Source organism: Candoia aspera, chromosome 1 (assembly GCF_035149785.1).
Source record: "Candoia aspera isolate rCanAsp1 chromosome 1, rCanAsp1.hap2, whole genome shotgun sequence".
Classification (NCBI taxonomy): domain Eukaryota; kingdom Metazoa; phylum Chordata; class Lepidosauria; order Squamata; family Boidae; genus Candoia; species Candoia aspera.
Genome location: NC_086153.1, coordinates 145270701 through 145342483, shown reverse-complemented (window position 1 = coordinate 145342483; position 71783 = coordinate 145270701). Strand labels below are relative to the sequence as shown.

General features: G+C 40.0%; 3 protein-coding genes across 3 annotated transcripts; 2 read left to right on the top strand and 1 right to left on the bottom strand.

The window, feature by feature from the left end:
• Positions 1-16326: 16326 nt before the first annotated feature.
• Positions 16327-40056, top strand: LAPTM4A (lysosomal protein transmembrane 4 alpha). Its single transcript, XM_063314912.1, has 7 exons — positions 16327-16565; positions 28455-28575; positions 34916-34992; positions 35084-35206; positions 36118-36213; positions 36934-37032; positions 39324-40056. The coding sequence occupies exons 1-7, from the start codon at positions 16467-16469 to the stop codon at positions 39396-39398; spliced, it is 690 nt and encodes a 229-aa protein (XP_063170982.1). The 5' UTR covers positions 16327-16466; the 3' UTR covers positions 39399-40056.
• Positions 40057-47839: 7783 nt separating this feature from the next.
• On the top strand, positions 47840-52409 carry TTC32 (tetratricopeptide repeat domain 32). The gene is made up of 3 exons (XM_063314898.1): positions 47840-48101; positions 50296-50462; positions 51339-52409. The coding sequence occupies exons 1-3, from the start codon at positions 47965-47967 to the stop codon at positions 51464-51466; spliced, it is 432 nt and encodes a 143-aa protein (XP_063170968.1). The 5' UTR covers positions 47840-47964; the 3' UTR covers positions 51467-52409.
• LOC134494083 (uncharacterized) lies at positions 52225-71085 on the bottom strand. The gene is made up of 22 exons (XM_063299047.1): positions 70953-71085; positions 70751-70818; positions 70229-70321; positions 68778-68905; positions 66664-66810; positions 66313-66384; positions 62739-62906; positions 62502-62643; positions 62025-62242; positions 61710-61863; positions 61074-61282; positions 58577-58694; positions 57788-57993; positions 56526-56643; positions 56274-56440; positions 56082-56182; positions 55890-56014; positions 55763-55813; positions 55274-55659; positions 54559-54652; positions 54254-54360; positions 52225-52327 (listed from the first exon to the last, which is right to left on the bottom strand). Exons 1-19 carry the CDS (start codon positions 70979-70981, stop codon positions 55427-55429), a joined length of 2547 nt encoding a protein of 848 aa, XP_063155117.1. The 5' UTR covers positions 70982-71085; the 3' UTR covers positions 52225-52327; positions 54254-54360; positions 54559-54652; positions 55274-55426.
• Positions 71086-71783: the final 698 nt, after the last annotated feature.

Sequence of the window (71783 nt, the reverse complement as noted above, 5' to 3'; positions counted from 1 at the left end):
CTGAAATCAAACTGATTACATACTCTGCAAGCAAAGATGGATAAGCTCTCTTCAATCAGCAAAAACAAGGTCAGGTGCTGACAGTAACTCAAACTACAAACTCCTTGCAAAATTACAAGTTCAAATAAAACACAAATGAAACAATCAGACCAAGAGGACATGACCTCAGCAATATTCCATTTGATAATTCAGTGAAGGTAAAGAATATATTTAATGCATTAGAGCTGATAAATAGGGTGCCTGAAGAACTCTAGACTGAAAGATGGGCATGATAAAAGACTAAGAAGGCAAAGTTCTAATGGAGAGAGAAGATATAAAGAAGACATGGTATGAATATAAAGAAAACTGAACAAAAATATTTCCAAATTCATGTTAAATATCTGATTACTAACCATAGCCAGACATTCTGGAAAATGAAATTAAACAGACCTTAGAAAATATTAATATAACATAAATATAGGCTATCCTTCATATCTGTTGTGTTCCATCCCTTTCATAATTACAGTTGATCATCAATACTTTTCTGTATGTATTGTAACTGAATTGTAAGTTTTTCAGCTATAACTGAAAAAAGCAAATTGATTAGCCAAGTAAAATCCTTTTTTTAAATATAATTTTTATTAAGAGTTTTTAATTACAATAATATAAACTAAACACAAACTAAACAAAGAAAATGGAAATAAATAAGAAAAATGCAGGAAAGAAGAAAAAGGAAGGAAATAATATAATAAAGAAAAAGAAAAGAGATATACTTCCAACCTTCATCACAAGTATAAACAAATTTAATAACTCTTCACTCCCTATAAGGTTAAACAGCTATCTCTTAATCCCATATCCCATTCCTTAACTATAAGCAAATCCATAAAAATCAACTTTTCAATCTTGGTGTCAGCAAAAAGTCTATAAAGGGTTGCCAGAACATTGCAAAAAACAAGTCTTATTTTAAATCTTGATCAAATAAACCAACTTTATATTCCTTTTCCTTCTAACAGAATCTTTAATTCTGTTGAATATTGTCATAAGATTTGATTTCTCTTCAATTCTTCTTCATCCCATCACACAGATTTCTTCAAGGGTTTAACAAGCCTCTTTTAAGAAATAAGAAAACATTTTCCAGGTGACTCTCTTGATTTATCATTTGTATTTCCCTTTTAATTTTTAAAACTGCAGCCATTCTTCTTTCATAGAGAAGTTTTCTCTATGAAAACTTCTTTCATTTTCATAGCCAGTAAAGCATCCTTTTCCAAATCATTCTCTTGGCCTGTCATTTGTAGTTTTACTTTTGGTACTTCCTCTGTCTTGTCAGATAAAATTTGTTCCACATCTGTCATTCCTTCATTAACATCTTTTAGACATGGTCTTTCCATAGAAGCAGACATCTTTACTGACAGATGATATTGTAGTTACTAATTTCTGGCTCTGTTCTTCAAAGATCTCCTTTAATATTTCTGATGTTATAACATTTTGTGTCATTTTGCAAGTCCCAGTATTAACTGACATCAAGAACAGGCTTGTGGGGTTTTTTTCTGCTTAAAATCTTTAGTCCCCTCAGGTGTTCAGTTTCTAAAATCATCATTTATCTTTTGTTATGGCTTGCAATAGCCAGGATATCCAAAATAAGTCTGTTTCCCATAAGTAGTTTATTCTTTATAGTTAATTCCAAAATGTTATAGTAAAAGTCAAGTTTATCTGGACCCTTAATCCATTTATAACTTTCTTATTTCAAAATCTTATTTAGCTTTTTGCTGTTAATTTAAAACTCTTTAAGTTCTTTTGTTCAGAGCTGAAGATAAACTTACCTGATGAAGATATTTCAACCTTGTCATTCTGAAGGTCTCTAATTGCTTTAAGATGGTTAATAGGCAATTTCTGAAAGTGATTAGAAAGTTAATTTTGTGACCTTAGTGACTACAATGGCATATCAAGTCCTCTGTCAATACAGTTGGAATTATGTTATAATAAAAATAAAATGAAGTAAAATGAGGTTCTTATTGCACTGTGAATTCAAACATTGTTCACAATATGTCATTGAATAATAGCAGGAGCCTACTTTTAAGAAACATAAAATTCAGAAGGATTCCAGTTCATCTCATTGTTGTCAGTAGAGTTGCTTCAAATTCAAAACACCCCGGTTTGAATGCAGAACACCTCACTTTATATGTAAAACATTGTTTTGAGTGCATTATGGGCATTTCACTCTTGAAACGGAGTGTTCTAAATTTGAATTGTTTTGAAAGGCTGTGCACACCACTATCTGTATTTTATGTTGGCAATCTGCTTTAAGTTCTAGAGCTTCACAGCGATGACATGCAAATAAATGAAGATATTAGAGTACATTGGAATCAATCCTCAATGAAAGGAGTCAGACAGAGATTGAAAGTTATAGATAACTCTCTGGGCAACAACATTATTTCACAAGGTAAGTTGTGTACTTATTTCACAGATTTCAGTGCACACTATCTATCCATTGAAACAGGCAAACTTTTATAGCTGATGCCTGTACTTTTAAGGATTATTATTATTATTTTACCTGCTGAGGGCCAAGCTGGGATTGTTCCACTTTGGATGATGATGATGATGATGATTTTTTTGCTTATAGATAACACGATGCAGACAGTTGTTTGTATCACATTTTTGCGAAAAGATTCTCATGAAGACATCAAATACAAATTAAGATTGTATGTAAGACAGGCTTCATTACATAGTGCTAATTGTCATGTTCACTGTTTCAATGTGCACTGTACATCATAATGTTTCACATGCCATGGCGCTGATGCGCGTTTCTGTTGGGAGGGAGCTGCTGTGAGACCTTGTGCCAAGCTCTGTATCTGTGTTCATTTCAATGGAATATGTTTGGGTTATGTGCTCTGCTCAAGGACTTTTCCCGCAGACCATCAGAAGCCGTTAGGAGCACCTGGGATTGTGAACTTGGGAAGATTCTATGGGGGAGGGATCTCATTTGCATTGAGGGTTTTTAGTTTGCATTTGGTGCGCTTTTTCCATTCTCAGCATTCTCTGTGATCCTGCATACTGTTCTTTAATAAATCAGATATCTTTGTGATCCTGCTTATGAGTCTGATGGTGTTTAGAATAGGCAATCATTACACTAATACCTACTTGCAGCAATTTAGGCCATCTTACATACTAATTTCTGTGCCATAAAAGAATGAAGCAGATTTATAGGAACTGCATAATTGCCTACATCATAAAGGTTTCCTTAATTAAGATGGTTAAATCTAAGTACCTTATTTCCTTTGGTAGCAGAAAAAAATGACAGATCTTACCCTTTATGGAATAGACTTTCCTCTAGGATTTTCAAGGTCTATTTCATAATTTTTACTAATTGTGGCACAGTGAAACAAGGTCATGAAAATATGCACTGCAAACATCTTCTTGGAATGCGGCTCTTTGAAGTTAAACCTGTACCATACAAGTGAATTTTCAGGAAAAATCAGACCGTATTATGAGATGTTATGCTAAATGAATGCTGAGAAGAAGACACCTAAAATGTATTTTCAGTGTATTTTCCCCTTTTAATGATACTCAAAATGAATAATTTGCTACATTCTACAATGTAGAAAGTACAATTTAAAATGGCTTCAGAAGCAGATCACTTGAGGCTTATCTGGCAGACCTGGCTCAACAGCAACCCTCAATAAGCTCCTGGATCTTGTCTCAGGGCTGATACTGGACTTCAACCTACCCGAGGATTCTTGCATAACTCAGGAGTTCATAACCTCTATGATGACCATGGGTTTGTCGTAAGTGATTGCAGCCCCAATAAATGTGAGAGGCCATAATCTTGATCTGGCTTTTACTTTGGAGCAGATGAAATGTGATCTGAAGGTAGAGCAGGGTTTCTCAACCAGGGTTCCACAAGAGGTCACTAGGAGTTCCTTGGGAGATCACGATTTATTTTAAAAAATATTTCAAATTTGGGCAACTTCACATTAAAGAGGTAAGTTCCATTCTTTATTTTTAGTTTAAGAACACTGTTAATGCATATATACAGGCCTACACATGAAACAAATACAATAATTTGGTAATTTCTGGCCTATACTTGAGCCTGAATGTGCAAGGGTTCCTTGAGGCCTGGAAAATAATTTAAGGGTTCCTCCAGGGTCAAAAGGTTGAGAAAGGCTGAGGTAGAGGATATTAACTTTTATCTTTTGCCACGGTCAGCTCATTTCCTCATCGGACTGTGGATCTCAGTAGCTCAGACCTCCTCAAGGGCAATGGATCTATTAGATTGGCCCCAGGTGTCTAAGAAATCCAGATGACAATTTGGCAGACAGTTCTGTCTCATATTTGGTTAATCTGTAGAATCTGGTTAATCTGTAGAATATGGAGGTGGTCAGTATACTGGACTTGATTGCTCCATTGAGGCCTCTGCTCTGCCCTGATACCATGTGGCCTGTTGCTTTTCCAAGAAGTTGGAGAGAAATAAAGCTGCTGAAAGAACGCCTAAAGCAAGTGTAGTGAAAAACCAAAGTAGATGCATCTAATTGCCGGTAAGAATTCACTGAGATTATACAGTGGTGATATCAGCGACAAAGCATAATTTTTCTCCATGCACAGTTTGTCTTCAGACTCCCACCAGGTGGCATTATTTAGAGTAATCTGGACCCTTTAGGGAAGCATGGACAGAATAAAATGCCTACAGTTTCTCTGCCTGAATTTGCAATTTTTTAAAAGATAGTGTCGCTCGTATATTCTCAGAATTAGACAACAGGTGGACAGAGGGTATTGTGATAACTGAGGTGGCATCTTGTGATATAATGTGGGATTCTTTTTTGCTTGTGAAACTGGATAGAATCTTCTGTAGTTCTCTGTAATTGGAATGCTATCTGTAAACTTGATCTGTGCCCATCTTGTTTTATGTGGGCTGCTAGACAGAATACGATCACCTGGGTAAGGGAGATAGTTAAATTTTCTTTTCCAATAATTTTACTAAAGATTATATTATACAAGTAAAACTTACACAACTATAAACTTGACAAATGCATTATTATTTTTAAATTTCAAAAGTGCAGAAAAAGGGGAGAAAGAGAAATCTTCCCTTTCATTGCTGGCAAGTATAATCAACATTAATAACTTATCACAATCTCTTAAAATTTAACCAAATGCCTCTTCATTCCATATCTCACCCCAATTTCTATAAACCCATCTCTAGAACTTTATCTCTCAGTATTAAACATCAAAAGTCCAGTAAGGGTTATCAGAAATAACAACATAAATATTACAAATTATATCTATTACCTCCAATATGAATACATCCTTCCCCTTTAAGCAAATCCACCACCCCCTTTTCTTTTTTCTTCTAAAAAGGTGATGGAGGCTATTTCCAGACTCATTTGATTGACAAAGAAGTTTCTAGCAAGAGCAGATGAATCACTGACAGGCTTATGCCTATTGCTCTGGTTAACAAAAGAAATGGCCCTGGAAGAGTTTATGGTCTGAGAATGTTACCTTGCTACATCTACCATTAATTCACCAGGACCCAGCATTCAATGATGCAAATGAGAAGAGTTCAGAGGAGATGCCCAGTCTTAGTTGGGAAAGGTCATCCTTAGGTCCTTTTTAATATAATCTCTATTCTGTATAGCTACTAGAATTGCCCACACAGAGTTTCATTGAAGGGACTACTGAAAGTACCTTGTTTTCTTCAAACTAGGGTAATTTTTCCCAACTAGACATTGTTAGCTAAATTAGGGGTAGAATTTAGAAAAGGGGGAACAAATCACATAACAACACTCAATGGCTACATTTAGTAAATATCCTAAACTGTAGCTTAGTTTTAAAAGAATTGATCTAGAAATCCCCCTAGACTCACTCCCTTAGGGTAGGTTTGAGAAGATGGGAAAAAAAGTCTATTTTCCCTTTAAATCAGTTTAGTTGGTTGATTTTAACTATAATCAGTGAAAACAAGCCAGCTTTATAAACTATGGATTGAAGTTAGTTTTTATTAACTGTAGCAAAAAATAACCATTCTTACAGCTGTACTGAAGCTGGTGGGGTGAAATGTGTAGGGTATTTGTTACAGGACAAGGGGCACCTGCAAAATCATGGTGGTCCCTTCTTGTTACCCAGTTGTCCCATCTCTTGGCCTTGGTGGCCAAATTGTTGGGGGCCTTTGTTGTGGAAGATTCAGAAGTTCAGAGCACAACGCTGAGGAGAAAGAACGTCTATTGCAAGATCCTTGGTTGTGAGGGCAGAAGTGGAAAAAATAGTGTTTAATGCTTTCCTCCTAGCAGATAATATTAGATGCTTGTTGTTAAGTTTCAAGAGGATGTGGGTCAAACAGTGGGTTTCTGACAGTAGGAGGAAAGTCTGCTGTACTTGAAGAAAAATGGAAGATTGGTTTCAAGATATTCAGAAACCGCAGAACCACCTAGACCACCAGCTAACCTAGCTGTCACCTAAGGGCTAATTAACATAGTAATGGACTGAATTAGATCTTGCCACTTGTAACGATTGCCTAAACCCAAATACTCAGTCTCACAAGCTCGGGCTTAAAGATAACTGATTTATTAAAGGAATAGTATGCAAATACAAAGAAAGCTGAGAATGAGCAAAAGCGCGCCAAATACAAACTTAAAAGCCTTGCTTGTGGGCAGGTCCCGCCCGATCGCCCGTCAGGACGCTCCCCCTCCCAGGTGCTGAATGCCGTTAGATGCGCCTGGGAAAGTAACCTTGAACAGGAGCGCAAACCCAAACATGCATTCCAAGCCCTCAAAACAAGGAAGGGCAACAGAATGGAAAAACCCCGGGTGAAGGGATACGGAACAGAGAATGACATGTGAAACGTTACAATGTTAACCAGACATTAGAATGTGAACATGACATATTGCCCCCCCAAAAGAAATTAGGAAGCCGGTTTGTCAGGATAGGCAGAGTGAAATTGGGCTACGAGACGAGGAGAATGCACGTCTGGAGCAGCAACCCATTCAGGATGAGGGAAATGTTTCCAGCGGACGAGGTATTGTAGAGTAGAGCGCTGGCGTCTGGAATCGAGAATAGATGCCACCTCGAAGTGTTGCTGGTTGTCGATCATGAGGGGAGGTGGAGGAGTGGGTTGTGGATGCCAACGGTCGGATGACAGGCAGGGTTTGAGTAAGCTGCAATGGAAAACAGGATGTAAACGTTTAAGGTTGTGGGGTAAATCGAGTTTAAACGTAACAGGGTTGAGCTGAGCAACAATTGAAAAAGGACCGACAAATTTAGGACCCAGTTTTTTAGAGGGTTGTGGGGACTTGATAAACTTCGTTGATAAGTAGACTTTATCCCCGACTGCAAAGGATGGTTCTGGGGAACGCTTTGCATCAGCATGGCGTTTATAGTCAGCTTGGGCATGTTGGAGGGCAAGTAGAATATTAGACCATGAGTCCTTGAGAGAGTCCGCCCAGCCAGCGAGGGTGGCTGGGAGCGGTTGAGGATGAGGAAGTTCAGGAATGGGAACAAATTCGCGTCCAAAAACTGTTTTAAAGGGAACTTGACCAGTGGTTTGATGAATGGAATTGTTGTAAGCGACCTCAGCAAATGGGAGTAGATCGACCCAGTTGTCTTGCTGGTAGTTAACAAAAGCTCTGAGGTATTGCTCTAAGGTAGAATTAACAGCCTCTGTAGATCCGTCCGTTTCTGGATGCCAAGCAGTAGAAAGTGCTTGTTTCGTACCCAGAAGTTTCAAAAATGCGCGCCAAAATTGTGACGTAAATTGTGTGCCTCTGTCACTCACCAAACGGGCGGGGATACCGTGGAGACGGTACACGTGGATGAGGAAGAGGCGTGCCAGCTGTTGCGCGGTAGGGATAGAAGCGCAGGGGATAAAGTGGGCTTGTTTGGAGAAAAAGTCTTTGACGACCCAAATGACAGTTTTGCGTTGACTAGGGGGTAGATCAACGATAAAATCCATGGAGATATCCTGCCAAGGGACCGACGGAGTGGCTACGGGTTGAAGGAGACCCTGGGGTTTGCCCGGTTTGCGCTTTATCGCCGCACAAACAGGGCACGCAGTGACATATTCTTTTAAGTCTTTGAGTAAAGTTGGCCACCAGAATTGCCGGCGAACGAGGTGCAAAGTTTTCACGTAGCCGAAATGCCCAGCTAGCTTGTCATCGTGGCAGCGTTGTAGTATGGTTTTCCGCATAGCTGCGGGTACATAGAGACGATCGTTGCGCCAGGCAAGATCATCGGTGAAAGTTAACATGTGTCGGTTGGCTTGCAACCAAGTATCCGTTTTAAGGTGGGAGAGCAACTGTTGTTGCAAACCGGAGGGAATTGACAAGGGAGGTGAGCTGCTGGAAGGCGGAGCGGCTGGAGGCGGAGTCGATTGTGCTCGAGTCTGGCTGCGAGTCACTGCTGCCAGACTTAATTGTTTGTCGGTCCAGACGGTGCCTTGGACCGTTGGCCCTGGGCCATCATCTTGGGGTCTGCGCGAGAGCGCATCAGCCAAAAAGTTTTTCTTGCCTGGTATAAATTTAAGAGTGAAGTCAAAGCGGCTGAAGAACTCAGCCCAGCGCAGCTGTTTGGGACTGAGTTTTCGGCTGGTGCTTAGAGCTTCCAGGTTTTTATGGTCAGTCCAGACTTCAAAAGGGTTGGAAGTACCTTCCAATAGGTGTCGCCACGTCTCTAAAGCCGTTTTCACAGCAAAAGCCTCCTTTTCCCAAACGTGCCAACGTCTCTCTGTTTCAGTGAATTTGCGAGAGAGGTAGGCACAGGGTTTTAAAGCGCCAGATTGGTCAGATTGTAACAAAATTGCGCCTATGGAAAAATCCGAAGCATCCACTTGTACAACGAAGGGTTGAGAGGGGTTTGGATGCTGTAAAATTGGTTCGGTGGTAAAAAGTTGTTTGAGCGTTTGGAACGCTTGCTGACAGGCTGGAGTCCATTTAAGGAGCGCGCCTGGGTTCTTCGAACGGCGCGTATCCCCCTGTCCTTTGGTTTTTAACAGTTCAGTAAGGGGGAGGGCGATTTCTGCAAAATTTTGGGCGAATGCCCGATAGAAATTAGAGAATCCAAGGAAACTTTGTAATTGTCTCCTGGTACGGGGAGGCTCCCATGCTACAATAGCTTCTACTTTTGCAGGGTCCATTTCAATGCCCTGAGCTGAAATTCGGTAGCCTAGGTAATCAATTTGCGATTGATGAAACGCACATTTTGACAGTTTTGCGTACAACTCTGCTTTTTCCAATTTAGCCAGTACCTGACGCACCAAGTGGATATGTTCTGACATGGTTTCAGTATAAATCAATACATCATCCAAATATACTAGTACCCCCTTAAATAGGTGGTCATGCAAGACCTCATTGATTAACTGCATAAAAACCCCGGGTGCCCCAGATAAACCGAATGGTAAAACTTTATATTGGAAAGCCCCAAGAGGACAGTTGAACGCTGTTTTCCACTCATCCCCCTCTCTTATGCGAATGCGAAAGTAAGCTTCTCTCAAATCCAGTTTTGAGAAAATTTTACCTCTGGCCAGATGTGATAACATATCTTTGATCAGGGGCAAAGGATATTTATTTAATATTGAGACCGCATTGAGCCCGCGGAAATCGGTACAAAGCCTTAATGACCCATCCTTTTTTGGCCTGAATAGGACAGGAGCTCCTACCGGGGAATTAGCAGGCTCAATGAAACCCCTAGCCAGATTTTTGTCAATGAACTCCCTTAGCGTGGTAAGCTCTTTGGGAGACATGGGGTATATTTTTGGGTGAGGCAATTTTACATTTGGTAAAAACTCAATGGCACAGTCCGTTTTTCGGTGGGGTGGTAAGCGATCTGCTTCCTTTTCCCCAAATACTTCAGCAAAATCTTGGTACTGATTGGGTAGCCCCTCAAGAGGTTGAAGCGTTTGTACAGTGGTATACGCTACCCCTCCACCCTCCATGTCCTCCAATAGGTCCTTTTCGGGTACTTTGTAAAATCCATCCGCAAACGTCACAGTTCTATGCAGCCAGTTGATGAAAGGGTTTTGTTGCACAAACCAAGGCATCCCCAAAATTACCAGAGGACCCCCCACTGGAGCTACCACAAATGGCAGCTTTTCCTGATGGGAGCCCATCTGCAAGGCGACCAGTCCCGTGGAAAGATTAACTGCTTTCCCTCCCGCCATAGTTCCATCCAACTGGGTGAAAATCATGGGTCTTGGCAAAGGGAACGTGGGCAGTTCTAGAGCCGCTACGACATCAGGGTGCATTAGAGAACGGGAGCAACCCGAGTCTAGCATGGCCCACACTTCCACCGTTTTGGTTTGTGAGCCCAGCTTAAGTTTAACAGTCAGTGTGGGAAAGTTTCCACTCACCGAATCATGGTTACGCCCGGTTTCTTCCACCTGCCCTAGGGCGCCCTTCAGGGCAGGTGGTAGGCTTTTCCCGCCGGCTGCTCGAATTGCAACTCTTCCTCCTCTTCTCCGAAGGGTAGGTCGGGGGGGTCCAGTTCCGCGAGGGCTGCCTTCAGTTTTCGCGGTGGAGCAGGAGCAGGCGTCTTTATCGCGGGTTTCGTCTGTCGTTCCTCTGGACGGCGTCTCGGGCACGACGTGGCTCGATGCCCTTCTTTTCCACATCGGAGGCACTGACCCTTGGAGAACCGTTGCTCCCTCTCTTCTTCCCAGGTTTTCGGTTTGGGGCGGCTGGCAAGTCCAGATGCGCGCGCTCCTCTAGCGAGACGTGTTTGTCTAAGCTCTTTGGTATGGGCATAGGTTCGTAGGGCATTTTCTGCGCTTCCCGCCAACTGAATCCACCCATATAGCGTTTTGGGATCATCTCTGCCCAGAGCCCATCGAAGGATTTCGGGTTCAAGCCCCTGCTTGAACAATTCGATGATTGTTGGCTCAGACCAGTCTTCCACTTTTCCTGCCAAGGCTTTAAACTCCAACGCATATTTGGCAACTGAGAGGGACCCTTGGTAAAGTTTCCGCAGGTCATTTTTAGCCGTTTCTTGAGCTAGGGGGTCTTCGAAATGCTCTTTAAGTGCCCACAAAAATTCATCGAAGTCCTCTAACTCAGTTGCCTCAGCTTGGCATAGTTGCACATACCAATCCGCTGCCCTTCCTCTCAGCTTGTTGGCAATGAAATTGACCTTGCCGTGTTCAGACCGAAAGTTCCGACCCCAATCTTCCATATAATGCTTGGCATTCGTAATAAAGAAGGAGAGCGTTGCGGGATCCCCATCAAACTTCACTCCAAATGGTGGGAAGGTTCTTGCCGGCTCAGCTGGCTGTGGCGGTGCCGCGAATGACAGCGTACGCCGAGCCCCCACAAGTGGTCGATCCCTAGGAGGTCTTGCCTCTCGCTCTCCCCTTTGATGGGCTGATCGAGTCTTACTTCTCCCCCGGGTTGACAGGGTGCTGTGCCTGGGGTACTGTGACGGCTCTTCCTCCCAATCCTCCGGGGTGGGCTCTGCCTCTCTGGGCTGATCCTCTCTGGGTAGATCCTTGAGGATCGTTACTATTAAATCCATTTTATCTTCCAATGCCCTCATACGGGCCGGAGTGACCGGCTCCTCCGGGGGTTGGTTGGTTATCACCACCTTCGGTGATAGAGGGACTTCGTGCTCCCAGGCCAATTGGGGAGACCCCCTCCCCGTGGTTCTTTCCATAACAGATCTCTGTTCACTCCTGAGACTCTCCTGTATGGATGTCAACAGCTCGTCCAATTGGGTATCTCGCAACTCCCGACGTGCTGCTCTTTGCGCTCTCGAGGTTAGCGCTGGCCGGCTTTTGACCACCTCCCGCTCTTCTTCGCCTCCCTCACTTACGCGAAGTTGAGGTTCTGTCATCGCTAGCGTTCCCTATTATCCAAGGATTGGATGGGGCCAGCGGAAAATGGAAAAAATGATTCTCAGCTTTATGTAACGATTGCCTAAACCCAAATACTCAGTCTCACAAGCTCGGGCTTAAAGATAACTGATTTATTAAAGGAATAGTATGCAAATACAAAGAAAGCTGAGAATGAGCAAAAGCGCGCCAAATACAAACTTAAAAGCCTTGCTTGTGGGCAGGTCCCGCCCGATCGCCCGTCAGGACGCTCCCCCTCCCAGGTGCTGAATGCCGTTAGATGCGCCTGGGAAAGTAACCTTGAACAGGAGCGCAAACCCAAACATGCATTCCAAGCCCTCAAAACAAGGAAGGGCAACAGAATGGAAAAACCCCGGGTGAAGGGATACGGAACAGAGAATGACATGTGAAACGTTACAATGTTAACCAGACATTAGAATGTGAACATGACACCACTTGGATTTTACTCTTATTTTTATATCTATTTATTAATGGTATTTATATTTTTATATATTGTATTTGTATTCTATATTTACTGTTTTAATTGACTACCTTTGTTGTAAACCACCCAGAGTCCCTCTGGTGGGAGGAGATGGGCGGTGACAAATTTGATAAATAAATAAATGAACACACACTCCTAAGGTGGGGGTTTTAGAAAACATAGAATCTGCTAAGGAATATTATGGGATAGTATGTAGTATGTAAGGTTACCACGCAAGTGCTAACAGAATCAGCCAATAAAGAGATTTTGTCGCCTTTATTTCCTTGCTAGAAAATGTATAAAAGAGAAGTCAGGTGTCTTGTTTGGGGCTCTTGCACTTGGGCAGGAGACCTCTCTTGTTGCTGTGCACAGAAATAAAAGAGAGCAAAGGACCTTTCTGCCTCACTGACAACTTGCATGTGTCACGGGCCTTCTTGGCCAACAGTTGCCTACTTTACAAGAAACAGAAACCCCAAACAATGGAAAAGCAAAGGTGTTTATAGAAGTTGAGGGCTACAGGGCGGGAAATCCTAGGGATCTGATTGGCTGGCCACTGTGAGGAAGCTAGGCAGGTCCTTGTCCTTGCACCTGGGGTTATTTCTGTTGTTAGGCAAAACTGTGCTTTCAGGAGCAGCAGCAGCAGTGCTGGGGAAGCCCATCGTTAAGGAGATGGACTGTTGAGGCAATAAGGATGATTGAGGATGGAATGTTGGGGGTTCACACCTGCTTTTTTCCCCCTCTCCTCTCTTTTCTCTCTCTCTCTCTCTCTTTGTGATGTCAAGTCAGTCTTGATTCCTGGTGACTGCCTGGAGAAGTCCCTGCAATTTTCTTGGCAAGATTTTCAGAAGTGGGTTGCCACTGCCTCCTTCCCAGGGCTGAGAGAGAGGGAGTGGCCCATGGACTTAAAACGTTTGTCTGCTCTGCCACTGTTTTACTAGCCTATTCACCAACTAAACCCACAATAATGAGGATGGCCAGAGTTGCCATTTCAGCAAAAAAGGGGCAAAACCAACCTTTCTTGCTGAAGTTAAGTTACTGTAGCCACCTACACACCAAGTACCAGAGAAGAGGCAACCTTTTCCTGCCCCCCGAAAAGACAAAAGCAGTGTGCTATTGAGATGTAGAACTACGACATACAATACTTATCCATTCAGAGCAGGAAAAGAGTTTCCAATTTCTAATTGTCAAGGTAGAGGTAGAAGCTGATGGGATCCACAAATAATTTATTTGAGCACTCCACCAACACGGAAGAAACATAAAGGGCCCGTTGCTTTCCCTTTAAAGGAGAAAAGGATCTTGGATAATGTAGTCCTGGAGAGTGACTCAGTGAAGTAATTAATAGAAAGCCTAAAGGTTCCTCATTCCCCAGTCCATTGGACCAGCCACCCCAGCCATTCTTGGGCTCATCTAACAGTAAAATAAAGTGGAGGAAAGAAACTCTGAAGTTTGATTGACAGGGACTAGTGTTGTGGCTAATCAGGACAGGGACAGCTGAAGCAGATGGTCAACTCTAGTGTAAGCCTACTCAAGAGTAAGGCCATCTGCAACTACAGCTGCCACACGTGCTACACCCAAATGCCTCTCAAAGGGAAAGCAATTGGAGTTGCGACTGCTGCCAGTATCTTAGGACATTTGTGTTGTTGTATACTTGCTATCTATGCTGCAATGCTTTTTTCAGTAATAAACACAACTGCTGACCGTTTTCTGAACTTTGCAAATGATGTATCATTCCACAGAACATTCCAAACCTCCAGGCCAAGATTTTAAAAAGCTGGTCTTGAATTTCAAGACACTGCCTGTGTAATTCCCATGGGTTATCTGTTATAAACTCTGGAAAACTTTTGAAGTGAACAGAGCATCTTTATTAAAATCACTGTTATAAAAAATGCTAAAGTGAAAAGCACAAATAACCTATTTTAATTTTAAAAAATGCTCACCCCCAAATTCCTTTAATAACAAGTAAGTAAATAATGGCTGCAAACCTTTTCATATGGCAGCCTTGTCTTCTTAACCCTTGGAAAATTTCTATTCCAAGTAACATGGAATAACATGGCAACAGCAGTAATTGCCAAATTGTAGTTTGAAGACCATAGCATAAGAGTACAAAAACTGATTTTTAATTCAGCCATGGATACACTGTACATGAGTTAAATTTACCCTATGTGAGGTATATTTACTGTGCATGTAGTTCACTAGCAACATGAGTCAACATTTTTCCTCCTAGCAGTCTCCTGAAAGATGACATTGCTACTACAGTAAAAAGTAAACTAACCAATTCATGGGAATACACCTGTTCGGGTTCTGTAGTTAGGAGAGAGAATCCACAATTAGCATGATCTGTTCTTATTATTTGGCTGCAGCAGAGGGACACCTCTGCTGCAGCTAAATAATACAACACAGCTTATTTTACTGGCTTACTTATGGTCAAACATCTTGCTTTCTCTTCTTTCCTTATAATTCCAGGTGGCAGAGAAACACATGTCTTCATTAATTTAGTTAAGAAACGTGTTTGCTGTTTGGCTACCTCTCTCTCACTGAACTGTGTACAATCAAGGATTCAAGAAAGATCCAGTTCTTATAGTTCTATCTTGTGCTATTTTCTCCCCATTCCTTTCTCATTTCTCTTCAATGGTAATATGATCAGAAGTGTCTACAGTGTGTGCACATGCATGCTCAGACATGTCAGAACCCCTGAAGTGGCTCCATGAAGACTTGAAGAAGATGCAGCTCCTTGCTGCTTCTCTGGAGAGTTCAGATAGGCAACTTACTAGCTTCCTGAAGTATATCTCTAAGGGCTTCACACAACCATAAACTTGAGAATGCGAGGGGTATATGTGCAACCATATGAACTTGCACACAAACATTTTAATAACTTTTTCCCTTTGAGAACAATATAAAAATGTCTAGCTATACAATTACTTTGGGAAAAGAAAAAAAACAGAAAAAACAAGGGAAGGCAAAAATTAAACCCATGATTCAAAATGAAACAAAAGTTACCCAATTGAATAAATCCTTGGTTTTCAGGACAAATGCAGAGTTACGTAATTGCAGAAAAGGATGGTAGGACAGATCCTCTTGGTTTCCTGCTTTAATGCTAAGTGGGCCTGTCCTCTTTTGGCTGCTTTTCCTTTTTAGAGCATTTTTAAACAAAACTTGAGGGGACAGTTCAATTATTTGACCAAAGATTTAAGAAGCTGACTTCTCCTAGCTGGATAGGATTCTGGGTGAAAGCAGTTGATGTCTGATATGTACATTGGGAAAGAGATATTTTGATCTATTCAGTCTTCCCAGCCACATCAACGCACACAACTTTCTCTTTGCAATCAGGAGAGTCCAGGGGCTGCAAGAAGAGAAAAAGCAAGTCAGGTCATGGTAAAAACATATTTGTTAGGACACTGGTCTTCTGACGAGTGAAGATTTAAAACAGGGACACGTTCAATAGTGATCTGCACCTTTAAGCATCACCACCATTTCCAATATCGTTTTAATTTTTGCAAGAGTAGCAAGAGTTAAGAAGGCAAGCTGCCATATGAAAAAGACGGGCTTTCTGTATCTATAAATGTGCGGAAAAGAGATTTGAACAATCATTGCTTTTCTTAGTAAGATAAGCCCCACCAGCAGAAAACCAAAATCAAGTAACACCTCGGTAATAATCATCGGTTGCGTTCCTAGTTCCCCTTTTATAGGTCCACCAGATATAGGCTGACGTAATCAGATGGCAGCACCTCTCAGATTGCCTGGAAGATTGCAGCCGAGACCTGGAAGCCCTAAAGCACGCCAAGACCGCATCCCCCGCGCCAACCAAAGCAACGGCTATTGTGCCCGGAGAAGCTTGAGTCAAGCGCGAACCGCAAACGCGGAAGCTCCAAAGAGCCTCAGCACACACAGAAGGCAGCAGACCCTCCGGCCACGTCCCCGGACTTATTCCGCCCGCGCGCCCCTCGCTAGGAATAAAGCCCGGGGGGGGGGGCAAAACAGATGAGCACTTTTTCATTGGCCGGCTACGGTGACAATAACCCTTTGTCCCGCCCGGCAAGCTCAGCGGGAACCGCCCCCCCGTGCTTCCTTTTCCGTCGGTTGATTGGTTGGATTTTTTGTGGGACGCAGGCGGTGCTTCGGCCCTCGCGCTAACTGCGGAGTGGGAGTTGCCTCAGCTCGGCGTTCAGTTTGAGGAGGAGGAGGCCCCGCCGCCGCCGATATAATACAGCAATGACGTTCAAGCAGAGTCGAGATCGTTTCTACAGCACCCGCTGCTGTGGTTGTTGTCATGTCCGCACCGGCACTATCATTTTGGGGACCTGGTATATGGTAAGAGGAATAATATAGGAGGGGGAAGAGAGCGCGCTTGTGTCGTTTTGCGCATGCGCGGGCGAAGATGGGGCGGAAGGGGGAGAAGACTGGATTGTGGGGTGAGGCGGTGAGCTGTGTTTCCTACGGCGCATGCGCTTCTTTTGCGCGTGTCCAGTGAGTGACTTCTAGGAGAAATTCCAGTTTCTTTCAATAAGTTGCAATGGCAGTGGCAGTAAAGTTTCAACTCTGCTCTTCTGTGATCTTCCGCTCATAGATAAGAGGGGAAGGTGAATTTTGTGTATGGTTTGCAATGAGATGTAGCAAGAATTGTGTTGGAAAAAAAATTGAATTCCATGGACTCCAGATGCCAGTTCTTGCTTCTCTCACCTCGTGGTCACCAGTTTTAGAGTCTCCCTTGCCCCTACCGTAATGGTGTTTGCCTTCAGGACAAGTACTGGATAATATAAAGAGCTGTGATGAAAGCTTCATGTAGTTCAGTATTCAGTTTCCCTGTTATGGAATGTATCTCTGAAGGGGGAAGTGATGTGGATTTCGGCAGTGCTGTTTCTCAGGAAGGAGGGAGCCCTTTTTTTTTTTTTTTATTCTGCCTTTATTATTTTTACAAATAACTCAAGGTGGGGAACATTCCTAATGCTCCTTCCCCCTATTTTCCCCACAACAACAACCCTGTGAAGTGAGTTGGGCTGAGAGAGAGGGACTGGCCCAAGGTCACCCAGCCGGCTTTCAGGCCTGAGGCGGGACTAGAACTCTCAGTCTCCTAGATTCTATCCTGGAGCCTTAACCACTAGACCAAACTGGCTCTTTCCCAGATAGCAGTTGTGGGAAAACCAAGAGGTTCAGAATAGCCCCGCCCTAGAGCTCTTCCAGGTTATTTTCCCTTAGGTTAGGTAGAGTTGCTTTAGTCTGGCAAGATTCTGTCTATACTGCGTTAGCAAATAAAGAACTGAAGTTTGGCTGGACTGGTTCTTGGTTGTTCTTGAGTTGGGCCCGACATTCCCAGACTGATTAACTAATACTTCCAGAAAACTTGTAGACAGGAAGTTGTTACATACACTGCTCCCAGGTTCGACTTATGGTCACTCACTCACACGCTCACAGCCTGTTGAGGCATGTGGATCTTGTCAGCCCCCCTTGCTTTCTACCTGGGTTTTCCAGATAGGTGCAGCTTGAGCAGGCAAGACACTGGTCAACAGCTGGAAAATAATTAGGGACACACACAAATAATTTCCAACCAAACACTGAGGCACAACAGATTATCTGAAATACACGGAGACCCATGAATTTAAAGTAACAGCAAAACTTTACTGGTTGCAAGGTACATTTGCTCTTTCTCACACACGCACACACACACACTCATCCATACCCACATCCTTCCCAACTAGGCTGCCAAGCACTTGCTAGAGGGACAGAAGCCGGAAGCTGCCAAGTCTGGATCCAGATCCAAAGATGACTTGAGTGGGCAGGCTTTGGGACCCCTTTTATCCCCAAAAGTTCTTGCTTCGTTGATTCTCAATACTGGCAGCTACTCTTGCCTTGTTAATTTACAAGCCTGGTAGCTGTTGATGGATTGGGGTAGGGTTTTCCATGTGTTCAGGCCCAACTTCCTTTGTCTGATTCAGGTGACATTTTTCCTTTGTTTCCTTAACGACTTGCTTCCTTCTTGTCTACCTCCCTGAAGGGATCTTTTAGGCAAGTTTCCTGGCTTTTGTCCTCTCTGCTTACGTGCCTGCTTCATCTTTAGGTTATGGCAGCTTTAGCTTAGTCTCACAAAGTGAATAGCCACCCTTCTCTGCTGCTTCCCAACAATTCATATTTCATGGCATTCTGCCTCTGAATCTTAAGATTCCAGGTCGTTTTTAGTACACTCTTACATTATTATGCAGTTGCACCACATTGCAGCACTCAGGCACAGATAAGATAACATCTAATTTGAGTTCAGCTTGACTCCTGGCGACTTCCTGAATACACCCATGCAGTTTTTTCAATGAAACTCTAGGTCTTCTAGATTTTTTTTACTTCCCAGTCTAGCCTACTATCCTGTATTCATCAATAGTCTCTCATCCAAGTTTTAAGCAGGCCTGACCCTGGTTAATTTCTGAGCCCAAACATGATCAGCCAGGTGCTCCCACCTGCTGGAGTTTCATGAATCAGAATCAGACTGGCCACTGAAGTCCTGAAGTACACTACCTTAGTGAATATGCTACCAATTTGTTTTCCTTTATTTCAGGCCCATTTTAAAAGACAATGTTTTGAAATGTATGGTTTTATTCCTCTATTTATTTTCCCATTATTTATAAGCTCTTGATATTTAGTTATAGCTTACAAAAAACATCAAAACATATACCTAAATAGGAAGTGCTTACTGAACACTTATAGGCAGCAACACTCAGCTAGTCCTTGTTTAACATCCACTTGTTCAGCAACCGTTCAAAGTTATAATGGCACTGAAGGAGGGGTACTTATGACGGGTACTCGTAGCTGTGGCCATCACTGCATCCCCACAGTCACATGATCGCAGTTTGGGTACTCAGCTCGCAGTTACAATGTCGCAGCATCCCACAGTGACGTGAGTGCCACTTGTAACCTTCACTGTCAGCTTCCGATAATCACATGACCATAGGATGCTCCAACCACATGGGATTTGCCTAATGACAGCAACTGGGACTGCTGGAACTGCTGTTGTAATTCAGTGCAGTCACATGATGTTGTGCCTTACAACCACGTTGCTTAGCGGCGGAGTTCCCAGTCCCAATTACCACTGGTAAGCAAGGATTGCCTGTATAGATTATTTTCATATATGTTTTCATTTATCTAAATAACAAAAAAAGTTGACCTCCCATTCATTAACGGAACAAGGGCCTCCAATGCAATTAACTAGTAACAGAATCTACAGACAAAAAAACCCACCTCTTAATATATTTCTATGTAGGTAATTTCTGCAGCAAGATGTGGTGAGGAGCAATAAGTAGGCTGACCATACGTCCCATTTTGAACTGGACAGTCCTGTTTTTTTAACATATTCAGACCGTCCCGTCATTTTAATATGTCCATTTTGTCCCATTTTGTAAAAAACCTTACTTAAAAATTTGAAAGTTCCTGTGAACCTGTCAGAATGCAGTCTGACCTTCAGTGGAAGGAGGGGGAGCTCAGCAGAAACAGTGGGGGGAAAAGCCGCAGAGGTCAACCCAGGGGGAAACCTAAAAAGAAAAAAAACAGGATCAGCTGATAGGCAGTGATCAAAGGGCGAGCCAATTTGCTCCTGCCTTGAAACAGCAAGAAGAAAAGAACGTAAAAGCACAGCCAGAGGAGGAACAACTTGTCGGGAACAGCCATTCACTAGACTCTCCAGCCCAGCCTTGCCTCTCGCAAATGAAGGAATCTGAAGATTCCCAGCCCAAGAAAACGGGAGAAGTTCCTGCCTGCCAATCCAGCCCGTCGCCCAGCCCTGCCCCATTTTGCCATCCCAATGTCCCATTTTTGTCTCAAGGAAATATGGTCAGCCTAGCAATAAGTCAAATAGTGTTAAAGGGAGGCAAACAAATGATACGATAAACTGTAGCTTGGTGAGATGGACAAGAATCTCTTAGTGGATCTTCATGTTCCTTGTCCCTAAAAGGTAGTTATGGGCTTGGAAATAATTACTACTATCTCAAATCTGGTGTAGATGTGTTGAAAAATTTATCTGAGAAAAAGCTGACTTTTAAGCTTGCTTTTTAGAAAGTAATATATGGCATGAAGGTGATAATGAAATATTTATTATAATTTTATAATATATTACTTAAATATCTTAGGTAATATAATTATACAGTTTATAAAATATATCATGATTTATACTTTTGTGGACTCATAACAACAGACTTACAGTTCTGGGAGGAGGTTTAATGGAAAGAAGCTGAGTCAATTTTCAATATAACTACTTTTCCTTTATAAAAAAAAATTGGAAGTTTTGAACTGTTATATGCAAGTTGGTGTTGGCTTGCATTCGGCTTAACACTGTGTTTCATTTCCTTTAGTAAGGGATTGCATCTTCATACTGACTGGAAGGAGCTACTTAGGCAGTAGACGAGTTCTCATGCAGCAGATTACAGAATTCCTTTGTATTCCTCTGCATTAGAGTGTCTGAAAGATAAAATTTTAGTATAGCACCTAAATGTCTAGGAATTCCTAAATATTTAAGCCACTGGACAGTTCCTTTTATATCCATGCAATCCATCTTGCTGTTCTTTCAAGTTTAGTGCATGTCATGTTCACTGTTTCAATGTAGTTTATACATCATAACGTTTCCCATGCCATGGCGCTGACGCGCGTTTCTGTTTGGGAGGGAGCTGCTGTGAGACCTTGTACCAAGCTCTGTATGTGAAATCAGTACAACGTAATGTGTTTGGGTTATGTTATCTGTTCAAGGCCTTTTCCCGCAGACCATCAGAAACAGTTAGGAGTACCTGGGATTGTGAACTTGAGAAGATTCTACGGGGGGAGGGATTTCATTTGCACTGAGGGTTTTTAGTTTGAATTTGGCGTGCTTTCATCATTCTCAGCTTTCTCTGTGATCCTGCATACTATTCTTTAATAAATCAGATATCTTAGAATTCACACTCATGAGTCTGATGGTGTTTTAGAATAGGCAACCATTACAGTGCAGCAGAGACCACCCGGGATGAATGGTGCTGCTTCAGAGATCTGTCCTTGATTAGGTGTTCCATTTCTGTCCTACTGATAACAGTGTCTGAAGAGAGTCCACCCTTGTATAGCTCTTATAGACTAGAAAAAAAGTGAAGAACCATGTTTTCAGCTCTATAGGTTAAATAGATGTGTAAAGATCTATATTCTTTTAAAATCAATAGACATTATTCGTGTCAGAGATGGATATTACCAAACCCAATATATTGAAGACATCTGATACGAAGAGTTGTCATCTGTTTGTAATATTTGTGGTGGGGGAGCCAACAGCTTCCCACAAGGATGAAATAGTTGTAGGAGAGTTAAAGAAAGAATGAGAACAAAAATTGACTCCAGTTTGATGATCAGTTTTACATTGGGAGAAGAATTCTTATTGCCAAATTTGAATCTGTAGTCTGTGTAGATAAAGCTTTGTATTCGTTCTCATAGGGCAAGAATAAAACATTAGTATTACGTGCCATTCTTACAGATTGCTAAATTCACTAAAGGTACAACGTCTAGTTGCTATGAATACAATCTTTAGGCAGGATGTCTTTCTAGAATTTCATTCTTGAACAGTAGATTTTCCTTAACAGTAAATTATTTATAGGAAATCTTTCATACAGTACTTGGAAAGGTAGTTCTAAAATACTACAGTATCATAATTTAAAAATATAATTAAGCTTCCTTTAAAACTTCTCTCTGAACTTTTTTCAGAAAGGCCTAATCTACTTTCGTATTTGTTATAGTTTGAGTCATGCAAATAAGAGGTCATACTGAACGGAAGATGTTTTGCAATACAGGAGTTTTTATTTAGATTTCTTTTCCATGTGGTGATTCTGTACATCTGTATTGCATAATACTGTTAGGTATAAAGATTGTAGCAGGTCTTATGTAACCAGGTTTAATTACAGTATTTTAAACGAATATTTTTGATACTTGGCAATTATTGAGATTGTATCTCCCTAACACAGTTTTTGAACATTTCCTGAAGATATTTAGTGTCTTTGCATGCAACCCTAATGCAATACAATTCAGTAATAGTTATATAATAAACAGGGAAGAAATGGGAAAGAGCATTTCAGTGCTATTATCTCTCCTTAAGGACAAAATAGTCCTTAAGTTGTGGAGTCCTTGGTGCTCTCTGAGCCTCGTTGTTTTCTTGCAGACCTTTCATTGCCAGACTAGGCAACATCTTCAGTGCGAAGAGGGAGTGGGCCTTGTTTTTAGTTTATATACCGTGGCTTGCCCTGCTTATGTTGTTGGGTGGGGGTGTTGTTCTCTCCTTGGGAGTTCTTTGGTTGGGCTGTTTGCTGCTTGGTTGATTGGCTGAGTTAATAGTTCCTTGATTAAGGTGTATTGTGCTGTTTGATGGTTCATCTGGTGTTAATCCTAGTGTTGATTTTTGCATATCTGGGTGTTGATTGCTGGGAAGGGAGTGTACTGGTCTTCACAAGCAGGGCAAGCCACTGTATATAAACTGAGAGCAAGGCCCACTCCCTGTTTGCACTGAAGATGTTGCCTAGTCTGGCAATGAAACGTCTGCAAGAAAACAACAAGGCTCAGAGAGCACCAAGGACTCCACAGTTCAACCCTGAGCTACAAATATTCCCTTTGATTAGTCCTTAAGTTGCCCTGTAGTGGCAGCTGAGAAGTGAAAAAATATTTAATCTATGATCTGCTTTGAAGGTTGTAATATCAAATGAAAGATGTTATGTCTCAGATAAAATGTGGTGAAGAGTTCATTGGTTGCTTGTAATACACATTATCACATAATATTTGGCTGTTCATGAGGCTTTTTGTTTTGTTTCTGTTACAAATTATAATCTCTTTAAGATAAATTAAGCTAACTAAATCTTTATTTCGATGCTGTTAATGAATTCTGTAGTCTGTATTATAAACCATGTGTCACGTCTTTATTTAATCACTTCTCAATTTTATGTTCTGAAAGCTTTGGCTTGATTACCACAATTAATTTTCTAGACTGTATTCCTTGTATATGAATACAGTTTATACTGTATTCTATGTATATGGCCTAAACTGTTGATCCATGTTCCTCTGAGTTTTCTATGGAGTATATTTTAAAAAAAATTATACATACTGACTTCTGAAAGCTTACCTTTAATTTTAAAAAGATTGTGATATTTACAGGCAGGGAGAGAGGTGAACAGATGGCAATTTTTTTCAAATAATTTTAAATGTTTTAAGTTAGACTTGTCACTATTTTGCATCTTCTGAAAGAACTGGAGTAATTTTTGCTCTTTTAAGTTTTGATATAAATATTCCTTTATCGTGTTTGGTAAAAAAAAATGCAATAAAAATTATTCCTATTGCAAAAGTCACCTGCAAATCTCTTTTTGGTTAGTGTATTACTATTAATTTTCTTTATCTTATTTATGCATTGTAGATGCAAATTTACAGCTGATGAGTTGGATTTTGGTGGCTGATGGCTGCTTTGAGTGCTTGGTGAGGCAAGGACTGCAGGACCCAAGGCACTGATAAAAGTTGAGGAGATTGTACCCACAGATTGGCAAAGACAGGGTTTTCTTATTTTTTCTCCTGTGTTTATGGAAAGAAATTTTAGTTTTCTTTATTTTTAAATATATTTAGGATTATTTAGGGATTCCACTGCAGTTTCCATGAATTCTTTTCTCAGAATTATAAATAATTGTGCTGCTGATTTTCAGCAATTCCAATTAAAAGAATCTTTGCCAATACCACTGTAGAATTTAGGCACAAAATCTCCTCCTCCTCCTATTTGTTTTTTTAAAAAACGGATATATTATTTTTAAAATGCATGTACCACCAGATAGGGTGGCATAGTGATTTAAAATCTCAGTGGTAGATCTCTTTTTCTAAGTGTTCCCTAGTAAAAGATAATTAGGCCTTATGGTTTTCATGTTTTGTTGTTATTGTACAGCTTTTACTTCAGTATTATTTGGGGGAGTGTTATTTGATGTACGCTGCCCAGAGTCACAATTATGCATGTTTATTTATTTATCAAATTTGTCTCCTCCCATCTCCTCCCACCAGAGGGACTCTAGGCGGTTTACAGCAAAATAATCAATAAAACAATAAAAATACAATAAAAATACAATATATAAAAATACAGTATCTAAAAGTACAGTTACAAGTCAGCAATAATTATAAATAAAAATAGAATCCAAATGGCAAATGATCTCAGTCAGTCCTTGTATGCGATGAGCACTCTAGGGCACTAGCCATCCCCAAACATGATGACTCCCCTCCCCGCCCAAAGCCTGCCCCTGGAGGCGAGGCTAGCCCCATCACTCCTGGCCTTCCGGAGGAATCTGAAGACCTGGCTGTCCTGGACATGGCTGCCGCCTGCTCTTTGAGCAGGAGTTGTGAGTCCAGGAGGACCCCCAGATTACACACCAGAACCAAAGATGACAAAGTCCCGGATACGGAAGAGCCATTAACACACAGCCACTCCGTCTTACCAGGGTTTGAAATCAAAGAGTTGCAAAACCCATATTTTAGATCATCTAACATGGTATCCATACATGGCATTTTTAAAAAATAAGGACTGGATCCTTACTCAAAGAAATATACAATGTAAAGGAATTATATATTCCTACATGTTAAGGAACATCAGAAGAGCACGAACGTTTTCTGGAAATGTATTTTCATCTAAGTATTATACTGCAAATAGTTTGGCTCACTCCTAGCTTGGTCTGTGTGTTTCTAGTAATTCTTCCTCTTGAAAACAATCCTTAGTTTGAAACTTGTGTCATATGTATGAATGAAGATTTCATAATGGCACTGTTCCTCCTGTATATTATGATATATTCAGTGTTCAAGAGAAAGAGTGAGAATAGAGAATTGGAACTCATACAGTAGCTTCATAAAAGCAAGGTACATTGGGTTGAAATCAAACTTTGTCACAGTAGAACCCCTGAAGTCAATTGGTTTAATGTTATTCCTGACCAAGTAATGACCAAAGTAATATTTGACTGAATCTCAACAGGATGGAATTACTGTTAGTACAGAAACGCTTTGATTGCATGGACATTTCACCTGCTACTCCAGACAGGGTTGCACTGAATCTGAAGAAGCTATTGTGCAATCTTGGGGTTTTTCTGGAATCATGAGTCCTGCTGGAACAGTATCTCAATCTTGGATTTTATAATTTACATTTACATTTCTATTTAAGAAGTACTGTTTCTATTGTATTTTAATCTGTATTTAGTTTTACTGTAAACCACCCAGAGTTGCTTATTGAGTGAGATGGGTGGTGATGAAATTCAAAATGTAAATAAATATAATAGGTGGAAACTGGCCAAGAGAGCCTTTGGCAAACTTCAACAGGTCTTCCAGTTATGCTCTTTCTGGGACAGAAAGCACTGAAGACAGTAACTTACTCCCTTGTTATGTCTCAGCTAGACTACTCTGATTTGCTTTACTTGGGGCATGTCTCTGCATTTGGCACAGAATTAAGCTGCCTGCTTTGCTGATCAGTGTAAATTGGTTCAGCAGAATAATACTTGTTTTTCTAGAGTTGCATTGTTTCTTGGTAGTTTCAGAGCCTGGTTCAAGATAACTGCTGATTACCTATAAAGCCTAATATAGCTTAGGCTCTTGTTACTTTTGGCACTATCTCTTCAGGTAGAATCTGCCTGCCTTACATGATCTGAGAGGAGGAGGATGCTTCAGGGACCCACCCATGGGAGATAAGGTGGCCTGGGACCTGGAGAATGACTTTATTGGCAGTAGTATCTTCTCTATGGAACAGTATGCTTCCTAAGGTCTGGTTGGCCCTTATCCTATTATCTTTTTAAAAACTGGTAAAAACTCTTCTGGTGGAAAGTTCACCCAATAAACCCAACATCTAAAGTGGTTTCCAAATGTTTGTTCTTAGTTCTAAAACTAGCATATTACAGCAAGTCGCTGGTCTATTGTACCCAGATGAACCAAGAGCTACACATTTACATCAATCTTATATAGAATGTTGATCAAAGACAGCTTGAACAAGCATACACATTAATAAAAGACCCCAAATAGAAAATAATTACTTTATAACTGATAAGGACACAAGGCAATGGAAAGAGGACATGGTTATCCTGTTTGGTGTGAGAACATTATAGATGCTTTCCTTGAAGGCAACAGAGTAGCCTTAATAAACAACTTATGCCAACACTATAATTGTAATTCTAAAAAGCAGTCCTTGTACTTTGTTGAAGGAACAGTGAGGAATAAGACAGAACTGAAAACATTCTTCAATCTTCTGCATTCTTTTAATGCTTGAATTTTATAACCAGATAGTCACTGATGGGTGCAGATTGGCCTAGTAATAAAAATCTGATCTTTAAGGATTCCTAATAGACGTTACATAAGAAGGGAATTACATACAATACTACATTAGTGTAAGCAAACATTGATTTTGTTATTACTTCTCATAATTTAACCTGAGTTCTTATTCCAGCTGTCCATGCGGTTCTATTCCAAAAAGTGTCCAGTCAGGAAGTTTTTTTAATTAGATAGTAACAGTTTTCTATGTTAATGGTCACATTATTTAATTATATATTGCTTTATAGATTGTATATTGAGTAGGCGGCATACAAATGCTGGCACTAAATAAGTACCTTAATGTTGTAACATTTGGGAACAATGATGGGAGAATTTATGCATTAATAGTTTGATTAGGTATAACAAGAGCAACACGTTTTCATTCTGTGGTGGTATAAGGGTAATTGTGTGGCCAAAACATATTTTGTGATTAAGGTTGGTAAAGACTTTTCTAGTGAGTCAAGTTTCCAAAATCAGACTTGTCCATGGGATCTATCTGCCCTCCTGATTTATATATGTTGCACTCATTTTGCCACACACATTTGCTCATTTAAATAATTTTGATTTCAGAGTGCTTCCGTTCAGCTTATCCCTGGTCCTGGTTTGGCCTCTGGAGTTCTTTGCTTCTAATTTGTGTGTGTTGACAGTCATTTAGAGAATGGGAAAAATTAAGCAAGATTAAATAAGATTAATCACTTTTAATCAGTGTCGTTTTTAAAGTCATGCGATAAACATGAAGCATTCCAAAATTGGTTGTAGCTTTTGGGGAGATCAGCATTCTCTGATTGAATCTGATTCTGTGTTCTAACACTAATTTTTCCATATCTCTTTCATAAATCTCATGGAAACTTTTTAAGTACTGTACTGGTACATTGAAAGAACACATGATCTGGAATGGAGGCTTCCTTTCCTTTCCCATATTATACAGATATATTTATACTGTATTATTTTAGTGATACGTTATTTTTATCATCTGTAAACAGCCCAGAATCGTTGTATACGAGAATTGGGCGGTAAAGAAATGTGACAAATAAATAAATACAAAATAATACACATAATTAACTCATCAGTCATGAAATTACATTTTGGGATTTTTGGTGCCTTTGGGTCATTGTTGACTCCAGATGACTGCTGGACAAGTCCCTGAAGTTTTCTTGGCAAGGTTTTCAGAAGTGGTTTGCCCTGGCTTCCTTCCCAGGGCTGAGAGAGAGGGACTGGCCCAAGGACACCCAGCTGCTTTATACCTAAGGTGGGACTAGAACTCCCAGTCTCCCAGGTTCTAGCCTGATGCCTTAACCACTACACCAAACTGGCTCTGACTTGATATTGCCTTAGCTCTTACTCAGTTTCTTCTTCTTTCTTTCCTGATCCAGTGAGCCACAGTCTGAATGAGCAAATCCACTAATATTCTTAGGCAGGCTTGTTGCTATGCCTTGCAATTTGAAAAGGCTGGGGAATATGCCCTCCAGTAATGACCCACTAATACTTTTGCTTTGCGGTTAAAGGTAATGTGAAAGCAACATACATTCCTTTCTAGGTCTCAGATAAGATCTTTTTCCCCTTCAGCAAAGGGTAAGGTTATTGCAGTCTCTGATAGGGGTGCAGTTAAATGATAACTGCTGTGTATGTATAGAAAAGTTAGTAAATGCTCCACTTGATTGACAATGCCAGTTTACAACTATTCTTGCAATCAACAGAATATTAAAGCTTGAGCTACTGCTATAAAGGGAAATATGCAGGCTGGAATTCTGAACTATCAAGGGATCATCTTATTTTCAACTTCGGCTTTTTTTGAGTAAACCTTGAGTACTTAAATTTACACTTAAATATTGAACTGTCTCATACTAACAACATTTTGCTAAATTTAGTGTTTTATTTATAATTACATGTAAGAGTTATATGTATATTTTTCTCTTGCAGGTGGTGAATTTGCTGATGGGCATTTTACTGACAGTCGAAGTGACTCATCCTAATACTGTACCATCTGTAGATATCCAGTATGAGGTTATTGGAAACTATTATTCCTCTGAGAGGGTTGCTGGTAGGTATATAATGTTTTAAAGTGGTGACATTTGAATGTTCAAGGATGTATGTATTTGAAAAAGTTATTATATTACAGTAATTTTTACATTTGTGAGGTACATTGATGGGAATGAAACATCTTGGTTTATGGCTTGGCTTAGTAGGAAAGCCATAATTTGTGTTTGTCACTGAACCCTCTCCTCTGTATTACCTGCATATGTCAGAAAACATGAGGAAAGAAGTGGATGCCTTACATTGCTTGGTAGTAGGAAGTGCTTTGTCATTTGCAGTGCCTGAAAAAATACAAAAATTGAAATAATTTCTATAATGGCAACTCTTGCACATACAACTTAGGAGTACAGGTAGTCCTCACTTAACCATTCATTCAGCAACTGTTCAAAGTTATGACAGCACTGAATGAATGGTAGTTATGAATGGTCCTTGGAGTTATGGCTGTTGCAGCAGCCCGCAGTCATGCGATCAAAATCCAGACAGTTGGCAACAGGTCTGCATTTACAACCACAGTGTGTGCTTCAGCTACCCTGCCGCCTTACCCCCCCCCCCCCCCCCCCCATCTCTGCCTTTTTGGCCACCCTGCACTCTGGCAACTTAATTAAAAGGAAAAAAAAGAAAATAATATGCTCTAATTAGTTGCAAATTGATGCTGGTCTGCTACAAATAATAAATGTTCACTGTAAAGAGATTGGAACAAGATTCAACTTATTATAAATCAACAAAAGATTCTAAATAGAAATAATAAATTTGTAACTATACAGACAGCCTATAAGAGAGGCTTTGCACACCTTTGGGTTGTACGCCACTTGCGCCCATTCCTGGACCAGGAGGCACTATTCACTGTCACTCATGCCCTTGTGACCTCCCGTTTGGACTACTGCAATGTGCTCTACATGGGGCTGCCCTTGAAGAGCATTCAGAAGCTTCAGCTGGTACAAAATGTGGCTGCCCGGGTTGTAAATAGTGTCAGTTACTCGGCACATGTAACACCTCTGCTTTGGGAGCTACACTGGTTGCCATTGTGTTTCCGGGTGCAATTCAAGGTGCTGGTTGTCACCTTTAAAGCCCTTCATAGCTTGGGACCAGGTTACCTGAGGGACTGTCTTTTCCCGGTTGTTTCTGCCCATACAATCCAGTCTGGCAGGATGGGCATCTCTGGGTCCCGTCAGCCAAGGAATGTTGGCTGGCAGGAACCAGGAAGTGTGCCTTTTCTGCTGTGGCGCCTGCCCCCTGGAAGATCCTCCCTCTGGATATTAGGATGGCCACAACCCTGTTGGCCTTCCGGAAGGCCTTGAAAACCTGACTTTGTGCCCAGGCTGGGGCCCCAAGTGTGGGAAGGGCCCCATTGCATGGTTATGTTAACACCACGGCTGTTTTTATTGTTGTTAGCTGCCCAGAGTCACTAGTTTGAGATGGGCGGCAATATAAATTGAATAAATAAATAAACAAGCTAGTTTGTACAGAAATAAGGACACTAGTGGAAGTTGACTTAGCACAACACAGAAAAAAAGAGTACAAATTAAACCTAGCATAATTCCTGACTAAACATTTTACCTATTCCTAAAAATGCCATTTCTGAAGCATTTTCTTCCTGTATTTCAGTTATCTGGACATCCCAACTCCTTGGAAATCCCAGACTTTAATCAGAGTCTATGGGAAACTGCGTTATTCCACTTCTTTTCTCGGCCTACATTCACAGCTTCTAAGTTCTGCCCCTAATTTTAAAACTATTGATGTATTTCTGTCTCCAGCACATGGAAGGACTGGCAGTATCTGCCTTCTTATACTGAACAGAGAACATTTCTCCATCTGAGAATGTGTATTCTGCTAATGGCCTTGAGAGCTGCTTTCCCTTGTAGGGATGTGGATTGATAGTCTGGAATTCCCACAAAATTTTGTTGTTGTTGTTCAGTCGTTAAGTCGTGTCCGACTCTTTGTGACCCCACGGACCATAGCACACCAAGCCTTCCTGTCCTCCGCTGTCTCCCGGAGTTTACTCAAATTCATGTTCTTTGCACCAGTGATGCTCTCTAACCATCTCATCCTCTGCTGTCCCCTTCTCCTTTTGCCTTCAGTCTTTCCTAGCATCAGGGTCTTTTCTACAAAATGACATCTTCTTAAATTAGAATGCTAAAAGTTCATAAAACACTTTTTTTTTTTCAAAATGTCAGTGTACAGTTTTTATGATTTAATGGCATTTTTCAATTAGAAATTGCATTTGCAACTGGCTTTCTCTTAATTCACCATCCTCCAGTTTTTTTCTAAAATAGTACCAAATAATACCTGCTTTCGGTGTTATCTTGATCAAAGAATAGAAGCACAAATTGAAATTTCATACATATACACCTGAAATCAAGAAACCAGAAGCCAGTAAATCACAGATGTTATGAAACTGTATAATTATGTTGACCCATAAAAGGACAATAAGAATGTAAATACTAGACAATGCTTTTTAGTAAGAGACAGTGATTTCTTATGTTCAGTTACTAAGGAATGAAAGTGGCACAGAGGATTTGGCTTCATAGAGTTTCTTCTGGCCATTTGCTGAAAATCTTCATGCTTTCTAGTGTTGAATGTGTGAAAATCATAATGTAATCAATAACAGAGGCTTCCCATTGCTTTAAAAATCAAAGACCTAAGAAAATATTCCTGCCCACATATACACATACACATAACATTCCTGTCCAACTCTGACTCGTTGTCCTGACTGTTGCTGCCTTCAGAGTCACTCCCTCCAAATGTTAAGTTTTGTTGTTGTTTATTCGTTCAGTCGCTTCCAACTCTTTGTGACTTCATGGACCAGCCCACGCCAGAGCTTCCTGTCGGTCTCAACACCCCCAGCTCCCCCAGGGACGAGTCTGTCACCTCTAGAATATCATCCATCCACCTTACCCTTGGTTGGCCCCTTTTCCTTTTGCCTTCCACTCTCCCGGGCATCAGCATCTTCTTCAGGCTGTCCTGTCTTCTCATTATGTGGCCAAAGTATTTCAGTTTTGCCTTTAATATCATTCCCTCAAGTGAGCAGTCTGGCTTTATTTCCTGGAGGATGGACTGGTTGGATCTTCTTGCAGTCCAAGGCACTCTCAGAATCCTCCAACACCACAGTTCCAAAGCATCGATCTTCCTTCTCTCAGCCTTCCTTATGGTCCAGCTCTCGCAGCCATATGTTACTACGGGGAACACCATTGCTTTAACTATGCGGACCTTTGTTGTCAGTGTGATGTCTCTGCTCTTAACTATTTTATCAAGATTTGTCATTGCTCTTCTCCCAAGGATTAAGCGTCTTCTGATTTCCTGACTGCAGTCAGCATCTGCAGTAATCTTCGCACCTAGAAATACAAAGTCTTTCACTGCTTCTACATTTTCTCCCTCTATTTGCCAGTTATCAATCAAGCTGGTTGCCATAATCTTGGTTTTTTTGAGGTTTAGCTGCAAGCCAGCTTTTGCACTTTCTTCTTTCACCTTCATCATAAGGCTCCTCAGTTCCTCTTCGCTTTCAGCCATCAAAGTGGTATCATCTGCATATCTGAGATTGTTAATGTTTCTTCCAGCGATTTCGACCCCAGCCTTGGATTCCTCAAGCCCAGCATGTCGCATGATGTGTTCTGCATACAAGTTGAATAGGTAGGGTGAGAGTATACAGCCCTGCCGTACTCCTTTCCCAATCTTAAACCAGTCCGTTGTCCCGTGGTCTGTTCTTAGTGTTGCTACTTGGTCATTATACAGATTCTTCAAGAGGCAGACAAGGTGACTTGGTATGCCCATACCGCTAAGAACTTGCCACAGTTTGTTATGGTCCACATAGTCAAAGGCTTTACAATAGTCAATAAAACAGAAATAGGTGTTTTTCTGAAACTCCCTGGCTTTTTCCATTATCCAGCGGATATTGGCAATTTGGTCCCTAGTTCCTCTGCCTTTTCTAAACCCAGCTTCTACATCTGGCAGTTCTCACTCCATGAATTGCTGAAGTCTACCTTGCAGGATCTTGAGCATTACCTTACTGGCATGTGAAATGAGTGCCACTGTTCGATAGTTTGAACATTCCTTAGTGTTTCCCTTTTTTGGTATGGGGATATAAGTCATTTTTTTCCAATCTGATGGCCATTCTTGTGTTTTCCAAATTTGCTGGCGTATGGCATGCATTACCTTTACAGCATCATCTTGCAAGATTTTAAACAGATCAGCTGGGATACCATCATCTCCTGCTGCCTTGTTATTAGCAATGCTTCTTAAGGCCCATTCAACCTCACTCTTTAGGATGTCTGGCTCTAAGTCACTGACCACACTGTCAAAGCTATCCCCGATATTATCCTTCATATACAGATCTTCCATATATTCTTGCCACCTTTTCTTGATCTCTTTTTCTTCTGTTAGATCCTTGCCATCTTTGTTTTTGATCATACCCATATTTGCTTGGAATTTACCTCCGATGTTTCTTATTTTCTGAAAGAGGTCTCTCGTCCTTCCTATTCTATTGTCTTCTTCCACTTCCGTGCATTGCTTGTTTAAAAATAATTCCTTCTCTTCTGGCTAACGTCTGGAATTTTGCATTTATTTGGGCATATCTCCCCCTATCGCTTTTGCCTTTTGCTTTCCTTCTTTCTTGGGCTACTTCTAGTGTCTCAGCAGACAGCCATTTTGCCTTCTTGGTTTTCTTTCTTTGGGATGTATTTTGTTGCCGCCTCCTGAACAATGTTGCGAACTTCTGTCCATAGTTCTTCCAGGACCCTATCTACTAAATCCAGTCCCTAAAATCTATTCTTCACCTCCACTGCGTATTCATTAGGAATATTAGTGAGCTCATATCTAGCTGATCTGTGGGTCTTTCCTAATCTCTTTAGTCTGATCCCAAATTGTGCAATAAGAAGTTTGTGATCTGAACTACAGTCAGCTCCAGGTCTTGTTTTTACCGACTGTATAGATGTCTGCCACCTGTGGCTGCAAAGAATGTAGTCAATCTGATTTCGGTGTTGTCCATCAGGTGAAGTCCATGTATAAAGCCGTCTCTTAGGTTGTTGGAAGAGAGTGAGATGTCTTAGCAAAATTCTATCAGCCTATGTCCTGCTCGGTTTTGTTCTCCCAGGCCATGCGTACCTGTAATTCCAGGTGTCATTTGACTGCCCATTCCAGTCTCCTCTGATGAAAATAACATCTCTTTTAGGCGTATTGTCCAGTAGGTGCTGCAGATCCTCATAGAACTGCTCTAGCTTCTTCAGCATCTGTGGTTGGGGCGTATATTTGGATCACTGTGATGTTAGATGGCTTTCCTTGAATTCAAATCGAGATCATTCTATCGTTTTTTGGATTGTATCCAAGCACCGCTTTAGCCACTTTACTATTAATTATGAAGGCTACTCCGTTTCTTCTGTGGTCCTCTTGTCCACAGTAGTAGATCTGGTGGTCATTTGATGTGAAGTGGCCCATTCCAGTCCATTTCAGTTCATTGACGCCCAAAATGTCTATCTTTAATCTTGACATCTCACCAATAACCACATCCAATTTGCCCTGGCTCATAGATCTTACATTCCAGGTTCCAACGGTGTGTTGATCCTTAGAACATCGGATTCACCGTTCACCACCAGCACCGTTGGCCGCTAGCCGTCCTTTTGGACTTTGAGCTAGCTGTGTCATCACGTCTGGGGCTAGTTGAACTCATCCTCTGTTCCTGCCCAGTAGCATTTTGACCATCTTCTAACCTGGGAGTCTCATCTTCCGATGGTATACTGACATAGCTCTGGTTGTACTGATCCATTTAGTTTCCATGGCAAGAATACTGGGGTGGGTTGCCATTACCTTCCCCAGGGATCGCATTTAGTTTGACCTCTCTGTCATGACCTCCCCGTCTTGGGTGGCCCTTCACGGTGTAGCTCATGGAGTCATTGAGGTGCTCAAGCTCCAGGACCATGATGTAACAATCCTTTCATGTCCTTAATGCTGATACTGTAATGTAGCTGTCATGAAAAATTTGTGCATGTATACATTCTTTATGAATCTAAGTCAGATAATACAAAACTGGGATCTATAATGTTTTTGTATAGTCTTTCAGTAAAAATTAATAGATTTAGCGGATGTAATTGAATTTCTGTACAGTATTACAGTTAAGAATTCTATTAGAGAGCATTATTCTTTTCTTCATAGGATTCAGTCTTTTTTAACTACAACCCAATATTACCCAGTGCATCAAATTCTTACAATCTTTAGTTCTAATTCTAGCTTATTTAAATGCTGAATTAATTGTATTAGTAAGATACTTTTTAATAACTTCAGCTAGCATGTAATACAAATAGTTTGTTTTAATTTGCTTTTATTGTTAAAGAAATTCTTAATACTGTTTTCCCCACCAGAAAATGCCTGTGTTCTCTTTGCCATCTCACTCCTCATGTTTACGATCAGTGCTATGTTGGTGTATGGAGCAATTACTGTAAGTTTTACTTGAATGATTCTAATTTCTCATCATTATTGTTTTCGTTTGTCTTCAAGAGTAACACATTATTCTTGTTTTGCATTTTTAGCATCGTGTCGGTTGGCTGATTCCATTCTTTTGTTACCAGCTTTTTGACTTTGTTCTCAGCTGTCTCATGGCTATAAGTTCTCTGACTTATTTGCCAAGGATAAAAGAGTACCTGGATCAACTAGTAAGTGTCCATGGCAACAATCCTAATTGAGTGGTGGGAGGCAATGTAGTGAGTCATGCACAACTCATAAGCTTAGCAAGCTCACATGGACTGGATGAGAAAGAGGATATATGGCACTTTTAGTCCTTAATCCCAGTATGTCTTACATTTTTAAAATTTCCTGTCTTTGAAACTGGCAAGGAGAATTAGTTGTCCTAATTCTAGGCTGGCATAGATGGCAGACCAAGTCTGCACTCATTGGGAAAGCAGAGACATCCAGAGCAAGCTTTGCTCTATGCTGGTGACATCTGCTGCTGGCAGAAATACCATTTATGGTAGCTATACGCTCACAGAATGTTCTATCAGTATGCCTGAGATCTCTGGGAAATATGAGGCCTTTTACATGGAGGATCTTTCTTTGCTGTCAAAGAGGCATCTCTGCTACATAACTGAAACTTTGAAACTTTTTACAAAATGCCCACATTTAGAATACCTCCGCCTCTATAAATTGTGTCTTGAGATCTAAGATAAAGTACGACCAGGTTTTTTTAACGGGAAGAAACACTGTTTTTGGATCCTGATATATAGCTCTCTGTCTCTGCTGCAGTGCTAGCAACCCCTGTTCTTCCCCTTTTCTTTCAAAAGGAGGTTATGCCATATTGAGCTGTGTGACTTCAGTTAAGTCTGCCTTGTGTGGTTCAAGGCAAAGGAGTTCATGGAACAGTTGCAAGCTGTAATGATAGTGTGCAGAAATGTTCCCCTGCCCCCACCTGCTTTGCTTCACCACAAAATAGTGATTTTTAAAAACACCAAAACATCAGCGTCTTTGGTTTTGGACTAATTTTCACAGATCTAGAATAAGTTTTTGTAGATACCAAAGAACTTGACAGTAGTATCCGTTTGTAATGCTGTATTACTGTTTCTTTTTCTAGCCAGAATTCCCGTACAAAGATGACCTTCTTGCTCTTGATTCAAGCTGGCTTCTGTTCATTGTTCTGTTGTTCTTCGTCTGGATCATTATTTTAAAGGTCAGTTTTGGGATGCTTTGCATTTAAGGGATATGAATCTCTCATTCATGTCTTAGTAGTTAAACATTAAAACATATGATTTGAACTTCTTGATTATCCTTCCTAATACCTGTTTGGTTGATTTTCAGTCTTGAGTTAGAGTTAGGTAGTTCTCTTTCCTGTAGTCCTTTGATTGAACTGAACAGTCATGATTGGTTAAATGATTCTCTTCCCGCTCACACATTTATTTCTGTGCATTGTTTTGCCTTTTGCATGCACATTTTGCTGACGGTGGAATCCTTTCCAGCTAACCTGAAAGTATTAAGATATATTCTGGGGTACCAGAGAATCTTGAACTGTCACCTCTTTAGATTGGTGCCGTAGTTACAGCTGTAGCTGGCTTAGTTTATTAGAGAGCAATGGCACTGACTGGGATAGAATAAATAATGAGCTTGTTTAATATGATGTCATGTTCTGCTTGCAAATCACAGAGAACTTCCAGCCATTGGGGTTTTTATCATATTTATTTTCTTATGTATTATAGTATTTAATAGTTTTATATTTTTCTTATTTATGTTTTCTTGTAAACTCCCCAGAGTCCCTTTTGGGAGATGGGCAGTGATAAGTTTGATAAACAAACAAACAAATAAATATAGTCTCAGAAGATTCTGTAATTCACAGTTCTTCTGTTATTATGGTACATTCAGTTAGTGTTCTTTTCTTTTTTTTCTTTTCTTGCAGGCCTACCTAATTAATTGTGTCTGGAACTGCTATAAATACATTTGTAATAGAAATGTGCCTGAAATAGCAGTCTACCCAGCATTTGAAGCCCCTCCACAGGTAAATGATTAATGAAATTAAACTAAGATAATTTCTGATTTGAAGCACTAGGGCTGTGATCATGGAATATGTTTCATCTGAACCAGCCTCATTTCTAATACACACTCAGATATACGTTCATTTCTAATACCCGCTTGAAGAGTCACTTAGGTAAGATGGGAGGCTATACAGAATGAATGAATGAATGAATGCATTGTCCATTAAGCTATCAGCTTGGTATTTTAACATAAAGACTCCCTCAGTTTGAATTAAACTTTAAACTTTATTGGATATATAAAAGTGGTTTACAATTGTCTGTGGATTTTCTTTTACTTTCTAGTCTGTAGCCTAGGTATTTCCTGGCTGTTTTCCATCCAAGTCCTGATCATGCCCAGTAGTGTAGCATCTGCCCTTTATTTAGGGCTTTATTTACACACAGTTAACCAGAGAGGTACTGATAATTCAAATTTAGCAGAATGGCTGAGCCTTTAAGACAGAAGCTTGAAGGGTCTCAAAGCACCTCTTCCAGAAATGCCGTAGATATTCATGGCTTGGTCTCTCTTCCTGCTTTGGGGGAACAGCTTGGTGGTTCGTGCTGCTGCTGTTTGTCTTCCTCAGCTGATGTCCTCCCTGCTTATACCAGTATGTGAGAGAGAGGGTTCTCACATACTCTCCCTGTGTTGCTTTTTTAGGGATAAAGAAGTTAAAAAATTATAGCAATTTCAATAATGTGAATTCCTAAGTTATGTAGCTTAGACTCTGTGTGTGACTGGAAGAGTCAGCCTTTTCTTCCTTCCTTGGGAGATAGACCAATTACCAGTTTCTTTTGTTTTGAGATGAAGGAAGGAAGGAAGGAAGGATTTTAAAAAAAAAAAATTAAGTAGAAAAACATTAAAAGATAAAGAGGATAAATTCTAGAGCAGTTCAGTGCTGCAAAACAGCTGCTTGAAAGAACCATAAAAAAAAAAATGATCTAGGCAGATCACAAGATGTCAGAAGACTGCTACAAATGGCTTTGCCAGAGTTTGGTAAAAATGGGACTGGATTCAGACTAATAATACAGCTTACAAGGGGAAGAGAGGAGCCAGTTCGGTCTAGTGGTTAAGGTGCTGGGCTAGAAACCAGGAGGTTGAGAGTTCTAGTCCTGCCTTAGGTGTGAAAGTGGCTGGGTAACTTTGGGCCAGTCCCTCTCTCTCAGCCCAACTCACCTCACAGGGTTGCTGTTGTGGGGAAAATAGGAGGAGGAAGGAGTATTAGGTATGTTCGCCGCCTTGAGTTATTTACAAAAAAAATAAAGGCAGGGTAAAAAGTCTTAAAAAAAATTATTTTCCCACACAAGCTGACAGATGGATAAAAAGCTGAGATTACAGATTCAGTTCCAAGTTTTGCTTTGTTTTTTTCAGAGAAAAGGATGTTCGGCTTGTGTAACACATAAAAATGAATCAGGAAGCTTACACAAATTCCTTGGTGGACCTTTACTTGTTTTTAATGAAATTGAAGACTTCCTGAAGCAAAATGATTCTCTGCTTCAAGGTTCCTGGATTGCTCCTGCTTCTTGGGAGCTCCTGAGCTGCTTTTCTTGGAGGTTGTTGGGGAGATGGAAGAGCCCGTCCCTTACTCAGCCTTTTTCCCCACCTTCTCCAAAGTTTCCCCTGATTTTAAAATGACTAAAGTTTTTCCGTAACAGCAGGAGAGCTGGAGTAATTAACTCTGCATGTGACGCAGAGCCATATCTCATTCAAGGGCATGTGTGTTCTGTCTGAGCTTGTAGTCAACACAGAGGGAATGTGTGCTGTGAATGTTTGAGCTTGTTAACTGGCAAGGAGGCTACATTCACTACAAGAGATAGAGATCACAGCATCACTTTTTAAAAAAAATGTTTAGAAGTGCAGCAGATGAAAAATATAAATACTCCAGAGCAATGCATTTATTTGGAACTCACCAAGGTTCTTTATGCTCTGTACTGTCTAATGAGAGCTTTTACAAATGTAATCTGTGCTTACTGCAACTCAAATAAGACAACTGTTGGCAACAGAGAAACCACTTGGGTTCTAGCTCATGTACTATGTATATACATAAAACCACTAAGTTGGAATAACAGAGCAATTCATTCAGTAGTTTAGTATTAGTTTAATTTCTGGAGGCAGTTTGCCTTTGAGGAAAGACAATTACTGAAACTTTTACGAGATTCCTTGAAAGTTGCTTATTACTACTACAAATATGTTAGTTGACGCTGTCTTGTGTCTTGATATGGTCAATCGACTAATTAATAAATTGATTGATAATAATAAGTCAGGTTTTTTTTCTTACAGTATGTTTTGCCATCTTATGAAATGGCAGTGAAAATGCCAGAAAAGGAACCGCCACCTCCTTACATTCCTGCCTGAAACAGCCAAGCTTGTAACAAAACAACTGTACCAGCTTCAGTTTTTTATATTGTAAGACTGCTTAAATATTCAGGTTTTTAGAAGCGCCCATATGAGGCTGAGAGGCATTTGATATAAGCTGACTAAACAAAATTCATAAGGGAGTGATTTTTCTCCCTCTTGCTAGCTTTAATTTTATCGATCTCCTGAAATCTAAGTAATGTTTGCCCCGGGGCTTAATTTTACAAATATTTCTGTTTCTGTATACAACTTCAATTGTATGTATTTGTTACTTCATTTTATGTCAAGAAGCAAGTTTAGCTCTGGAGAGTAACGTTTAGAAAATCATTTACAAATATAAATTAGTTCCAAAGCACAATCGTACCAGATGGCAAGATTTTTTTAGTGTGAGAGAATGACTTCATATGTGATGCACTATTGCATATATGTATTTACCTGAAACTTTTGTTACATTAGTTTTTATTGTGTTATCCCTATGCCTTGAAACAATATTTTCTAAAAGCCTGAAGTTGGAATTAATAGTTTGACATTTTTGCCATATGGTGTGAATGCCAGAAAAGGACACACAAAACTACATTTGTCCTTTACTTGCTTCAAATCTGTATGTATTTTCATCTTTGTTTTTAAATGATGCTTTAATAAATCTTTAAGAAAATAATTTGAGGGACTGTTTATGATGGGTTGGTTATTTTTACATTTTTTTCTTTATAAATAGTTCAGCAGAAAGTCTAACAGTTCAGTTGCAACCTGAAATACAATTATAAAACTTAGTGAACTGACCTCTCTCTTTTCCTCTCTCTTCTCCCAGTTTTGGTTTAATTAAACTGCAGTAACATTAACAATAATCATGGAACTTTTAAGGATAGGATAAGAAGGTAGCAAATTAAAACAGGCTAATTACCTATCAAATGTTGAAGCCAAAATGCTAAGGAGAACTATTATTTTCAGAAAACATTACTTAAGCAAGAAATTGCTCTTACATTATTAATATTGTATCGAGGTTTTCAAGAAAAGACTGAACAGCCATTTGTCCAGAATGGTATGAGGATTCCTGCACTGGGTAGAGGGTTGGACTAGAAGACCTCCGAGGTCCTTTCCAACCCTATGGTTCTGTGATATGTTTTAACTAGATGTCATGGTCAGTTTGCTGTAAGAATTGGGAACAGATATTGGCAACGATCATAATGTATTGTTTGTTGACCCATGAAGATAGTCTAGAGATGGCTCTTGCTTCAGTAATTCAGTGTTTACTTATTTGAAATCATGGATTTGGTTGGATTGTTATTAAGCAATTTTAAGGATACAGTTGGGATACAAGTTGCTACAGAAAAACATGTCACTGATGCTCCGTGGTGGATATATAAGCCCAGGAAATCATGAACTACTACTTCTGTTCTTTGCTATAGCTCTTAAGTCCAATGATAGAAATATGATATACTGATATACTTGGCAAAACATCTGGACTGTTTGAAAGTCTACTGAAGGAGTAATGGACATAAAAACATGGTTTTATCAATACCTATAAAAATGGAAATTTGAATTAAATGCAGATTGGTAAGATGAGTTCTTTGTACACATACTAGAGTTAAAAAAACATTAAAGCCACCTCCTATCACAAAATCTTCCTCCGTTTTTTATCTACATTATATATTGAGTAGAGTGATTTCTAAAATCATCAAGGTGTGCTGTTAAATAATATATTTTGGGGATGATAACCACTGTTAAAAATAGCATCCATATTCTTATATGTTATTCCTCTGTCATCTCTCTCTCTCTCACACCCACTCACACACAGACACACTCCTTCCGGTCTTTTACATATACAGGTAGTCTTCGCTTAACTACCACAACTGAGCCCAGATTTTCAGTTATAAGCCATAATGGTTAAGTCCAGACTCGTTTTTATGACTTTTTACCATGGTTGTTAAGCGAGTCACAGCAGTCATTAAGTGATTCAAGATCAGGGCTTGTGGTTTCCTTTGGTTGTTAAGTGAATGGCTCGGTTGTTAAGTGAACCAGGAGTTATTTTGCAGTACTGTGGGGAGCGGAGTGTGATAGTGATACGTTTTCCACCAAAACATGACTATGGAAATGCTTCTGTGGCTACAGTAGTACTATTTTCAGTTAATATTACTGTTATTTTCTACTAATATTAGTGGTTGATTATTAAAAACTTTTACTGTAAGGTCTTCATTGGAATCTTTGTTCTATAGCATAGTACTAAACAGGTTTAAAGGTACTGTACAACTTTTTTTTCCTGCTGTAGTAAACTCTGCAGCTTTTGTTACTGTACAGTACTGTATATAAATCTGAGTTTTATAAAAAAAAATCAAATGTATATACAGTACCTGGCTGTTCCCTCTTTATGGTAGCATTCCTATATTGATCTGTGGGTGAGAGATACCAAAAGGTGTTTTTCCTTAGGTGGCGCTGCGGGTTAAACCGCTGAGCTGCTGAGCTTGCGGATCAGAAGGTCGACGGTTCAAATCCGCGTGACGGGGTGAGCTCCCGTTGCTAGTCCCAGCTCCTGCCAACCTAGCAGTTCGAAAACATGCAAATGTGAGTAGATTAATAGGTACCACTTCAGCAGGCAGGTAACGGCGTTCCGTGTAGTCATGCCGGCCACATGACCACGGAAGTGTCTACAGACAAACGCCGGCTCTTTGGCTTTGAAACGGAGATGAGCACCGCCCCCTAGTGTCGGACACGACTGGACTTAATGTCAAGAGAAACCTTTACCTTTACAGCATGCTCAAAACTGAATCTAATTACAGTATTGATAATTGGAGAGAGTGAACTATGAAGGCCAGACTCTACAAATTGTTCATTTGTAAGGACAAGGCATGGTTCGTTGGAAGGGATAAAAACCTCATACGTAGTTTGCAATGTTGAAAATCAGGAGTTTAGAGAAGAGATAGACAATACATGCAGTATTGCTTCACCAGCATTTTATCCTCAGGTTGGGTCTATGCCAACTGCATGACCCAGTCATTTTCTCTCCCACACAGAAATCATTGCCACACATGCAACGTATATAATGCACAATGTGTATTACAGTACTATAAATAAAAATAAAATAATTTTTATTTTTTTCAATACTTTGACTTCTCTTTAAAATATAAAGGGAATAAAAACACTGTAAAAGAGGAAGACTGATGGGAGTTTTCAACACATTCTTATCTGCTTTCTCTGTGTCTTCCAACAGCAACATAGGACCAAATACAGGGCTACTATATTTTGGGGGAAAAATTAATGCAACACAGTATTTGGGACTCCAGCTGTTGAAGAGAGAAAGAAGAGAAAGCAGTTGAAGACTCCCAACATTATTTTGCACATACAGTACTAGTACAGTATTTCCAAAGTATTGTAAAAGAAATTAAAAATAAAACAAATACAGTATCATAAAAATAAAATGAAGTAAAACCAATCTCCCAGATCAACAACAGCCACTAAGACTAAAACATTACAGTAAAGAAAATGCTTACCTTACAGCGGTAAAAAAGCAGTAGATACAGCAGTTTGTAGTTGCTGCATTCTGCTTCTAGATACTGTAAAGGAAGGAAACTCTTGGAATAAACAACTCTTAAAAACAGTAAACCAGCATTCAGTATTGTTAAATATAATTAATTAGGCAGTAGATGGAATATGCGTGCCACCATACAGATCTCTACTTGTTAAACAAAAACTGGGAAAAAATTAAAGGCAAGCCTAAGTACTGTATGGAAAAAGTACTTACTTTTCCTGTACAGGAAGCCACACACAAGGCTCCCTCTGCCAGCTGCGAAATCACAGGCAGTAGTGCGACCATGTGACTGGGCCTGTGGCCTCAGAAATCCAGAGTCAGAAGCCTGGAGGACTTCCTGGTACCAAAGGGTGGTCATGTGACCCAAAATGGCCACATCCACGTCACTTGATCGCTGAGGCCTTGTGAGGGTCATAATTTCGGGCCCCAGTTGGAAATCTACTTTTGGGGTACATCGTAACTTTGAACGGCCTTTAAGTGGCTGGTCAGTAAGTGAAGACTACCTGTAGGTGATCTGACAAACCCCCAGGTTTTGATGTGACACAACAGTATCATCTCCCCAATACAATTGTTTTTAAGACTTTGGCGCAAATATTGGACCAATGGTGGTTGGGAGCCTAAGTTAGCAGCTAGCAATATTTTGATTTATTGGCTAGACCCAGCACATCAGATACAGAGCATTTTGCTTGATTGGACAAACAACAGTCAGTCTCCCTGACTTTCACTTATCTTTTTACAGGTAGTCCTCACTTAACACGTAATTGGGACTGGCAACTACATCACTAAGCGATGTCTTGAAGTGCAATGTCATGGGACCGCACTGACAACTGGAGTTGCAGCAGTCCCAGTTGCTGTCATTAGGCAAATCCCGCACAGTCGCAGAGTCCTGTGGTCACATGATCACCATTTGTGACCTGCCAGCTTCCCCATTGACTTTGCTTGTTGAAAGCAGCAGTGAAGTTTGCAAATGGTGATCACGGGATGTGACGCAATTGCAAGCCAGTTACCAAGCGCCTGAATTGCAATCATGTGACTGCAGAAACGTGTCAGGACCAGGCCTGCCTCTGACTCAGATTCAGTTTCATTTTCGAGTCAGAGGGGGAATTAGAAGCTTACCATGGAGTTGGAAAAACAAAACTCCAGCGCAACTCAGCAGAGCAGGAAGAATCCGCAATGCTGATTGTGTGAGATCTGGAGGGGGATTTGAACACGCCAATCAGCGCACACCAGAGACGCGCTGAAAAACACGCGGAGGAGAAGGCAGCTCGATTGGCTGCATGAGACACCAAGCGTGCCAAGGAACAGAATAAAAGGCAGCAGCGCAGACAGTGTGCTGCCGGAGACAACCATTCCTCAGGACCTGCAGTGTCAGAAGACTCCCTGCAGCTTCAGAAGTGGCATCAGAGCTCGAAGAGGAAGCAGCATCCAGCTTGTCTTTGAGAGAGGAATCTTTGCACCCACTAGAGTTGAGGAGCCAGCATCGCCCAAGCCCAGCAGCCAGCGCCTTGCCTCCAGCTTCGAGACCTCGCATTTGTTTCAGCAACGCAATCGAGCTGAAGGGTTTTCGCACTGCTGCCTGTCAGCAGAGTACTGCAACCGCGCTTTGCAAACCCCTGTGAACTTTGAGGGTTGTGGTTTACCTTGCTCAGGATCTGAGTTTTTGGCACACACAGTGCCTCCTGCCCAGCAAGTCCAGCCTAGTCCGGGGCTTCCAGCTGAGTCAAGCAGTGTTCCAAGCCTTGTTCCAAGCCTCCTGCCCAGCAAATTCAGCCTAGTCCGGGGCTTCCAGCCAAGTCTAGCAATAATCCGAGTTCCAAGCCTTGTTCCAAGTCTCCTCCTCAGCAAATCCAGCCTAGCCCGGGGCCTTCAGCCGAGTCAAGTAGTATTCCGAGTTCCAAGCCTAGTTTCCAGTCTCCTGCCCAGTGAATCCAGTCCAGTCTGGGGTTTCCAGCCAAGTCAAGCTGAATCCTGAATTCTAAGACTTGTTCCAGGTCTCCTGTCCAGTGAATCCAGTCTAGTCCAGCGATTTCAGTCGAGTCCAGTCAGGTTCCGAGTTTGAATTTTGTGTCCAAGATTTAGCGTATTCCTGTTGGTTGATCACAGCATTGCATCCAGACCTATTGAGCCTGCCATTCCATGTCGTGTTGTTCCACATTGATTCCGGTTCGAGATCTGTCTCCAGTGCCAAGTTCCCACTGAATCCAGTTGTCTTTTCAGACAGTATTGAGTGCTGCCTAGCTATGTTATTTAGCCTTGATTATTTCAGTTTCCTTATTTAAGGACTTATTAATTGTAAATAGTTCTTAATAAAGAGTTTTATTGAGAACCAGTTCGGTGCATGGTCTGAACAGGACAAAACGCTGCAATGACTGCAACTACAAGGACCTGTCATAAGTCCCCCTCATTCAGCACCATTGTAACTTCAAAACATTGCTGAACAATTGGTTGTTCAAATAGGACTTCACTGCTGGCTTCTGACAAGCAAAGTCAATGGGGAAGCTGGCAGGAGGTTGCAAATGGCGATCACATGACCATGGGACAGTTCCACCACACAGGAGTCACCTAACGATGGCAACTAGGGCTGCTAGAATAGCCATAAGTTAGCACGGTCACGTGATGTTGTGCCTTACAACTGCACCACTTAGCAATGGAGTTCCCAGTCCCAATTACTGTTGGTAAGCAAGGACTACCTGTAATTCTAAAGGACTAAAAATAAAAAATCCCACTACAATTCAATAAATCAACATAATAAACTGACTGAAATCAGTATGCTTGAATATCAACAAGATTTAAGACTAATATAAATAGGTAGTAAATGACCAGATGTCACCAAAAAAGATCTTCAAAGTCTTTCTAAGTTTTATCGAAAACCCACTAATGAATAACAATCATACTTATCAAACTGATACCCCTAAGATTACACACTCCTGTAGGTATTTTTGATATTGTAGAAAGAGAGCCAACTTAATCTATGGTGGAAAAAAATCAAAAGTCTGGTAGCACCTTTTTCAACTAACAAATGTTATTTAATTAAAAATCTGTTGAATGTTTTGAATAACACATTTACATTGATGTATCATAATTCAGTATATGGTAATTCAGTTTTTACTGATAGCTGCTGAGTTTGTTACTGCTCTGACCAGCCAAAGTTCATCTTTCACTAATATTTAAAAATGTGGGAAATTGCTAGGCTGAAAAATTAAAACAAAAAAGAAATTTGGAAAAAAAATCTGTAATGAAAAGTAGTTTGTCAAATTTGGTTACATTATTAATAATGCTTTCCCTAAGAGATTACTGTCATATGTACACATTTAATTGATTTTGAATATAAATACTACACATGGATGCTTATATTTGTAAAATGTCTTTTCTCATCACATATATTGGTAAACGTATGTATGTTTGCATAATTCAATTAATATTCCTTTCTTGTGTGTGCCTTAAAGGTAAAGGTTTCCCTTGACATTAAGTCCAGTCGTGTCCGACTCTAGGGGGCGGTGCTCATCTCCGTTTCAAAGCCGAAGAGCCGGCGTTTGTCCGTAGACACTTCCGTGGTCATGTGGCCAGCATGACTACACGGAACGCCGTTATCTGCCCGCCGAAGCATTACCTATTAATCTACTCACATTTGCATGTTTTCAAACTGCTAGGTTGGCAGGAGCTGGGACTAGCAACGGGAGCTCACCCCGTCACGCGGATTTGAACCGCCGACCTTCCGATCGGCAAGCTCAGTATGTTTGCATAATTCAATTAATATTCCTTTCTTGTGTGTGCCTTAGCTGATAGCAATATCAGGTTGAGCTTGTTTAGACTTGGAAGCGAAGTAGGATGGGAATATCTCCAGAGAATCTTAGGGCTGTAGACTAGGCTGAGAAGTCAAAAAATATGACAGAAGATAATGGCAAACCACTCCTGTATTGCTACCAAGAAATCTGCTAAGAAGTCACCAGGAATTGAGGTTGACTCAAGAGAAACTTTTCTGTCTTGGGTTATTTTTCTCATTAGCTCTGTATTAATACTAAATTTTTATTTTGTAAAAATTAAAAAAAAATTAAGCAATTTAATGGACTTAGCCCATACTGCAGAGCCAATCATCAGAGATTATTCAAGTTATCTAAAATATTTAGAGGACATCAAACTGGATAAATCTCTTCAAGAAGTCTTCCAGGCAGAAAGGCCTGAAAGGTTTTGCTAAGCAAATACAGAAATCATGAATATTGAAATCAGTGCTTTTTATACTAATGTAAAAACAGTTCCTTGCATTTCATTCATTATGCTTTTTACACTTTAAATGCCAACACTGTTAACAACAGCTAACTGAAGTTATCATTTGTTACTATCGTGAAAAAGCAAATAAACCAACTGATAACGTTGTTGCATGTTATGGTCTATTATGTTTCATAAACCTAGAGTTAGAGTTAAGCATATTGTGTGAACATGGCCAATACTATGCGAAGTCTATCACAAGCGGGATGATCAACCCTTTCCTGGCAAACCAAGGTCGTTCCCAAATTCTTTTCAGCAAAACGGGCGGCGGGAAAGAGCTTTTGGTCTCAACCTTCTTAACCGAGAAAAAGGCGGATAACATTTCTCCGAACTAAGCAAACGACAACTCACACACCACCGGCCAAGCGACTAGCATGATGAGCATATTCAATCTGTTCCTTTTCTCCCCAAATCACCACCCTTTCAGCCCGCCGTTGGTTTGGTTTTCCTCCACACACCACAGCCAAGATGTACAGGCTGCTGCCCTCAAGAAGCCTCGTGCTTGTGCGGAGCGATCCGCGTTGCCTCGTTTCCAGCCCGGCCGCTCGTTGAATGACTCATAAACCCACCTCTGAATAAATCTATCGGCCGGAGCTTGCTGTCGTCACGTGTCTTCGTTACGGCAGGCAGGGCTGCCCAGGACTGTAGGTGGAATGGCCGTGCAAGCCAGTTGTCTCTACTCACACGTTAGGTCTGGCTAGCGACAAGGACGGAGGCGCAGGTGCAGACAGCTGCGGAGGGATCGGCACGCTTCCCGATCGCCGTCAAAGAAAAATCATGGGTCGAGACTCGACGGGCGAAGCCGCCGAGGGCTTGCTATCTGCCGCCCACGCGCAGTTCGAAGGGCGGCGGCATGACAGGGCGGAAGACCTCTACAGCCAATACATTCATTACTGCGCAAGCTCCGGCATGAGGTGATTGCGTGCCGGGACGCGCCTGTGGGGTCGTCGTCTGAACCAATGACGGGGCGGGGCTGCGGTCGCTGTCTTACCGAACTGCTTTGAGCTCTTCTGCTTGCCAGAATGATTATGTGCCCTCACGGTCTCTACTCCTAGCGATAGGTGGGCCACATGGAAAGATCGCCAGGAGAAGATCGATCTATTACTTGTCCTTTCAAGTCTCCCAACGGCGCGCTCATCGCCCCTGTAACTTGAGTCCATCCCTCTCGCTGCTGGTTGTCCTCTTTTCTTCTACCTTTCCCAGCATTACAGCCTTCTCCAGGAAGCTGGGTCTTCACATACTCCAACGTGTCCGAAGTAGGATAATTGGAGCCTGGTCCTTTGTCAGAATGGGAGGGGCATTTATAAAGGGGGAGCTGAGGAAGCAAAACAGCAATATTTTAAAAGGCGAAGATAGTGGCGTGAGCTTTTGCACACCGGAAGGGCAACCCTCACTTGGTCGAGATCGATGAACGTAGAGATGGGGGGAGAGGGCGCAGAACCAAAAGGCAACGGTGCTCAGTAATGCTTTGCAGCCTTTCTTTCCCCATCTGCTTCCCCCAGTTAGGTTGCGTTCCCGCCAGTCCTCGTCACAGCCATCCTGGCTGGCTGAGGAATCGTAGGAGAGCCGTGTAATTGCAGTTTAGACCCAAACCAGGAGTCGTCTGGTAGCATCTTTTCAGAGTACAAAATTTTTCTTTTTTGTTAACTTCATTTTGAGCAACCCTAAGCCCAAAAGCCCTTTTAAATTAACAATACTTGGTGATACATAAAAGATAAAAACATCCCATACTGTATATTGTTACATTAGTTTCAGGAAGAAAACTAGGAGAATTTTGGGATCTCTCATCTGTAGGGTTCAGCAGCAGCCTCAGGCACTGAAATAGGATAGAACGGAATACCAAGCCTGGCATTCGTTTTTTTCCCTATTGCTGTATGTGAGGCTGCTGCTGAAAAGTAAAGAATGTGGATTACATTTATGAAAATGGATTGACAGATTTAGATCCTTTACAAAGTCTAAACTTGGATTTAAACTTGGATAAACTTAAAGTTTATCCCAGGTTTCGATAAACTTTTCATGGCCTGTGAAATTGTCACAATTTGATTACTTAAAGTTTTCTGGCAAATTCAAATCTTCACTTGATCAACTGTATTGGGAAAGAAATTCCTGAACTGGCAGGCTGACTGCTGTAAGCTAGATACTTACAACTTGTTCACATTTTTACCTCCAAAAATATATATACCCAAATGAATGAATGATACACACACACACACATTTTTTGGATACATTGCCTTCTTTGGATTGCCTTTTATTTTACATATATTATTATTATATTTTATACGTGTATGTGTGTAAATTAAAAAAAATCCTCACGGTAGTGAACATACCTAATACTCCTGCCTCCTGTTTTTTCCCCACAACAACAACCCTGTGAGGTGGGTTGGGCTGAGAGAGTGTGACTGGCCCAAGATCACCCAGCCGGCTTTCATGCCCAAGGCGGGACTAGAACTCAGACTCCTGGACGCCTGGTGTCTTAACCACTAGACCGAACTGGCTCTCTTAGACCCTCTGTCCATCCCTCTCCCTCCACCTACCTACCTTGACTTTATCACAGCACACTATTCTCTTTTTGGGGTAACCAATGTTACCTAAATTGCAGAAACGGAGTAAGAAATAGCCAAAGAAATTAAAAGCAGGAGATTAAAAAAAGGTACAAAGCTGAATCTATTTAATGCCATGATCATCACCCAGTGGGTTGTTATATAGGAACCCCTGTCACTTCTCATGATTTTGATCAAACAAGGCTTCCATACAAAGCTTTTTGGTAAGATGAAGAGTAGACAAGGTAACGGTGGTGGCTGTATTGTGCTACATGCAGCGTGCTAATGGTATGGACAATATCTGTTAACGACAGCACGTTCTGGCCAGGATGCCACACATATAACCAAAGCCCGGTTTATCCCAAGCATGCTCACACTATTCTACACCAGCTAGGATCTCTAATCTAGAGGCTGCCTTGCAAGCCCAAATCCCACTAACTAGGAGTTACCTCGGGACGTTGTTTCATTTTATCTCAATGAGCATTTCATATTATAGTAGCTTTCTATGGTAATACAAAAATTTATAAATGAAGAAATTATAATAAAGCCTCTTTTTTTTTCCTTTAAGCAAACATCTCTGCCATGATCTGGCAACAGCACTTAACAACAGAGGACAAATTAAGTATTTGAGAGTTGAATTTTATGAAGCTATGGATGATTATACATCAGCTATAGAAGCTCAGCCAGATTTTGAGATCCCTTATTATAACAGAGGATTAATACTATATAGGCTAGGTATGCACGTAAGCTTTTATTCAATATTTAAATATTGCATTGCTATAATTGCTTTGTAATTGCTTTGACTAGTTTATCTTTAATAGAGCCTTGCAAATGCATTCCTTTCAGGAAACCTATTTCATTTTTTGAGAGCCATGTTAAGATTACAGGGAAGTTCTTGAGTAGTTGTTCATATAACTCTTTTATTTATATATTAAAACATTTAAATAATGCTTCCCAAAAATATCTCAGTGGTTTACAATATACTTAAAAATAACCACAACAAATGGAAATAAAATGGAATGGAAATAAAAGATAAATCAAGTGAACTTATTTGGGATGAAACTGAAATGAGGGAATGCTGGAAGGAGCATTTCAGAGATTTGTACAGTAATGGAGGCTTTGGTCCACCCCTTCCTCAAGAAGCTTTTGCTGGACCCCACAATTTCCATCCAGTATCTAACCTCCCCATTTTGGGGAAGGTGATTGAGAAGGTGGTTGCACTGCGCTTCAGTTAATGTAAGATATGTACATTAAAATAGATGGAAGGGGGGAACTGCTTCTATCTGTCATTCGTATAACATAATCTTTATGTTAAAAGAAATGTAGATTTCATAATTATTTTATGTGTTAGAAAAGCATGCACATTGTTGTGCTGTAATTTCAATAATGTGATCCATTTTTCAGCAAAATTGCTGGAGACAGAGAAAAATCAGGACTCAGTTCATTGCAATGTTTAATCAGAAGTTGTGCTTTGCTCAGTGGGGCCTACTTTTTAATAAACGTAGAGTATTTTAGCTTGAATAGTTTAATAATTTAGTAATATAAAAGACTCTTACTCTTTTTATATATAAAATAAGATGAAAGCATCCCTTGTTTCTCTCTCATATGCAGGAGTCTTTGATGAGGCCTTGAAGGATTTCAGGAAGGTGTTAGAGCTAAATCCTAAATTTGAAGATGCTTCTTTGAGTTTAAGGCAGACTCTCCTTGACAAAGAAGACAAGTTAAGAAGAGGTTATTAAAGTCTTGTGATAGAAGAAACAGGTTTTGAGATTGGAATATTTGGAAAATAAAGATGTAAATTTCCTGGGGGGTGGGGTTAGGGGTGTTACTTGTCAGTTTTGAATAGATCACTTTCTATATGATGTCATCCCTAATATATCAAACAATTGGCATGACTCCTTACAGCACTGATATGATAACTGTCCTGAAATGGTTGATTTTTATTATATAAAGATTTATTTATTCTGTAAACTAGTTTGGCCCCTATGTATACCTGGCAAGGTATATAAAACAAATTTGCTTGATAAACAGCTACTTCCTCAGTAGAATAATATTACACTGCATTAATAAGCAATATCAAAGGCATGAATTAGTGCAGAACTTCTACATGTTAACATTGGTGATTCTCCATAAAGTCTGGTAGTATTGATTGGCTTCAAAATAATCTGCAATATGTCAAGTTTTGGTTATTTCTACTCTCACTATGGACTGGTATTCTCATTCTATCCTCATAATTGAAATTAGGCTGAGAAATCACAGACTATGTAACTTGGGTTGCCCTGGGCAGATAAGTATTTTGACACTCAGCAAGTTTTTACGCACCCAACTCTAATTATTAGAGCTTACCATATGTGGTGCAATGAAATATTGTGTATTTCTTTATGTAATCCCAATAGTTCAATGAAAAATTAAACTTTTTTGAAAGATAATCTTGAAAACCTTTTAGTAGCAGATTTTAAATCTCAAATATGACCAACTCAAAAATGTGTATCTTCTGTTTTTAATTAACGAAACTTTTATTATTAGGGAGTTAAATGTGAAACATATTTTAACAATCCCAAGTAAAGCTGGCTATGGTAAATAAAACGGTATGGTTACATCTGTAAAAAAACAAAAAAGGAATATACAGTTAGTTCATTATAGATGCCAATGCTTGTAAGGTAAATAAATGAATGTACTATACACATTTGTCCTTGTGCAAGTTTTATTTCACCAAACTCAGTGATTAATGTATGGCTATACAGATTGATTAATCACCAGTTTGCAACTTTTAATTCATTAAATTCATTAAATTCTATTTTAACAGAAGTGCTGCCCTTCAAATGCTGCTTGTAAGCCGCAGGCTTAAAAACTTTGCCAGCGCTGGCATTCATTTTAAAGCAAGCTCTAAGCAAGATATCCTCTGCCTCCCCATTTTCCTGGGGAAACCTCCTGAGGTAGAGTAGGGACAGGGGCTGAGAAGTACAAGCAAAGTTGCAGAAGTGATCTGGGGATGTAAAGATGGTGCTACCTCTGCCACATCAAGTAAGGGTTGTAAAGAATGTCAAGTCATTTGCAGTAGAAATGGCCTTTGACTAGATTATTCCCTGATACCTCATTCTCTGATACCCCAAACTAACCATGGGATACCAAAGGTGTTACAGTTTTGGGCCATCCTCCTATGAAGCTAGTGCTTTATTTGATAAGCATCTATATACATTCTTTAAATTGTCCTTGATTGAATCCATTTTCTGAATAATATTTTATTAAACAGAATGGTGGATTGTTCTTGGTATTAAGAGGGACTTGGTTATGTTATAGTTTTTGTGTGGGACACTATTAAAACATTTACTCAAAATCAGATTATAGCATTGCTTCATATTAAAAAAAGACAATAATTGACTAAAGTTACATCTATAAAGGAGAAAGTTAAAGAATTACTTCTTTATGCAATACATCAATTTCCAGACCGACATCAACCTTTGGATTCTATTAAATATGAACTTAATAAGCTTGAAGCTTCCAACACTGATTTTTAAAAATTACATAAAACAAATTATATTTCTACATAATATAGTGTGAAACATATTTTGACACTCCCAATACACATATACATATTGGAATAAGGAAATAATATTGGGAAGAACCTAAATTATATAATAGTTCTTCACCAACAAAAAATGAGGTTTTTTGTTTTTTTTAAAGAGAAAGGGAGTTATACCAAATTTATCACAGGGTAAGATTACTAATTTTATGTTACTTTTGTCGCTTGATGAAATTGGCACTACAATTAAATCTACAAAAGCAAGGAAGATGCCTGGCCCTGATGCTTTTTTAGTCGATTGGTGTAAAAAGTACACTGGTTTTCTATTTCTTGTTTTACTAAAAGTGTATGGTAAAACTTCCATAAATTCCCTGCCTTTTGGTTTTAGTTTAATTTTGCCTAGTTTTAATGGGGCAAATATTGCATTTATTCCTGAACAGAATTCCACACCGTAGTCTAATTAATTACCTATTTCCTTGATAAATGTGCAAGCTAAGACTTTAAAAGTTACTTTGGCCATAGGTTTCAGGGTGTTGTTCCAGCTAAGGATCCTGAGGTTTCTGACAATATCAGATTTTTAACTGATGTTATTGCTCCAACTCAGATAGAATGCATCAATTTTAATTTCTTTGGACACAGGGAAAAACCTTGATAGGGTTTTTGAAAGCTTTTGAGATTTTTTGGATTCCCTCCAAAATTTGAATTTTGTACTAACATGATTTATTCAGCCCCTAAATCATGGCTTATTATTAATGGTATGCCTCTCCTTAAGAATAAGATTGCCCCACAGTCACGTATAGAATTAAGAATACTTAAATGCATGTATAATGTATAACACAAGAGTCCCTCTTTTGGGGGAGATGGGCGGTAATTAAATTTGAATAATAAATAATCATTGCAGCATTATCATACTAACTACAACAGTGATAGTCTAGTCTAGCAGTCTTGATTCCATCTATCATTCCCATCAATTCTTACAAGTTTTTTCAGCCTCCAAACCTACCTTATTTCCTTTGGTGTCCATTTCCTTAAATTGCTCATGCTGAAGGATAGAGACTGGTCCAGCTACTACATAACCATGATGATTAGGGTAAATTTCAGAATCCTGACCTGAAGCATTGTAAGAAGTATTAGTTAACGATTCATTGAATAAACAGGTACTGAGGAGGAACTTTAAAGAGAGCTCGTTGCCCTCTTAATATTTTAAATGATTTTGCCTGAGATGGGACAAGACAAATTACCTCACAATATATTAGTATCCATTCTATTAACGGGTAGCATCTCTCCAGCTTTCACTGGAAAACCTACCAAATGTTTTTCCAGGAGGACACGGTTTACAGGGAAGTCCACCACTAGGCACATGAAAGCAAGTGCCAGTTGTTGCTGTGCAGTGCAAATATACCTAAAACGGGGTTGAAAAGAAGATAACTAAGGAACAGAACCTTTGTCAGAAGTCCTATAATGTTATGGGAATATGCCCCAAAGCTTAGCAAGCTGAATTCCAATTGCTCTTATCTTCTATATAACTGATGCATTAAGAAATACCTTCAAGAAGAAAAGCTAGAATAGCTTGGATTTTATCCACATTTTCCTCTGAATATTTAGAATAGCAACATACGAAATGCCAGCATTTTGCTGCTTAAAAGCAAAAGAGCTGGTGACATCAATTAGCACGTAGATGACCAGAGAAAGATATTGTACTTAGACATTTCCACATGATGTTAGGCTAGGGCTTCAGTTGTATGACATTTATACTGACCTTTTAAAAAAACAGACCTAACCCCTCCATCAATTTCACTGTTTTCATTGAACATTAGTATCTTATTTGTACCACATATAATAAATACTTTTCACTTTGTATTAACATTTAGGACTGCTTAGTGTCTTTAAAATGAAGCAGTTTAATTTCTTCTATAGATATTTAACACTCAGAGCACTGCACACTGATTACTTCAACTCTGGAGGTCGGTCCCATCGTGTGATTTGGTTCATGTTTTAAACAGTCAGATCAGTAATACTGTACCTCTGTCAGAGGAAGAGTCAGATGCTGTATCCTCACCCTTTTGAAGTGATTAGGGTGTTTTATTCGATTGCTTGTCATTACTGGAGAGAAGATTACAGATCCATAGCTTTTGTTTTCACATCTATTTGGTAGGGTGAGAAAAACCCTGTTAGTCTATAGATTTAACCAAAATAATTGCAAATAATTCTGGGGTGCTACTTGCCCATTTACGATGAAGTTCCACTGAGGAATGCTGTTGATGTCTTCAGATTGCGCCATCCAGCAGTTTTCCAAAAATAGTTCAACATTAGGAGCTTCATCCTTTAATTCTACTTCAAAAAACAGAGGTTCCCATGAACGCTTGATAACTAGTGAATGATACTTATAAGCTTCCGTGAAGGATTCATCTGGGAAGAGGAAAAAAGGGAGAGCAGTGATAGATTTTTGGAACAATGCATATTCAGTTTTAGGCTTATCCATGATTTTCACTTACCTTTAGGAGACTCTTACCTTTGAACATATTTGCTTGGATATTCAGAACTTGCCTTGCTCTTATAAGGCCTATGGGACAAATTATAATGGCTGTCATAACTGCAATCACATATTTATAAGCCGCACATTTAAGAAAATTGCCTACCTTCCTTATTAGGCCAAGACATCATTGTGCCAGAACCAAAAGGTAATGTTCTAGATGAGGAGCCGTAGAACACAGCACTTTGCATCAGGGTCTCTTTGATCGGATAGTAGCACAAGATAGTCAGCCTGCAATAAAAATATTTTTTAAACTCCTGAACGTAAATGAAATCAGCCGTGATCTAGTTATTTTTACCTGTATTCTGGATCCCTTGTGATAATTGGTGGATTCCGTATTGGAAGGGTTTCTTTTTCAAAGGATATTTCATTTTCATAAATAAGGTGATCATCATCAAACTGTACCAGAGAAAGATATTATCAAACCTAATATATTTGATGAAAAGACCACTCCTATTTCTTTCTGGGCAGCCTTTTCTCAGTTCTGTACCTTTAGGGAAGTGCCACAAGTAGACACTTGAAACTGAAATAAAGCTTGGTCCTTTGTGTGCTTTTGAGGCCTACAGATATTATTCTTCAGTCTTGTTTTGCCCATGTCAATGGATGGAACTGTCTTCATGTGAGCCAATACGATTACAGTTCCATTAGGATAGCACACTGGAAAAATGGAAAAAGGCAATGAATTAGATGACAGAACATCTCCCTTACAGAGGCTGTATTCTCAGCTGAGAGTAGACCTTACCTATGAATTCTGAGGAATGAAAATTGCACCTAATGGAAAAGGTATTCAGGGTCTCTAGAGTGACCATTTTCTTCAAGACTAGATCAAATCTAGCTTGGATTCTCTCAAAGGACACTTCCTTAAAAAAAAAAAAAGCAAGAAGCGTATTTTAAGGATAATGTTTGCTTTGAAATTGCTTAAGTGTACCAAATGGCTGACTATTTAAGACAGACATGAGCAACGTTTTCTTGGCCAAGGGCTGCATTTCATTTCATTCATTTCACTTTAGGGGAAAACACTTGTCTAGCAATGCAATGATGTTGTTGGGAGTTGGGGTAGCAAACAAATTTGATAAATAAAAATATTGTCACCAGCTAGATGGGACTGACTCTTTTTGGCTTGGGGGTGGGGAGGGGGAAAGGCCAGAGGCTTTAAAAATAGAAATGATTAAATTTTGCTTTGTAGTGGCTTAACATATCTATTTCCAATCTTCTTTTTGCTAAAATAGCCATCACCCCCGCTCTGGCCCAAAGCTCTCCCTTTCCTGATTTCAGGCACAGCCATTTCTTTGGAAAACAAATAGACAGTTTTTGAATTATTCTTAGCTTGTAGTATCCAATTTGTGTTAAGGTTTTAAAGAATCCATCCAACTTGGCTGCTAATTATGGGGGCACTTTCAGACAGCATGCATTTCATTAATGGGAATGTCCATTAACGGGAAAGAATGCTTTAAACATTGTGCCTCTGTGGATGTGTATGGTGCAAGTGTTTTCCACTCAAGTTTATTAAAATGCAAGTTGACATAGATATAACCAACTGAAACCCTTATGATCAACTCATTTTTCTGCAGTTGGGTGACACTAGAAATATTACACTCTGTTTTACATCTTGGCCCAGGCATTTACTTAAAGAAAGCTCACGTCTCACAATGGTGAGGAAGAAATGGAAGAGTGGTTTATAAAAGAAAACCTTTTCTTGTATATTAACCATCCTGGTTAGTTTACTAGATTCAGTTCTCTAACTTGCCCACTGAGGAACCATGGCGGTTCTGATGTGTAAGAAACAGTCTCCTGTGAATCAAGCTGGACATATCCGTGTAGTTTTCTTGGCAACAGTGTAGAAGTGATTTCCTTTTCCTTCTAGGATTTTTTGTTTTTACTTTTCTGTCATTTTCTGATGGTTTCCCATCCCAATGCTGACCATGTCCAACCCTGCTTAGGTTTTTGAGATGAGCAAAGCAAACTAGGTGCTGCCACCTAGCAGGGCTCACTTGTAATATATACCTCATAGATCATCCCAGGAGCAAAGAGAGGCACTTGCAATACTAGATGAGTATCATTTGTAGTGATAAAATACCCATTTGTATGGGCAGTGCTCTGATTCAAAGGGGTATTGCCTACACAAAGGCTCCAGTACTGAAACAGGCCTGCAATTGTAACAGCTAAATATATATTCTCTTTGTCGCAGTATCCAATGCCTTCTGGTAATTCTGTAGGATAAAATAAGAAAATTAAATAAGTCACATTAAAGTAACTTCTACAAAAAAATGTCCCTTTAACAGATTTTTTAAAAAGTTTATGTCTAAAAAGATGGCTGTATTGGAGTTCCATAACTGGCAGGCTGATAAAATTGTGGAGTACTTTGGCCTGTAGTTGATGGTTTAGCTCATGACTGAGCATTCCATTGTACTGGAACAACAAGCACCACCACAACTAAATAACCAGAGACAAAAATGAAGACACCTACTGTACATAGCAGAAAATTAGAGGTAGGCCAAGCACTGCAGTTCTGAGAGTGATAGAACATCATAGCACCTGAGACTGCTATTGTACGGTTTGAGGGTTCTGCCTAACAACTGCAGTTAAGTTGTCGTTTGCTTGTCATTTCAAAGCAAAATGAAGTTTAGGACAAAGTTAGGCAAATTTTTCATGTTCTCAAGCTATTCAGATGGTCTCCGTACAGACTTCATTGCTCCCAATGGTTTAATTCCTGAAAGAGCCTTCTGTCCATTGTGCCTAAAAGTTAAGCTATCTAACAAATCACTGTTGGGTCAATACTGTCAGATAACTTACGAATATCTGCCAATACACATTCAATGTCTGCAGGATGGCGATACAGCTTCTCCTCAAGACCCACGTTCAGAGTGTAGATTACTTGGAGGTGATATCTAGTTTCATTTCTGTTCACATACTTAAACAACAAATTAAACCATGAAGTCCAATAGTTTTTGGCAGCACCCCTTTAACAGAAATCATGTTTAGGACAAAATTCTTTTTGAATGCATGTACATTAAATCATGAAGCAAGTGAGGGTTTGAGCAACTCTCTACTGGAATCTCTTCTTCATTTTAGGTGAGAAGTAAAAAAACCCTTGGGATTTTTATTTAGAAGTACAGAAACAGAAGCCTTTCGAAAAATAATTCAGCATTACACAACGCACGTCAGGAAAGCCAAGAGTGGGCAACCTTCAAGGCTTGGGCCTCAATTTAACCAGAAAATGAAAAGGTTGATTTGGAGACAATTTATGTGGCACTTCAAGGGTGGAAACAGAAGTGGTTTGCCTCCCATCCCTGTTCCTTTCCTTAATTTTGTAAAATCATCATCATTACCACCTGCCATAATTAGGCCAGTTGGCTTCTGAACTCCAACAGCATGATTTTGGTGTGGCATATTTATCTATGCATCTCAGAGGCCATGAGATGCCCAACTCAAGACAGAGCACTGCCTTTTATCTAATAAATACAAGAGTCTCCTACTGTTCCCAATCCAGTACCATCTTGAGTGGTCAAAGCAGAGAAGTGCATACCTATTTGCTACAGTTGTACATATTTACTACATGCCAATTAAAGACAGAAAACTTTTTTATAGAGGCAAATTTTCACCTCTATCTTCCTCCAGTAAATGTACATATAAGCAGACTTAGGGCATATCCATGCAGCAATGGTAATATGCGTTCCTCCCATCCTTGAGAGGGGAAGAAAGTATGTCATAGTACAAAAAGTGCTGCCACCACAGCCTTTCATTGCCCTGACAATGGAGCTGTTGCTGCTCTCATAGAAAGTAATACAAATTACTTGCACAGCAGTAATTGTTTCTCCTTATCCAGGATGGGGAAAAGGCAGGTCTATAATATTTGGTCTACTAATACCAGGGGACATGGAGAAAAAGAATTACAACTTGCTGTAGATGAAGGTTACCTTCCTGGCCAGTGAGTTTGGAGAAGGGCCTTCTTTCCTGCCACCTTACCTATCTTTTAGAGGCATTTGTACACAACTGAGGCCCTCATTTATACTGATAGTAGCATTTCCCTTCTCCCCTGTGCTTTTTCTGATACTGCAAAACAGCCATCCACAGTGTTGGGCATGTGTGTGTTTAAACCTTTATCCAACTTAATTTGGTAATCACCAAATCTGGTAATGGTCAATTGAAGTAACTATTTTGGCTCCTATTACCCAGGCTTATCTTCTACCCTTTACACAGGATCCTATCATAACAGGGCTATGCAGCTAATGCATGCTGGCTGGGGAATTATGAGAGTTGAAGTCCACTTATCAAAGTTGCCAAGGTTGAGAAACACTGGGCTAATGCGATAAAATGTAGATTTGCTCTTCCTAAACTTGTTATTTTTACTTAGGAATGGAAATGTTTATCTCCTAGCAGACCTGCATTTGATCCTATAATAAGGTTGGTATCCTCATGTCCAAGCCCCCTCCAAAAGGGAAAAAAAGGCTGTACCAGGAGCTGTCTGGCTCCTCTGGCAGTCAGAACAAAAATGGCTATGGAGGCAGAACCCTCCAGCTAGATGGGAAGTAGTGATTGTCAGAATCCACAATCAAAGAATTGATAAATCATTTGATCGTGTTCATCTGCCATGTTGAGCCAACGCATGTCAAGCACCAGAAGGGAGGGGGATCCAACAGGAATGTGAAAGTATGGTGTTTGGGCTAATGATGAGAGTCAAGGTTGTATCAACTGAAGACATCTGGACTTGGCATGCAGGCCTGTTGGAGCTAGGGGGGAAGGAATGTGAGGGGGAATTCTGGCTTGCCTGCTTGCTTTTAATTAGGTAGCTTAGGCGGGAATCTTTAGTCATGGCTTTTTCCTTTGTTCTGTACACATCTTCAATAAATCTGAATTCTGCATTTCAACTGATGCATGAGTCAGACCATTATCGGGACAAGTGTGTCAGATTCTTACAGTGATCCTACAGCAACTGGAGCCCTGCAGACTGCCAGTCTCCTAAGGCTACTCCTCCATGAACACTGGAACATCTGCCCAAATAGCAGGGGAAACACCACTTTCAAGCCAAGACACCTCAGTTTGGCTTCAGTCCGACTCAGCAGTGGGCTGGTGGCAATATGGAGGCTTCATGGTGGGGTCATGTCCTCAGCAAACTATATGTGGGCATCTTTATGCCACAGCAACAAGGATGTGTAGATGAGACAGTAAATGGAATGTTTTTGTAGCTTCTTTCTTCTTTGTGTTAGTAGTATATTCACTATGTTAGTTCAATGAGGGGATCTGAAGTGAGGACCCCCCCCCCAACACATACACTGCCACAGCATCTTACTTCTTTTAGGACATTGGGGTCGTCAAAAGGCACTTCCAGTTCAAAACCTCTTGTTCCATTGGGGAAGGGAATATCGGAGACCCTGTAGCCTTTTGATTCTGCTTCCTTGAGAGAGAAAGTCACATCTCCTACTGTAAGAGTCACCAGACTGACATCAGGAAGAAAGACCCCCAAGAATACGTCGAATATTCGTGTTTCTGGAATTGTATCTATGTAAATAAGAAGGATTTGTTATTGGGAAAATTGTAAACACAAGAACTTGGTTATTCCCTGGAAATAATGCTTTTGTAATAATCTACCTGTTGAAAATAAAGCCGAACAAAGTATTTGTCACTGATCCACCTCCTTTTTGGAATGCACTGAAGAAGCACCCAGCAACACTCAGCCTAGTCTTTCTTCAATTCTGAAACTCAAAGTCTGTAAGATCTCTGCATGCTTTGTTTAAGGTCAAGATTAGACCTGCATATTTAACCAACCCCTTTAGTTATTTTAATGGCTTTGCTAGATTTCTAAAGGGAAGCACAAAATCTGTGTTTAACAGGGTAACAAAGTGTACATTACAGCAACTGCATCTCTTCTTTAGACTAACAAGCAGACACCTTCTGTCTGATTCCATATGTAGCCACACAAACTTACTATTGATTACGGTTGGTATTCGAGGCAGGAAGGGTATAGTAATTGGTTTAATCACAATGTACTTGGTGAGCTGCCAATCTGTATCCATCCAAGTATGTTCCATCAATAGATCAATACTGTAGGTCACTCCATGGACACCATTAGATACTGTGCTCTGGGAAAAAGACAAACTAGATCTATTAAGTGTTGTTGAATATTAAAAAAAGTTTTGTTTTAATCAGTTCACACTGAGCTCCAATATGTTACCTTTCATATCACACACTTGCCCTGATATCCCCCTCTGTACTGTATACATATAGTAGAGCTTACATTTACCTGAAGTCTGCCCCTAGGGGCTCCAATTGGGATAGTTACTCCAATATGTGTGATGTTACGTTCCAGTGTGTAGTTGAGCTTCTCAGGGTTCTCTATTTTTTCCCCATTGACTCCCACTGATACATTAAGGGATGTGAAAGTGGATTCTTGAAGGACCAGTCTAGGGATAATAGTTGGTACAGTCCATATTATGGAAGCATCTGTGAAGCTGGCACCATCTGTTGATTTATAGCAGTTGTAAGTTTCAGATCATTGCTGAATAACAATCAAGATTTTGCATACTATTGCTAGCAGGCAATGTTTTAACATTTATGAACCACCTTGCCAGACTCCCTGTGCACAAGCCACCTGGATCTCATTTTAAGATTTATTATTTCAACATACAAATTCTTTCTTGTGCACTTGCAGGTATAATTGGCAGAAAATACTGCTTGCTAGAAGGTTCTGGTTGTATGAACATTCAATAACTTCCCTCACTGAATAAACCATGAATTTTCATGATAGGAGGAGAAAAATACTTGCCAACTGGGCATGATACAGTGGTATCAATCAGCAGAAGTAGCCATCTTTGTTGGTACCTTGATCTGGAGGTGATTGTGCTCATAGTGACCCCGTTAACCTGTGAAAAATGGATGGTAAAAGTTTTACTTGACCAGCTGAAGAATGAGATACCTTATAATGTCTACCATTTGGGGGCAGGGGGGAACAACTTACCACTGTATTTTCAGTTTCACTTGTGGAGTATGGAGAGCGGAGGAACACTCTTGCCAGTGTATTATTGAAGCTGTAGCCTAACTTGTCAGCATCACTCACTCCTGTTGTTTTTGTCCCTGATGGAGAATTGAACATCAACTTCCACATCTGATACATAACCTTTTGTGCCTGGAGGGGGAAAAGTGATGAGGGCAATAAGAATTTTTAAACTGCAGAACAGCAGAAAGGTTACTTGACAAGCATGCAGAATTCTGCAATTTCAATAAGACCTAGGAGTTGTTAGCTGTGTGAGGTAGTCCAGACAAGCAGCCCACCCAGAAGTACTAGCTCTAACTTTATTGTAAGGTTACATTAACAGAGTCTTGCAAGTCTGAAAGTACATCTCTCTCCCCTCGCCTTTACAATCCAAGAAACTAGGGAGGGTCCCATCTTAGATGTTTGCCACACCCTGTTGCTTCTGCGGGCTAAGCCACCTCTTATCTGACCATTGTCTAGTTTGCGGCTCTTCCTCCTGTCTCCCAAGGTCATTCCCACATACTATTACAGGAGTTAAAGGGAGTTAGTATGCACTGTACAGGTCCTTCTTTTTAGCCCTGATATCTTGGGCTAGGTAAGCTTTTGACCACCTAGTGACTTAATGTGTTAGTATTGAAACCCCCCAAAACTCCGGTTAGCATGGTCAGTTATGGAAGTTGCAAGCCAAACATATGTAGAAGGATTGGACTGGGAACTCCTGGGCTAAATACAGTCTCACAAACACATTCTGGAAAAGTATGTGTGGAGATAAAAATATCCTACAGAGAAAAAATATACTTATTCTTCAATTTATAAACCTTACTCAAAAATAGATACGTGCTGGATTTCTAACTCACTGTTAACTAATCTCATAGATATGGAATTTGTAGCTCCTACACGTGCAGGTCATAACCCAGTAATTTTAAGATTAAACTGAGGAACCTCCAGACCAAAGAAGTGGAGATTTAGCAAACTCTTACTACTGTAAGAGGATACCAACAGAGACTCAATAACTTCTTCCAAATCAATTTCACTTCTGATATTCCTTTGTCTACCTTTTGGGGCTCTAGCAAAGCACTTATAAGAAGATGGTTTATCTCTCTGGCATCACAGAAAGAAAGCTTTGCAAAAACAGAAGGGCATAACAGTTAATGCACTGAAGTAATTAGTATTAAGACACAAGCGTGGCCCAATTTTGGACTTAGAACAAAACAAAGCAATTTGTAATCAGTTTACAATGGAAGCTTTAATGGAAGTAAATGAAGCTTATTGTAATTTTGGTCTGAACTTGTGTGAGGTATTAATTCAGCCACTCGTAAAGGAATTCCCAGGGAGCGGCGACCAATGGTACCTCTCCTATCTTTTAGCTGACCATAAAAGCACCATCACCTATAATGATGCCAAATTCTGCCTCGCTGCTACAAGAGTGAGGCAAACAAATCCCATCCAACAAAACTGCATGCCTTTGATACCTTTATGATGGTGCCGGTTTGATATGAATTTGTATTACAGTTTTATTTGTATCTATTCATTTTTACATGTATGCTTATAATGGCTTTTATTGTATTTTATTTCATATTTGATATGGTCAAAAGACTAAATAAAGTATCTATCTTTAACTCATATAACTTATTTTAATTGCCACCTTTAATGTATGTTTTATGTATTTTATGTGTATTTGTGTGTGTGTATGTGTGTGTGTATGTGTGTGTGTATGTGTGTGTATATATATATATATATATATATATATATATATATATATATATATATATATATATATACATACACAGAATGTGTGTGTATATATATGTACAGATGTTGGCCAAAGACCTTAATAAAGGCTTACCTTCCTTACCAAGGTTATATAATTACTACTCAATATAACGTTAATAAGAGATATCAAGCAGAATACACTGAACTGTTTTCACGATATTAAAAAAAAGTATGAATTGTTGAGCTTAATAGCAGAATCTCCACTATATTATTACTGTATTTATAATTGTTAAAAATAGAAAAGAACAAAAAAAAAGGAAAAAACAGCCCTAAAAATAATATAGATAAGTATTTAATTTCTGACTCCCCCTGTCTTGGTTCTCCAACCAATTTATAGTATCTAAACGATGAACTCTTTTGAGACTTCCTCTTTGGAAAGGCGAGAACGGTCTGACTGGTTTCAGTATCTTCAGATAAACAGTATAATTTTTAAAGGATTATAAAGAGAAGGGGAACGCTGAAAGACTTGATTAGATTTCAAAACTTTATAACACAAAATTTGGAGCATTTGGTAGGTTTCATTTATAAGCAGTTGATGGAATATGAACATGAAACCAAACAAGTTAAAGACTATAGGATTAAATGGGGGCAGAATTCAGATATACTTATTTATATGCCACAATGGGAATTTCAGTGGAATAACAACATTAAATTCATCTTGAATATCATATTTATAGAAAACTGGTATGTTTTTCCAGTAGTGCATTGCTCCAAACATTGATTGCTGAAGTGGAGAGTTCCTTTTCTAGAAATCACTGGAAATGTAATAAGCAGGTGGGATTGTTTTTTTCATATTTGGTGGCAATGATGTAAAGCTCAACAATTTTGGGAAATGATTTATAATAGAATGAAACAAATTCTAAAAGCTTTCCTTTCCAATCTTTTTTAAAAAGTAGATATTACTAATCTTGTACCCCCACAAGGTATACTAAACTAGGATTGAACATGGTAAATGCTGCAAGGATACTCAAAGCTTTTTTTTTTTTTGCGAAGTATGCAATGTTGATTCTGCAGAAGAATGGATAATTAAGTTGTGGGAGTATATTGTGATGTCCAAAATAAATTTGTACTTCAAAAGCAAATCTGACAATAGAATTTAAGTCTATCTGGAAGCCATTTGTGGATAATTCTATATATGAGCTTGGATCATATACGAAGTTTGGGTTTCTCTTAACATAAAGTCTTAATATTCTAACTTTCAATAATCTGCTAAATAAACAAGAACTTTCACTGTTTGGACAGAAATTACTGTAATTCCTAATTGTATTTTATGATTTATACTGTGATGATTATTGCTGTTGACATTTATATATTGGATTTTAACAACGATCTACAGCTTTTAAAACAGTGTCATATATTTAGTTCTGTAAAAGTAATTATATACTGAAAATCCTTTAACAAATTTACCTATTTAATTCTATGATGCTTGTGAATTCCCTTTGTGGTTTATTTTTCTCTTTCCTGGCCATTTTTTTCTTTTGTGTTTTCCTTTTTTTCATTAAAAAAAGTTTAAGAAAAAAAATGAAGAAAAGAAAAGTAGCAATTCTTAGAGTACCAGCAAAAATCATTGAGTCCCATAAGCATGGGCAGCATAGACTTTTCTATGCAAGCGTTACCCTTGAGAGTAAACTGCTAACTTCTAATCTAGCCAAAACTGGGGTGGGTGTGTGGGATTGCATCTCCCCTTTGAGTGGAATTAAAATGAATCAATTTGTTTTTGTTTATAAATTACCGTAAGTCATCCTGGGTGGGAAAGGTATTTAATTAAATGATATTCCTACTGTACCTCTGGTAGAGCTGACATCCATTCTGCTGTCTTAGCCTCTGAAATCCCTGGAATATCAGTCTTCACTGACACCTTGAAATGGAATTAGATATTTTTCAATAGAGAATCCAGCAGGGTTATTAAAAAATCCAGATTTGTTCTAATTCTTGTTTTAGTGAAATTAAAATTACTAATATTTTCCTATTCATATTTAAAATGGAAAGACAAAATACCTATCTGCCCAAATACTAGATATAAGGCAATAGCAGCAAAAATAGAGCCAGTGAATCATTGTTGTCATGGCTTCATTTTGTCTTTAACAGATTGCCTATATTCTTTAATGGGCATATTGCATTTTGACCCATATCTTACCTCCATGTAATTCTCTTCACACAGAATTTCCCTTGGAGCCCATGAGGAATAAGAGCAGTGCATGGGATGCTGGTAAATTGTAGCTGCCCTCAGGTCTTCAAATAATGACACTTGGATGTTTACAGTGAGAGAGAACTTTTCATCTTTCTGCAATCGTTGAAAAGAGCATTTGTAATGTAACTGGTAGGAACACTGCATTTAGCAATGGGGAATGCATCCTGTCACCATGTTCTTGAGAAAGCCAGCATTTAGATCTTTATAGCTTTACTGGTTTGTACACAGTCTTGTTACCTTGTGAGCAAAAGAAATGCATTCCCAAAGAGAGAGAAATAACCTTCGCATTGTAGCCTCCCACCACCTTCAAATCTGTGGAACTGCTCAAAGAGTTTTGGGAGTGAGGAACATAAAGGGGGAGTTCTGTTATATGAATAGTAGTTTTCCTGTAGCTAACTGGATCAAACCCACTGCATTTTAGATTGCTTAGGTTATTGTAGCCTGCCTCTTCATGCATGAGGGGATTGATATGCAGCCTTTACAAAAATTTGTCACAGTCAGCAGATACTGATCCTTCACTGGAGCACAGTGCTTTGTGCTCTCTTGCAAAACATACCAAACAATGCTTTTTACAAGCATGTTTTATGTCTGTGCCTGTTCCCAGCTTCCCCCCCCTTGCACTAGTGCCTAAAGCACAAAAAGTAAAACACAACTTAAAATATATTAAAATCCTATAAAAACAGAAACTCCCAACAGACCCTAATTAGCCCAAATCATTCTATGCAGTTCTGCATAAATAATACACTGGCACACTTGGTTTTTTTTCCCCCCAGCATATGTATCTGCTCCAGATCAGCAAACCTATCTCTAGAACATACTGTGTTTAGGGTAGGAGTTCACAAAGATGATCATCAAATTATCAGTCACAACCATTAGTTGTAATGGTTGCCTAATCCCAAATACTCAGTCTCACAAGCTCGGGCTTAAAGATAACTGATTTATTAAAGGGATAGTATGCAAATACAGAGAAAGCTGAGAATGAGCAAAAGCGCGCCAAATACAAACTTAAAAGCCTTGCCTTCAATCCAGTCCCGCCCCAAGCACCCGTCAGCAAGCACCCCCTCCCAGGTGCTAGCAACCGTTACACGCGCCTGGGAAAGTAACCTTGAATAGGATTGCAAACCCAAACATACATTCCAAAGTCCCAAAACAAAGCAGAGCGCACGAATGGAAAATACCAGCAAAGAGCAAGCCGGGTATACACGGAAAAACGGTTTGACATGTGAAACGTTACGATGTTAACAGAACATTGAAACGGGGAACATGACACATGCACACACTTACCCCATGCCCTCTTTCCTTGGCCTCCCTGCGATCACACACACACATGCACATATCGTGTGCTCTCTTTCCATGGCCTCCCTGTGATCTCACAGACAATAGCCCATGCCCTCTTTCCACAGCCTCCCTGCAATCACACATACACAAGCACGTACTCCACACCCTCCTTCTACAGCCTCCCCATGATCGCACCCACCCCGCATCCTCTCTTCTTGGCCTCCCTGCAATCACACACACCCCACACCCCACATGTTAACAGAACATTGAAACGGGGAACATGACATTAGTTTAATTTTCATATCGACATGTCTCTGTTGGGCTCTGGTACAAGACAAGTGTCTCTCTGCATGACACTTGCTGTTTTACAAACTAAGGGGGCCTCATATTCTTAAAATAGCAGGAGGTAAGAAAGCCAAAATAAAAACCACAAATGCTCTGTCTCATCATTAGTTGAACATAGTTGAGTCTCAGCTCTGTTTAACTGTATTAAACCTATTAAATTCAGCCTCTATGTTTACCTTTCTAGCTCCCTTCAGTGCTAGAGATCCTGATGTTGCCCATGTCAAAAGCAGATACTTCAGTTTAAAATGAGAGATTATCTTTAAAATAATTTTGTATAAAAATGATCAAAAGGGTCGATATTCTCTGACTAGCCGTTTGATATATTCATCTGTCACCCAGACCAATGCTTTATTTATTTAGTCCTGCTTAGAGTGCGTTAGTTTTTCCTATTCTGCTGTTCTGGGGATGATACCTCACTGAACATTACCTGGGCTCACCTCATTTATAACATGGCAGCCAAGGAAAGATGCCCGGAAGATAGGGTTTCCCCACACATCCTTTGACAGAGTATAGCCACAACGAGCTCCCAACATCTGGTCGACCAAGAATGGGACACCAGATGGATCTAGAGGCATAGAAAAGAGACAAGCTACCACAGCAGCTAGCCTAACCCAGCATTCCAACAGGACAAGCAGCAGCATTTTCTTCAATGGATAGAAAATAAAATGTAGCTCTCAGGTGGTACAGAACTTTAAGTCTCAATATTCCCCACCGTTGATCCTGATGACTGAATGGTTGGGACTTAGGTTCAGGAACAACTGAGATTCTCAGATTCCTAATACCTGCTTTATGGAACTCCATCATGACTCAAAATAATGAACCACCTATTCCTTACTATTTCATGACATTCTTTAAATACTGGCTTAAAATGCAATGCTTATGGGTGTGCTTTGGTTTTTGTTTTTCCCTCCTAAAGTATTACAAGTAGTTGTCCCTTAATGACCACTCTTTCAGCCAATGTTCAAAGTTAACGATGGCACTCAGTGAGGAACTTAAGACCAGTCCTTGTAGCTGCAGCTGTTGCAGAGTCCCCACAGTCACATGATCATGATTCAGGCACTTGGAAACCAGCCCACAACTATGAATCATGGTCATGCAATCGCCATTTGCAACCTTCACTCTAGGCTTGTGACAAGCAAAGTCAATGGGGAAGCTAGCAGGAGGTTGCAAATGGCAATCACATGACATTGTGCTTAATGACCACATGGGATTCACTTAACAGCAGTAACCAGAATTGCTGTTGTAAGTCAATGCAGTCAGGTAACATCTTGCTTTATGACTGCATCACTTAGCAACCAAGTTGCTGGTCCCAATTACTGTTGGTGAGGACTACCTGTATTTAAACATCCTTAGTTCCAATTTTATTGCTGTTTGGTCACTGTGTTAGGCAAGCAGTTCTCGGGGGAAAAAAAATCTAAGTTTTAAGATGCCTGATTACAATTCTAAGTCTTTCACTACCAGTTTAAAGTTTGAACATTAGCAATGTTAATTCCAGTGCTCTGTACCCCATGGCATATCTGATATAGGTTTCTGTGGCAGCCTCAGCGACTGGAAAATGACAGTAGGCATGTAGTGATGTCAAGACACAAATCCCACCTTTATGTATGTGACCCAGTATCTGACCCAAGGAGGTAAGTCATAGTATTTGCATTAAATCATTTCTATCCCACCTCCCCTATATCTATGATCCCCTAGACACTCCTCAAATTAACATCATGATTGATTGATCTATCTGAATTGCAATGCTAAACACTTTTTTCACAGTAACATTCATTTCAATAAAACTTTACTTTGAAAATACTAAGTTCTCGATCAAGCTGTGCCTAAGTGCCTGATCAAGTATAGACTGAGGCAATATTCTGTTTAACATTTCACATGGATAGCTCACCAATTACTTCTATTTTGAAAAACTTCTTCTGAAGAAAGGACTTGTCTAGCTTCATCCAAAATATGCTGGAGAAACAGGTACTTTCTATAAAATCTAGAAAAGGGTTGAGGAAGATTAGTTACAACAGTCATAATCGGGTCACAGCATTCTTCAGCTGCTAAAGAGTAGAAGTCAAAGCTGCAACATTTTGTTGCCTGAGGCAGCTGTGGATCTGCCACATCCTAAGCCTCAAATCCTTAACTTGACAGAGAGCTTAATGCTGTTTCCAACACTGGCAACAGAGCAGCACTCTTCACTGCTTCTAAGGGCTGCAGCCTCTTCTGGGACATGCAGGATGTGCCATGCAGCACACAGTTCTCTCCTCTAACAAAGGGGAAGAGCTGGGGAAGGTCTCAGGAGAAATGGGGGTTGGGGAGCAGGATTGGCACTTCTGTCCCCTGAATACCACCAGATGCCTCATGTTGACTAATGGTAGCTCTGGTCCTGATTACACTAGGAAGCTGCAGACACCACTTCACCAACCTGGAGGACTTACTGCTTCTTGCGTCCAACCTATTCCACACTGCAGTAAAAGAAGCAACAGCAACATTCTGTGTGAGAGAGAAGAATGCGTGTGTGTGTGCATCCCCCACACATGCATATACAGACACAAAGATGCTTATGTCTATATAATGAACAAATCAGAAAAGGAAGGAAAATAAAATTCCTGCTAAAACCACTTTACCTGCATAACACCTTTTCTACCGTCCCCATGCTTTCACAGGATCGTAGTCAAGCAAAGGATGGCACACTCAATACTGTAAACTCTTTTTACAGCACAGCTCTTCCCTAACACAAAACAGATAATGGGAAAGAGACGAACTAGAAAGAAAAAAAAAGTGTATCCTTTATCAGGAAGAAGGAAAAAATGGTTTGCCACATCTCTAAATGAGGAGCAGGTGTTCTAGCAGCCATTTGCTCATCATTGGAAAGAGATGTTGCTTGTTTGGATTGAATCTCCTGTGGACTTTTTAGACCAAAGGTCTTGGCATACTTCCTAGCATGACGGACCCATTGATAAGCTACTCCATAATTGTAGTTTGGATCACAGATTTATTATTTGAAAACATCAATTACCTTATCTATCTTCCACAAGGATAATCTTCCCTTCTCTCCTGTGCCTTTAGCACTCCAACAAACCAAATGAAACAGTTAAAGCCTATCAATTTGTTATCCTCCCAACCCCAAGAATGTAATGAGTTAAATGGCTCACTATGACGTTACTCTTAAAGTAACTGAATAAGCTGTTGGCAGGTCATTCCACTGAGCCTTAAAGAAAGGCACGGCTGTGGCCAGATTCAGTGAGGACACCTGTGAGAGTTAAACGTGTGTGTGTCAGCTGTGGCCTCTGACCAGGTACTGCAGTTCCACTTGGCCTACACAGTAGAAATTTGGTAATACTGAGAGGAACAACATGACTTATAAGGGTTTAGTTCCTGATAAATATATAAAGGATTAGGTTGTAAAACAGCCAGCCGTTACAGCCTTTTCTATGAACATTTATTCTGAAGTAATC

Coding starts and splice junctions, on each gene's coding strand:
- LAPTM4A (XM_063314912.1), top strand. CDS start 16,467: ATGACGTTCAAGCAGAGTCGAGATCGTTTCTACAGCACCCGCTGCTGT. Junction 28,576..34,915: donor TTCCTCTGAGAGGGTTGCTG/GTAGGTATATAA, acceptor TTTCCCCACCAG/AAAATGCCTGTGTTCTCTTT. Junction 34,993..35,083: donor TGGTGTATGGAGCAATTACT/GTAAGTTTTACT, acceptor TTGCATTTTTAG/CATCGTGTCGGTTGGCTGAT.
- TTC32 (XM_063314898.1), top strand. CDS start 47,965: ATGGGTCGAGACTCGACGGGCGAAGCCGCCGAGGGCTTGCTATCTGCC. Junction 48,102..50,295: donor TGCGCAAGCTCCGGCATGAG/GTGATTGCGTGC, acceptor TTTTCCTTTAAG/CAAACATCTCTGCCATGATC. Junction 50,463..51,338: donor ATTAATACTATATAGGCTAG/GTATGCACGTAA, acceptor TCTCATATGCAG/GAGTCTTTGATGAGGCCTTG.
- LOC134494083 (XM_063299047.1), bottom strand. CDS start 70,981: ATGGGGACGGTAGAAAAGGTGTTATGCAG. Junction 68,906..70,228: donor TTTCAAAATAGAAGTAATTG/GTGAGCTATCCA, acceptor CTATGCCTCTAG/ATCCATCTGGTGTCCCATTC. Junction 58,695..61,073: donor ACCCCAATGTCCTAAAAGAA/GTAAGATGCTGT, acceptor TTGTTGTTTAAG/TATGTGAACAGAAATGAAAC.